The 72,089-nt window shown below is 36.5% G+C and overlaps 3 protein-coding genes across 3 annotated transcripts; 2 read left to right on the top strand and 1 right to left on the bottom strand.

Annotated features, from left to right (window-relative positions):
• Positions 1-31,847: 31,847 nt before the first annotated feature.
• On the bottom strand, positions 31,848-32,168 carry LOC149240130 (uncharacterized). Its single transcript, XM_089370064.1, has one exon. The coding sequence runs from the start codon at positions 32,166-32,168 to the stop codon at positions 31,848-31,850; it is 321 nt and encodes a 106-aa protein (XP_089226190.1).
• A 4,353-nt stretch (positions 32,169-36,521) lies between these two features.
• LOC149240129 (cysteine-rich receptor-like protein kinase 42) lies at positions 36,522-51,088 on the top strand. The gene is made up of 7 exons (XM_089370062.1): positions 36,522-37,350; positions 37,445-37,517; positions 37,615-37,754; positions 38,418-38,644; positions 38,727-38,744; positions 38,978-39,223; positions 50,990-51,088. Exons 1-7 carry the CDS (start codon positions 36,522-36,524, stop codon positions 51,086-51,088), a joined length of 1,632 nt encoding a protein of 543 aa, XP_089226188.1.
• A 5,389-nt stretch (positions 51,089-56,477) lies between these two features.
• LOC149240128 (uncharacterized) lies at positions 56,478-57,518 on the top strand. The gene has a single exon (XM_089370061.1). It carries the CDS (start codon positions 56,478-56,480, stop codon positions 57,516-57,518), a length of 1,041 nt encoding a protein of 346 aa, XP_089226187.1.
• The last annotated feature ends 14,571 nt before the right edge of the window (positions 57,519-72,089 follow it).

Here is a 72,089-nt window from a genome sequence, read left to right as displayed (position 1 = left end):
CTATGAAATTGGAGGCCCAATTCTTTTGAGTTTAAAAACGTGACATAAACTACAAGATGTTTTTTAAAGCTACGATCTGTACTTTCATCTAGCATCAATGAAAAAAAGGGCTATCTAGCATTTTGGAAATTTGTAGCTCTTCAAGATATTGAAATATAACAAAAAGGAATTCTTTTGCAGCCATGTGATTTGTATATGATGCATAATCTTTATTCTTTGGAATATTTGGTGTGTGTAAGGACATTGTAAACAAACAAAGAGATTCATATTTTGAGAGCGGTACATCCTCTTGCACCATCCAATATACTAATTTCATAGTAGTCATGATTTTTTTTTGTTCATATCATCAATGCGTGCAATGTGTTTTGTAATAGACTTCGTCTTCTTCTCATTTCCACATGTCCACATATCCACTTTACCTGTGAGAGTTTATGAATGCTTGAACTAGCATGAACAACTATAGACTTTTGTTGCAATGTAGATAAACTTGCCCCAATTCCCCATGGCCACATTGCCTTATGAATTTCACAATATATGCATTTCATAACTATTTTTCCTTCATGTTTTGCCTCTCTCAACCACTTATACTTAGTTTTCCACTGATCATGAAACTCTCTTCTTGCTTTCATTTTTTTGTTCTTTTGGGTGCTACATTCACTCTAGTGAAATTCTTCATCAAATTCTTCACTATGCCCCAAGATATCAAATTCTTCATTATGCCTCAAGACATCTAAATCTTCATTTAAATCAAAATCATGATTTTCTTTATCAGACGATGAAACTTAAGATGTAGTAGACAATCCAAAAAAAAATTGATAGAAAGTTGATTCCCTTTGTTTGAAGACATTTTTTGATATATAATACCTATATAATAAAAATAAATTAATTGGTATATATGAATTTCATTTCATCAATTAAAACCATATTAAAAAATTAATCTTGCACTAAAGGATATTAACGAGGGAAATACCTATTTATTATTTATAATATATAATAATATACCTATTAATTCTTTATAATATTTAATAATTTTTCAAATCCACTTAAAAGTTTTTCAATATTTACAATAAATTGTCTATTTTTTCCATCTATTTTAGTCATTTGTAAAGGCAGAAAAGGTGAATGTTTTAAAATATGTTTTAGCATAAATACATCTTCTTTTTGCATTTAATAATCGCGTTTTCAACAACACCGTTTCTTGGAGTTGGAAGTGGACATATTCAAATTTTTAGTTGAGTTATTATTTCTCTTTCATTCACCTTTTGAAAAACAGAAAAAACAAAAAATTTATTTGGTTTAAATTGTATTACAACCATACATAAATTTAAGTTTTTGCTCACATATTAAAAATAAAAGAATTTTATATAAAAATCGACTTACTCCTTGAGCATTCATTGCAATTTTCCCATAGAGTAAGTTGCTCTCACTAATGTTGAACATAAAATTTCCCCATAGAGTAGGTTGCTCTCACTAATGTTGAACAGAAAATTGCTCTATTACTGTTGAACGGGAAAAAGTTGCAGCACTGTGGTAGTTGTGTTGTTATGGCCAAAATCAAAACAAAAAAACCTCATTTTAAATTTAGCTAAGTCCAAAAAAATGAGAATGCAAACTATTTTAATGCAATATTAAAAGCTCTATAAAGCATATTTACCAAGTTTGGAAATTGGCTGATACAATTCTGTTAGTGTAGTAATAAACGAAGTTTTTGGTTCACCCAAATTCTATATTAAAAAAATAAAACACTGATTTCTATATTAGGAGTTTATAAAAAAATTATATTAAATATATTGGATAGTGAACTCTCTAGTCTCCACACTTAGTGTTTTTTCAGGTTTTGGTTCATACGATGCCAGTACATATAATTAAAATGTATTTTAAGTAATTAAATATCCAGATTTAATAAAAAATTGTTTGCCTAGATTTCAACTTAAAACTCCAAAAAAGTGAATCAACGCCAATGGCAAGTAGAGAATGTGAGATTGAAAATATGTACATGAGTTGTGTGAAGAAATTGAAGATAAGATTTGGAATAAATTTATTGTTTTTCTATCATGTCTATGAAAAGATTTGTAAATGTGTTTGTTAGCATAGTGCACAATGATTTGATCAGCTTTACCATACAAAATGATTTGATGAACTTTTTTGAAATGGTTTATGGTTTACTGGGATCCTCATAAATGAGAGCTTTTTTATTTCAAATGTGTATAAAGGAAAGAGAAGATATGTACTGATTTAACTTTCTTGTAACAATAATATGTCCAATGATGATCATGGATATGAAATCAAGAAAATAAAATTTGAGAAACAAAATTGAGTGCACTCAAAAATACACACAAATATAAAATATACAATACAATACAATAGTAATTAAGAAAATAAAAAAGCAAAAAAAATATGAACAGAACATGCACTAAAAACAAATAAAATAAAGCAAAGAGAAAAGATAAAATAGGGCAAGCAGGAGCATGAAGCAAAGAAAATGGCAATGCTAGAAATGAAATCAATCTATGGAAGTGCAGTAGCTTCCTTTTATGGATGGGTTGCTGCTACTTCATTTTTTGGTAATAAATCATGGTAGGAATGCAAAAGGAAAGGAATTGGTACAATTTTAAAGAAATTGAAATGAAAGTTGATTTATTGCAAGCACTCGGTTTTTCTATCTTTCTATGTTTTCGCAGTGGCGGCAGGGAAATTTTGTTTTTTGGTGTTTGTATAATTTTAGTAAAAAAATGAGTGAGTTTCCTTAGTAGCTTCTTTTTATGGATGGGTTGCTGTTACTTTATTTTTGGGTAATAAATCATGGTAGGCATGCAAAAGGTAAGGAATTGGTACATTTTTAAAGAGATTGAAATAGAAGTTGATTTATTGTCAGCACTCGTTTTTTCTATCTTTTTGTGTGTTTTCGCAGTGGCTGCAGAAAAGTTTTGTTTTGGGGTGTTTGTAGAATTTTAGTTAAAAAATGAGTGAGTTTCCTTAAAAGAGCTTTTCTGTTCTAATAAATTTAGTCTTTCTAAATATTAAGAAAAAAAAAAAAAAAAAAAATTCAATTCCATAGACTTTCGACTCAACCATTACTCATTATTGATTCCCCTTAACTACATCACAAACAAAAATTATATTTCACAATTTTATTGGGTTTTAGTAAAAATATTAAACCACACGTTCTTGAAATCATGGCGCTCACACATCAATGCGAATCTAATGCAATCTAATATAACCCATTCGAATGGTGTGTTTTGCTGCAAACAAATAACATGTATGTAAGAAAATTTAATGTTTAATTTTAATAACATAAAATTCATAAATCGTCTTTCTTACCATATTATAACTTAATAGCTTACACATTACATGTTTGGAAAGAACGATCTGAGGTTATTACCCTCACTATAATCATATCCAATAGGAGGCGGCCATTTAGCTCATAGTTTATAAATTAAAAAGCATACATGGGAGTCCTCATGGTGCGTGTTCATTTTGTTCTTACATGGGAGTCAACAAGTTTCTTTTTTAATTAAATATCTGAAATATAGGCTCATCTTGGCCCAAAGCTACCATTCATAGTAAGTATTGGGGTCTCTAGCCTACCATTATCAGCACAGCCGCTGAAACTGGTAAGTATTGGGGTCTCTAGCCTACCATTATCAGCACAGCCGCTGAAACAATGGAGGGATTTATCTTTATCAAGAAATTTATTTGGGGCAAGAGCTCAACCGATAAAACTTTCTGTAAAAAATGATTCAAAACTGAGAATTGCAAGGCCTACCAAACTTTACAGAGGAATGAGACAGACTCGGGCCTATGAGTGGTTCACTGACTCACTGAAAACAACTAGAGAGATGGAGAAATAAGACAAGGAAAAGTCGAGGAAATAAGGCAACAAGTTTTTTATATAGATAAAAAGTGCTATGGTGACACAGAGACTATTTTCCCTTATGCATTAATTAATTTTCACCTGTAACCATTTTATTCTTACATACTCAACAAAGCAAGGGAGAACCATTGTGTGATTTCGAAACAAAATAATCAGAATTCGGAAAATAAGGTATAGGTTAAGTAGACTAATGATTTCGAAGCAAAATAATCAGAATCTGGAAAACAAGGTATAGGCTATTACTTACTGGCTATTTATTCTTGAAAATTCTTCATGATTACACTGTGCGACATTGTGAGTGGTTTGTTGAGTTCCAAGTTCCGTAGCCTTCAAATTTCTGGATTCTGCAACGTTCTACCTATGCCCGTGCTCCTCACGAGAATTCAGATCAAGCAATAACTTGCAGTTGATTGGAATTCACATCAAGCAATAACTTGATGGCTGGATAGAATAGCAGACTTATGGAGCAGCAAGAAGAGCTATTCTATATCACACACTGTCAGAGCTAATAACAGGGAGGCTGATGCATTATCCAAAAAAGGCCTAACTTCCCCTCAGGGCGTATGGAGGATGTAGATTAAAATGGCAAACAAATGCTTCTAGATCCAGGATTTCTGTCTCCCTAACATATAACTCACATCTATGTTTTTGTTCTCATGTTATGTCTTTACTTATGCTAGGATCTTACATCGGTACTATACATAGCAAAAAGTATGAACGTAACTTCTCTGCTGGTTTTGTTTAAACAGCTGACGATAATATGCTTCCAACCTCCATCATAATTCTGTATACAAACAGAACTTTCTTCATAACTTCCACCATATTTATAGATGTGAAAATATATCGCACAGCTATATATGTAAAAACATTTTGTTGATTATATAATATCAATATAAAACTTTTTTCATGCTGAAAAAAAAAACAAAACAAAACAAAAAAAACTTAAACTTGCAAGTTGGAATCCAAGCAAATAACCATAACATAATTGGGCAATAGGTATCTGGCACGTCACAAATCCGATTAATTTCAATGACATTGAAATTTATGGCTTCTTCCTGTAATCCGTAAGTTATAACATTTACAACATTACAAGCCATTCTGATCCAAGAATCATTAAGAAAAATAGTAATCATGATTCATACTCACATTTAAGTTTTAACCACGTTATTTCTGCCAACTTGCCTATCTATATAAATATATACATATATTAAAACTTTTCGTTTTTTAATATGCCTGTCACGTTTTTAAAAATTATTAACAAAATAACGTGTAAATATTGAAATAGATAATATTTTACGTGTAAAAGAGCCGGGCGTCAAATTTAACCCCTAATGGCATCCAACAATCGAACTAGCTCCTTGATTACTCAGAAGGTATATTTGTTACCCTATGCTAATGATTAGGTACATGTTACACTGATCTCATATCGATTTAAGTAACCAATATAAGCATTAAAATTTGGTATATAGATGATGGGAGGTATAGTAACATGAAATGTACCGTAAGTCAGGATTAGAACTAGTTAATCCAATAATATTTTCAAAGATCGGTATTTGAATATCATTGGATTGATTTATGGGTACGGAAAATAGTAGTGAATTTTATTGTTTTACTAAAAGTCAAAATATAAAAGGTAGGTAGAGGTGAACATGATATTAACATTGACAATGATATCAAAATTTTAGTTGAGCAAACAATAACTTCAGATGAGATGAAATGTTGATTGTACTATCATCAACTTTATTCTAGTGTGAGAAATTACACTGTAATAAAAAATTTTGGCCATGGTTTAGTTTAGCAATGATTTTTGATAAAATAGTTTTTAAAATATTATTTTAAGAGAATTTTGAAAAACTATTTTTAAAAAATCATGATAAATAAAATTTTAGAAATGGGATTTTATAAATCAGGTTCAAAATTTTAATTTTTGTGACTTTAACAATAACTTTCAAAAGAATGTTCTTAAATTTAATTTGAGTTCAGTGTTTTGAAATTCACCAATCTATTTAGCTATGTCCCTTATGTATGTGCATTATTAATTTGTGTTGCTTGCATGTCTACTTGTCTAGGTGTGTTTATTATGTGTATGGGACATAAGGTGGGGCACTTATGTATGTCATATATTTGTGTAGGTTAAATGTGTTGTTTATGTTCATCATTCATGTGTGCGAGTCTTAGGGATATCATTTATGTGTGTATTTAATATTATATTTATGCATTATTTTAAATGTCTAAGGGTTAAGGGCATAATTTATGTGTGTTTAATATACCCCTTACAATTCCAACAAATCACAAAACTTGTTAAGAGTGAATTTCATGAAAAGACCTTTTTAATCTTTTGGGCATCAACCCTCATATATTAGAATGTTAGTGATGAATTCGAAGAGGGAGGGAAAAATTGTGACATGTGATTATCTTGTGGAGGCCAAAGGGACAATTACAAAGAAAAAATGATTATTTTGAAGGTGGAATGGTTTATTGATAAAACTCAAAGCCTTGCACATTTAAAGGAAATGTACATTAAGTAAGAGGAATTTTAAATGACATAACATCATCATAAACCATAAATTTTGTCTCTAAATCTCATAATCAATTAATGGGGCATCAAGAATCCACTATACAATCCCTATAATGGAATCTTTGTCATGCTAAAAATATATGGTTTTTATTTAAAGAGATATGGTTTTCATTTCAAGTTAGGTGCAATAATAATGATTAATATGACCTAGACTTTGAAATCCGTAAAGTACGTTAAAATTTAAAATATAAAAATTTTTTGTTAATGAAAATCTTATTGAATTAAGCTAAAATTATTCCATAAGCGTTCCTCAAATCACTTGCAACCAACATAAGTTTTCTCAATAAATAATAAAAGCATATTTCAAATTATCTTCTATCTCATATTATTCCTCAAATCACTTGCAACAAACATAAATTTTCTAAATAAATAATAAAAGCATATTTGAAATTATCTTCTCACTCATGTTATTGGCGAACATGAGTTGAAACCTTACTTATATGGGAGGCAATGGTGATTTTCAAGAACTTAGTAACTACATAAAAAAACAACATTTGTGGCTTTCCTTTCCTTTTTATAGACCGTGAAGCTACTTTGCTGCATAGTAGGTTGTCATAAAAAACAACATTAAAAGCAATACATGTTTAAAAAAATAAGTGTATTCAGAGCAAGAGTAAGTGGAATGCAAAACGTTTTGATGAAATTGAAATTAACTGTTGCAAAGAGATGGGTTTCTTGTTTCATAAATAAGGAGAAAATATAGGTTTCTGGTGAATTCTCATACAGATTATGATTTTAAAATTATATTATTATAATTATATATAAATTTAATTGGTTAATAATTATCATAATATTATATTATTATAATTATACATAAATTTGATTAAATAATAATATATGATAAATGTGGTTGATAAATTATAATTTATATTTAAAATTATAAAATAATAATATTAATATTAGAGTTTTATAATTTTATCAGTGTGAATATGGTAATTCTTCATTTATAATAGGATAAATATGCACTTTGCATATGGTATTGTAAATGCTTAACAAATATGGACTTTGATAAGGTAATTCTTCATCTGAAACACCTAAAATATGCATTTTGGTATATATGGTATTGTAATAGTTTAATAAATATTGATTTTGTAATATAGTATAATTTAATATATATGTATTTTAATGAGTGTTATGATGCATGGTAATTTAGTTTTTATTGGTAATTCTTCATCTGAAACACTTAAAATATGCATTTTGGTATATATGGTATTGTAATAGTTTAATAAATATTGATTCTGTAATATAGTATAATTTAATATATATGTATTTTAAAGAGTGTTATGATGCATGGTAATTTAGTTTTTATTAAATAGAAAATGAGTAATTGTATAATAAAATAAAATTTTATAAGTTACTTTAATTATTTTAAAAATAATATTTAATATTCGTAGAAATTTAATATATATAATTTTTTAAAAATTATATTATAATATTGGATTAAAGAGTGTATGAATTGTTAATTCTACATTTAATATATTTAAATATAATTAAAAAAAAATAGGTGTTTTTTTTCTTTGTTTCTTAAAAATTAGATATACACCGATTGTTAATGTTAATTTTAAAACTTGTATATGTTTTTATTATTTTGTCAGATAATATTTCCCTATAAGAAAGAGCATTTATAGTTGGGTGATGTGAATGATTTTTTGTCAATGAAAATGCAAACATTTAGGTTTAGATTTGATGGTCTACTCATTTAGAAGCCTAATGTAAAGATTCAATTTGTTTGGCTATTTTGAAGGGGAGGGCATCATATCATTAAAATTAAGTCGAGTATGTAGTCTCCTCATTTAAAGCTTCAATGGGTTTAGTTCTTGAAATTGTACAGACATGATACAAAATATCTATTTGATAAAGAATTATAATCAACTTGTTAATTCTGGAAATTTCCATAGATTTAAGAAAATCTACAATTACTTAGGAAAATGAAATTAGCTAAAGATATCCCTTGGAATTGCAATGGCGGCAGACCTTAGAAGCAACCACAAGAATTTCATTTCCAGTGAAGGAGATTTGTTTCAAGCATGTTATAGTTAACCGAACAGGGAGGAAAAAAACTTGAGTTTTGTGGCTATTGCGCTAGCTAAAGGTGAAGCGACTTGGCTAAGACTGATGGTTCAATATGATTGGTCTTGGGTTGGTTGACGGGAACTTGGCTAGTGATCGAGGCTTGTAAAACTGGGGATGGGCTATGGATCTAGTCAAGAGAATATTTTCATTTGCTTCTATATGATAATTCATGCCAGTGTCGTAACCAACCCAAGCTATGGAGTGGAACACTTCTATTCCCCAAGATATCTCCAAAATCTCCTTGCCAAATGGTTACAATTTTACAGCGCCGAAAACTACCAAATAAATCAATTCAATCTTACATTGATGTCTTCTGCAAGTTGCGAATTCAACTCCATATCTCTAATCCAAAAGAGGTACTAATTATCAAATTTAATTTTGGTTTTCTATTGCTTTTTCGATGAGAAGTTGAGTTGTTTGATAGTTTCATTGGACAAGGCGTTTGTTCGAGCCCTGGCTGTGGAACAGAAAGTGGCTTCTTGAATCCGATCTCCCCAAGCCAGAAATTGTTTGTCTCCCTCTGGTTCTTCTAATGTAGCCTCTACCTCTTTCCCCACACCTCACAATACCCCCTGGTGTACATTCTATAATACCCACTCACATGCTTTTGCAGATTGTCGAGCACTGAAAAATCTATGCCCCAACAAGACTCTTTTTACAGAGGTCGAGGAACCAAATGCCCCTACCACACTTGGAGTTGTTTCTCTTGATAATCTTACCGAAGTGGACCCCTTTCTCATCCTCATGACTGCTAATGCAACATGCACCTTTTTTGCACCTGTATTTACCCATAATTGTCAAATCAAACATGAGTTGGCCACTCTTATTCTCAACAATGGGAGTCAAAAGAATCTTGTGGCATAGGAATTGGTTCAACGCCTTTGCCTTCCCACCACTCCACACCCAAACCCTTATCAGCTTGGTTGGGTCCAAAATGAAGGCCCTCATCTTACCATCTCCCAATGATGTGTTGTAACCTTTGTTATTGGACCTTTCTATGATACTTTTGTATGTGACGTTTCTCCACTCGATTGTGCCAACTAGTTACTAGGAATTCCATACCAACGAGCCCAACATGTATTTTATCATGTTAAAGATCACCAATACCACTTGTCGCACGATGGGAACACCTATGTGCTCACATCCTTAGCTAGCACATCAACCCGACCTGATATTGCCAAAGCTCCTATTAAGAGAGTCAATATAAATCAATGTGTTTCTTTGTGCTTGGTTCGCCCTTATCAAACCAAACAACCTCACCAATTCGGTTCATCCTGCAATGGCTCCTGTACTCCAAGAATTTGCAGATGTCTTCACCCAACCCACAAGGTTGCCTCCAACACACTCTCTTGAACAAAAAATCAATCTTATTCATGGTGCTCCTTTACCTAATGCCCCATCTTATCGCCAAGCTCCTTGAGAGGCAACTGAGATAGAATTCCAAATTGAAGAATTGTTGACATACGGTCATATTGAGCTTTCATACTTGCCATGTGCATCTCCAACTTTTATTATTCCCAAAAAGGATGCTTCGGAATGGATCTTCATGACAGACTATCAGGCCATTAATAAAGCCATTGTTAAAAATCATTATCACCTACCCCGAATTTAGGATTTGTTGGACCACTGCAGATTACCTTCAAGTTCGCATGCATGCAACCAACACATGGAAAACTGATTTCAAAACAAAGTTTGGGCTATTTGAATGGTTTGTCATGCCATTTGGATTAACCAATACATTGACCACCTTTATGAGATTCATTAATGATGTTTTCAGGCCACACTTAGGTAAGTTTGTGGTTATTTACCTTGATGATATTTTGGTATTCAGTAAATCTTGGGAAGACCATCTTTAGCATCTTCACAACATACTTGAGTTATTGCGAGCACATAAACTTCAGGTCAAAGAGAAGAAATCTTATTTTGGACAAACATCAGCTCAATATTTGGGATTTATTATTGACAGCATAGGGCTTTGCCCAAATCCCTCTTGGGTATAGGCTTTGGCACAATAGCCAATGACTTGCAATGCACATGAGCTCAAGAGATTCATGGGAGGTATTAATTTCTACAAAAAAATTCTCTTATTTCCCGCAGCTAGTTTTCCCTTTGCACCAGTTGTCTAATCAAGAAAAGTTTATTTGGGATGTTGAATCCGAGCGACAATTTTCTCAACTCAAGAATGCATTATGCTTTGCCCCTGTTCTCTGTTTCCCAGATATGAATCAACCATTTGATATGGACATTGATGCCTCTCAATTCACCATTGGTGTTGTTCTTAAATAGGGAAGCCACATTGTGGCATATCGTTCCGAGGCACTTGCAGATGCTAAGCTCATGTACATCATATATGACAAGGAATTCTACAGTTTAGTGCAAGCATTGAAGCAATGACGCCATTTTATTCTTGGCAAAGAGACTATCTTCCATACAAATCATCACCCACTGATCTTCATCAACTCATAGTGCAAGATTCAAGAGCAACACCATCTACAGTGTGTTGCTTACATTCAACAATTCCATCTGGTGATTAAATTTAAGAAGGGGGTAGCTAATAAAATAGTTGATTTTTTAAGTTAGCCACCTACTCATGTCTACACATTCTAGAGCTACGTTTTGCTGCATATGACGCTTGAAAATATATGTATGCAATGGATTTGGTATTTGGTGAGATATGGGAAGCTCTACAACAACCTACAGTCATAAAACAAACCCCCTTTATTGATTATACCATTTCGCAACGGTTGGTTGTATAAACTTAACCAGCTCTATGTGCCACAATCTGGTGATCATCTCCTTCTCATCTATGAAGCACATGCCTCTTCGTGCAGAGGGAACTTTGGCATAGCCAAGGCCATTCTCAATCTTCAACGCCACTTCTACTAGCTTGCCTTACCCAAGCAAGTGGAAAGATTCATTCGAGCATGTTCTCTCTGCTCACAAAGCAAGTCGTAAAACCGTAAGCATGGTTTGTATTAGCCATTACCAGTTCCCTCTCATCCTTGGGAATCCATTTCCATGGACATTTTAAGTGGTCTCCCTGCTACCTTCCGCAAACATGATGCTATTTGGGTAGTGGTCTGTCATTTTCAAAAGATGGCTATCTTTCTCCCTTGTCATAATACTACCTCTGGTGCTCAGACCACAAATCTCTCCTTCCAACATGTTTGGCGACACTTTGGTTTGCCGAGTAGCATTATTTTTTATCACGACTCTCGTTTTCTCAGTACATTTTGGTGTAATCTTTGGTCTTTGTTGGGTTGCCAACTTCACTTCTCCACTGCCTTTCACCCGCAAACGAATGGACAAACCAAAGTTGCCAATCATACTTTGGTTCACCCTCTTCACAACTATTTTTCTAGAAACAAACAGTGGGATACATATTTGCACATCATTTAGCATAGTTACAATAAGGCCACACACTCCTCAACTGGTTTCTCGCCTTTTGAGGTTTTCTTTGGGTTTCAAACAAGTGCGTCATTTGAGATGCCACTAACTATCACCCCTTTTGGGTCTGCACATCAAAAACAAGAACAAAAATCAACTCAGGTTTCATACACTCCATATCTCAACGCCAGACTCAAGTAAATGATGCTTTGCAAGTATCCCATGATTGTGCCAAACAGAGGCATGACAAGCAACGAACATCCTTGTATTTTTAACCTAAAGATCGTGTATCGCTCTTGTTGCACAAACAATGCTTCAAGGGGTAGCACCATATACTGCGCCCTCTGCGATATGGCCCATAAATTGTTCTAAAACACATTGGAGAAAATGCATATTGCTTTGACTTGTCTTCCCAAAGTGGCATCCACGATGTGCTTAATGTTAATAATTTCAAGCTTTTTGAACCACCCCTCCTTGAAAAATATGCCATAGTTCATCATCTGGTGGATAATAATCCCCGTGGAGAAGAAACCCTGTGATCGAAGAAATTTGAAGAAATTTGTTTGCAATGAAATTTTCAACTGCAAAAGAGAATTATTAGCATTTCTGATGGTCGAGGGTTCGAATCAGAGCTCTGACGCTTAGGAGGCGAAATGACATGAAATGATATTTTAAGGTCCACGAGACTAAAAATAGTTTATGAGACCATTAGTTCCCTGTTTTTCGCTTTTTGCATTTCAATCCTTTTACGATTCAAATTGATGATGAACTGGCCCAACCTTTCAACAATCCCCTCGCTAAAAAGACAATGCAAAGAAACTGATGCTAACATGTTCGCATAACTTTCTTTGATGTCTTTGAATGCACCACATTCCAAAATCAAATGTTTTTCCGATTCCACAGCGCCAATATGCAAACTGTACACACTCGTTCTTCCCAAGCTTCTTTAGGCCTTTTCCACCGCCTGTTTCACACCGAAGTTGATGTGAGTTGGTCCTTAATTGAGCAATAAAAACCTTTTCCCTCCACGAAATGCTAGCTCCAATGAACTCTTTTTATTTTAGCTCACACGTAAGGTTAATTCCTCAATATAATATTTCTTCTTTCTACCCAACTCTACGAAACTAGATCAATATTTTTGAATAACAGGGGAAAGATTATAATTGGTTGTAGGTGGAAGATTATAATTGGTTGTAAATTAAAAAAGTTGACAAAAATGGAGAGGTCGTGGATAGACGAGGAAGGTCGGTGGGGATCCGTCCGCTAAAAGAACGCCTTCGGTGTAAATAAGGTCTGGAACTCTGGAGATGGATCCTGTTAGCAGCGCAACATTCAATCACGTGGCCAAAGCAACAAACTGTCACCGCTCACGTGCTTTCCCTCAACCGTGAAGAAGTGCAAGGTGAAATCATGGGAAGGACAGTATCATAGCGTACGGCCGCGTCATTGTAGTGGTGGGCACTCGGCACAGCTGTTTGCATCCACTGGGAACCACTAAATATGAAATCAATTTTCATAGGTTTGTATGGATCTCATGGGTTTCCTTTTGGTAAAAAATAATATAAATTCAATAAAACAAGATAAGTACATATAACTTTAATAACAATAAAAAGCAAGAACAAAATCCTCAGTATGAAACACTCAATAAAGTGCTACAGATCATCCTCAATACGAAATGCTAGTCTCTAGATAAAGGGTGAAATTATCGGTCGCTACAGATTTGATAGATGAGGACTTGAATGAACGGTTTATTCGGGAGACATTTCTTAGACTTGAAATCACTCAAATTATGAGTGGTACGAAAGATAAATGAGGACTTGAATGAACGGTTCATTCAGGAGATATTTCTTAGACTTGAAATCACTCAAATTTTGAGTGTACGAAAGATAGATGAGGACTTGAATGAACGGTTTATTCGGGAGATATTTCTTAGACTTGAAATCACTCAAATTATTAGTGGTACGAAACACTCGATAGTAGGTGGATTATCAAAGGTTAAAGATGTGAATAATTGTTATAAGTAAATAGGTTAAGGACAAAGTGATGGTTTTCATCAAAACTGACTAATGTTAAACGGTTTATATTTTTAATGTAAAAATAGATTTAAAACCTTATTGGATTTTCAAAAATTTTCCAAGAAAGTGGAGACTATATTTTCTCAAGGAAATGGTGGAAAGAGTTGTCGAAGGGAATAGGTTGCCGAATGTTAAATCGCAAAGAAATGCTAGAGGAGAGATTCCTAATGTTGTGCAGGGACCAGTAATTGATATAGTACTGGTCCCACCAAAACACCATAAATTGAGACTTTTGAAACCAATATTTAAACAAAAAAAAATAATATTAAGTATAAATAAGTATTAATTTATGTCCAAAATTTCCCCATACATTCACTAGGCCCACAACTGTCCATAAATAGTATTTTACTACTTAAGACTACAAACCATATTGACCCAACTAGAAAACAGCTAAAGCCATAAAGGCTTCCAAAATGGTCTATTCCAGAAGTACAAAGCAGCAGTCACTTCAACCCCCACTCATCAGAACTGCAGCTTTGCATCCCAAATAAATATGCCTACCTGCACATAACAAAAGGGAATGTATGTCAGCCATAACTGCTGTGTTGTTCAACAACTAAACACCCTATGTTCAATAAATGACACCCAACCCAATAACATTTAAACCCACTGTTCAATAAATGAAACCGAGAGCCAATAACTGCAATAAATGACACCCAACTCACTCTATTTCTCATTAAAACAGATCAAAGCACATGGATCAACAAATAACCAATTCCCAACCATTAGATCACATCAAATTAAATCCAGACCACACATTCAAAATGAAGCCATTGCAATCCATGTGCATCCATGTCCACCAATTAAATTCAAGTGCCAAAAACTATAAAAGAAGTCCACCCACTGTTGAAGTTTCATCTTATGCTTTCAAACTATTCAGCAAACTTGAAGACAACATCACAAAACAGTTGCCAATATATCCAGGTTAGTTATATCAATTACAACTCATTCTTCTTATAGTTATGTTTTCATTGTTTTCATTTATCAGATTTCTTACATGATCTGTCTGGCCATAACTGCTAGAAGGATACCTGGATGGTTTCACAAACAGCCATTGAAAGTCATTGTTCTTACAGTTCTGTTTTCATTGTTTTCATTTATTAGAGTTCTTACATGATCTGTCTGGCCATAACTGCTAAAAGGATACTTAGATGGTTTCACAAACAGCGATTGAAAGTTATTGTTCTTACAGTTCTGTTTTCATTGTTTTCATTTATCAAAGTTCTTACCTGATCTGTCTGGCCCTAACTACTAAAAGGATAGCTGGATGGTTTCATAAAAAGTCATTGAATAAAATGTAGGTTCTAAATACAGCGATTTAGAAAAGTTAAAACCATTCCTTAAAATAAAAAAAAAGAATGCCTTCAACATACTTAATTTTTTCAGTTCAATTTTCTAAAACTTTTTATGACTAATAAGTCCATTCCAAGGCTGATCACAACTACAAGTTGTTCCCAACATAGAATTTATGCCTGGAATGGTGGCCATGGACTGCGATGGAGAAGTTGCAGTACTAAGACATTTTTGGTGATGCCAAACAACAAAAGAAATGGAAAATGATATTTGAAACAACTATCATAGAATCCTACTTGAATCCATATAAAATTTGCTAAACTGATGATCAGGCAGGCAATTGAGAGACTACGAAGTAATGCAATTTGATTTCCTGTAACATAAGTAATGCAATTCGATTTCCTGTAACATACATGTTGATAATTTCCTGTAATAAAGGAAAAGTATTTTTGCAGAAGTAATAAAGCATAATTTACAAATATTCTAATGTCTAAATGCATGCAATAATTTTACAGGTTGTTGCATCCATGGCAAAAGAAGGTTACTCTGCTCGTACAAGGAGAAGTGGTAGGAGAGTGACAAGGGGTGGGCAGCTGCGATGCACGTCGTCTGATGAGGAGAGGACAGCTGACGTCAATGCCAACAATGCACCAGGGAACATTGTTGAGGATGACCATGTGACAGCAGCTGATGTTAACACGCCATTAGCCACAGAACCACCATCAACAACAGTCCAAGGAGCAAGCTCAACTAAAAAGATCAGTGTATAAGAGGATGGACAAAAGAACAAATGTTAGTTGCAATTGACGACATAGAGTTTAATGGATACTCAGTTCGGGCATCTGCAAAAAAACATGGTATTCCTCCCTCATCAATACATTATTGGATAAATGGACTAACTCATACAAAAAGTAGAGGGCCTCTTATAGTTATGACTGAGAAGGAGGAGGCCGAGGTGGTTGAGCGGTGTTAAGAGATGGCCCAACTGGGACATGGGCTACAGTTGATACAACTCAAATCAACAGTTGGTCAAATCTGTCAAGGGAGGCCAAACCCATTCAAAGATGGGTTTCCTGGTAAATCATGGTGGTTTGGGTTTAAAAAAAGGCATCCAGAACTTGTATTGCGTACTACTTAGGGCCTTGACAGAGACAGAGCATTAAATTTGCGCCCTGCAGATGTGCAAAAGTTCTATGACACACTTTCTAGTGCTTACAATAAACATTCTTATGGAGCAGACCATATATGAAATTGTGATGAAACAGGTTTACAGGTAGGGAGGAATTGTGGCATGCGAGTAATTGCCAAGAGAGGGAGCCGAAATGTGCCAAATATTTTTCCCAAGAGCAGGGAGTGGATAACTATTTTATGTTATGTCAATGCAATTGGTACTTCAATCCCAAGATTTTATCTATTCAAAGGTAAAAATCAACTGAAAAACTATATACAGAACTATGAACCAGGTGCATGCATGGCTGCACATCCCCATGCATGGATGACTAAAGAACTATTTCTAAGTTGGCTTTTTCACTTTGCTGCATCGGTACCAGGTGGCGTCTCGTCTAATAACAGACACCTTTTGATATTAGATGGCCATGGGAGCCACATGGTTGTACAAACAATTGAGGAAGCAAACAATTTAGGCATCGACTTGTTGACATTGGCCGCTCATACCACTCACAGACTGCAACCCCTTGATGTTAGTGTGTTTGGCCCTTTCAAGTACTATTTCAGGTCAAAGCGCTCCGCATGGATGGCAGAGAATCCAGGGGTTGAGGTGGAAAGGTTTGAGCTAGAAGAGCTTGCAAGTAAAGCTTTTAAAAGGGCTTTGACACCATCAAATATCAAGGCTAGCTTTAGGAGGACAGGAATCTGGCCACTGAACTATGATGCTCTTATGCATGATACTGGTTGTAGCCAAGCGTTTCATGTGGATGGTCAGGAAGAAGGGAATGCCCAAACAGGTGTTGAAGTGCAAGAAGTAGATGACCAAGATGATGTTGTTGCAGCTGGTAATATGATTTCCCTATCTCAAGGACACTTATATGCTGAAGATGATGAAACTGTATGTGAAACACAATATAACAATGAACAAATTCGCAGTAACATGGAGATTGTTCCACCAACTCAAGAACATGAAATTTCTGTTGCTGATATTGTTAATGATATTGTTGAACATGCAGTTGACAATGACCAATTGACATTTCCAAACCAAGTAACCCCACCTTCATGGCTAGCAGAAGCAATGATCAATATGAATGCACATAGTGTCTCAGCAACCAATGAAGAAAGCATGAACATGCCCTCGCAACCAGCGGAATTGAACAGTGAAATTGTTCATTTTTTTGTGGACAATAGATCAATGGAAGAAGATGAAGGACATAATGAGGCATCAAATGAAGATAATGATATAGTTCAATCAGTTCCAACAGATACTGAAAGGGAAGTACCAAGCAATGACATGCAGGTGGGAGGGGTGGAGAGGACACTTGGACGGTTCCTAAAGCTACCAGTAGAGAGAGTATCGATGAAAAAAAGCAAGGTGCACTGGGTAGTCTTCGTCTAGGCCGAAGCTCACAGTTACTCACCTCAGAGGACTATATAAACCTGTTAGTTGAGTCCGAGAAAAAGAAATTTGAAATGCAAGAATTAAAACAGAAAAAGAAGGATCTAGTCAAGGAGAAGAAGGCAGCAAGGATTGTTGCAGCACAACGTCGAGCAGATGAAAGGATTGAAAGAGATAAAGCAAGGCAAGTTAAGGACCAACAAAAGCAAATGGCAAGACAAGAAAAGGAAAAACAAAAGGCATAACAAATTCTTGAAAAGGAACAAGGGATGATCAACGATACAAGAATAGCTGATGAAACCAGGATTATTTCAAACTCATTGGACTCCATTGCAGATAATACACCATTATTCCAAGATCTCATAAACATTCAAGTGCCCTACTATCAAACTGAGGGTTTACCCACTTGCCTTGTTCCTACCAGAGTTGGTGTCAATTCTTTGTATGCTCATTACACACCTCCACTTAATGCAGGGGCCAGTAGTGCAAATGTGAGGTATGGGTACTCAGTACCTCCATGGTTGGAAGCTGTAAATTGGAATCAATCATATGGCAGCAATCAACCATTTCCTAATCAGCCCTTGACTGGTAGGCCAACCTACCTGGCTAAAGAAGGTAACTCGGGGAGTTTTGGCACTCAAGATTCTCAAGGCCATAAAGAATAGGGGTGTCATATGTTTTTTGTTCTAACCACATTATGATGTGGATTTTGGATGGATTGTATCTTTTTCTTGGCACAGAAACATTTTGGCTTACAACACTAGATTGTATCTTTTTCTTATCACAGAAACATTTTGGCTTTGAACACTAAATTGTATCTTTTTCTTGTCACAGAAACATTTTAGCTTACAACCTAGTAGTGATTTCTTGTGGCAACCTAACTGTGTGTTGAAAAGAAATTTTCAATGGAATATGTCTTTCTGTAAAATATTAATTATGATAAAACTATTTCTATAAGTTATTCTGTGTGCCCTCCCCACCACGTCACAAAGCCACATGTCAACCCGCAAAGCTCCGATATGACACCTGTCCACCGTGGAGGTCCACGTGTTGGGCATCGTGTCATCACATAAAATGTTGTGTCCGCGCCATTTCCTCCATTTGTTTGGGGTCATTGCTGCGATGTTTGGGAATTCAACAATAACATTCCATTCCAACTTTGGACAAGAGATAATGGCCAAAGGCTTAGGAAAATGGCTAAATACAAAAATCAAATGACCAGTAGTCTCAAATGAGGAGGCAATCTACCTCATAATAAGTTTTATTAAATGTCAAAAAGCCACTGATAATTTTATTCATTGAGGAGACACTTGAGAAATTGAGAGCACTCATTATCAAGTTGTATATGAAAAAGGCTAAATACAGAAATCAAATGACCAGACAGTCTTATCTCATAATAAGTTTTTGAGAGCACTCATTATTAAGTAGAGTAGGAAAAAACCTTCAAATTTAAATTCAGATATTCAAAATCCTAGTTCCATGTCCAAACATAGATCACTAAAATAACAACACCCCATCTCTATATTTTTTTCCATATGAAAACCTTCGAATTCAAATTCAAGTTCCAGGTCCAAACATAGATCACTAATATAGCAACACACCCCATGTCTAGATCTTCACCACCACATGACCAGAGAGTCACATCCAATATAATTGCTGTAAATATGAGAATAACCTAAATCCTTAAGCAAATGAAGTTTAATCATCCTCCTATGCATTTCTGACCAATAACCATACCTAAACCCAAATCTCTTCTCAACCCCACAAAAAACAGGACACAAAAATTTCAATTGAGGTGGCTACAAACTGCAACAGTTGAGTAAAACTGGCATCATTTAATCATCTTCTCAACCCCCAAAAAAAATAGGACACAAAAATTTCAATTGAGGTGGCTACAAACTGCAACAGTTAAGTAAAACTGGCATCATTTAATGATCTTCTCATCCCCAAAAATAAACAGGACACAAAAATTTCAATTGCGGTGGCTACAAACTGCAACAGTTAAGTAAAACTCGTATCATTTAATCATGTATATATAGAACTGTACATCAAGATAGCCAGGGCATGAAGCCCAGCTATGGCAGCCCATCATCGTGAACAAAATTTTCCTGTAAACTAATAGAGAAGGGGACAAACAAACAAACAGAAATGTTATATACAGAGACAATTCTGAAGGCTTGTTAACATCAGAGAACCTGAACACATTTTATCTGTTGACAGACAGAGCCTGTGCTCTGTCCTTGATGCCAAGAGGAGAGGGAATTGCTGGCCTAGAATTATCTTTATCTTTAAAATATAGTTGACATCTATTTATAAAAAGGAAAAAAATAATGAAATTTGTATTATAGGATTCTGAGGGCATTAGGATTATTATTTCAGTCATTTTTTAGATTCGATAGGGTAGATTCAAAGTTGCGAGCAGGCATAGAGACTCTATGCAAGAGACAAAACCAACAATTAAATAATTGTAAATTGACCAAAAATTGCCTGGGAAGAAGAAAATTTCTCATTAACAAGAGGAATATGCCAGCAAAGCTACAGAATGATTTGTTGTTGTTCGATGAACGAGAAAACCAATCTTCTAATTCAGAATACTATTACAGACCAATAAATGAAATAAACATTGCAGAAGTGGCAACACTGGATATGAACAATAGACAAGAGATAATGGCCAAAGGTATAGGAAAAAGGCTAAATACAGAAATCAAATGACCAGACAGTCTTATCTCATAATAAGTTTTTGAGAGCACTCATTATCAAGTAGAGTAGGAAAAAAGCTAAATATGGCAATAAGAACCTAAACCAGAGTCCAATAAGGGTTTCGAGGGTTTCGAGGGTTTGTTTGGGGTCATTGCTGTGATGTTCCATTTTCCCTTTGTCTTTCTGCTCGGGGCCGGTTGTTGGGCGAAGCCCTCCGCCGAGGATGGCACGCCGAGGATGGCACGGGATGGCCGAGGATGGAAAACCACCTAATACCTCACATGTGAGCATCCTCAACACTTATGTGAACACAGACCAACACACAAAGGACTAAAAATGACTCAATTGGCATAACTATTCTGTAGATATTCGTAAATTCCACCAAGAAACAGAAACAAAGGAGAACAAGGTCAAGGCCCTTCACAAAGAATATTAACCGTGCTTCTTAGGAATCTTTCATTTTCCATTGAAACTCTGCAAATGGCCGAGGATGGCACGGGACGGCTGAGGATGGAAAACCACCTAATACCTCACATGTGAGCATCCTCAACACTTATGTGAACACAGACCAACACACAGAGGACTAAAAATGACTCAATTGGCATAACTATTCTGTAGATATTCGTAAACTGCACCAAGAAATAGAAACAGAGGAGAACAAGGTCAAGGCCATTCACAAAGCATACTAACCGTGCTTCTTAGGAATCTTTCATTTGCCATTGAAACTCTGCAAACGGCCGAGGATGGCACGCCGAGGATGGCACGGGACGGCCAAGCACGATAACAGCGAAAATTCACAAATACCATCATGAAAAGCCACAAACAACATCAAAATATCCACAAAAACCCTAAACCCTCAAAACCTGCCATAGAAAGTTTACAAAAAATCCAAATAGAGTTGTTTGTGTTGAAAAACACAGAGAAATTGCTGGTAGGATTAAAATCCTACCGGATACAGGCCATGGATGGTCGTCGACCTTCCCCGGAGCTCGCCAGACCTTCTCCACACCTGCAACGACCTTTTCCACACCTGCAACGAGAAGAAAAAGCCATTAGACAACAGAAAACCACCAAAAAAACTAGCACAGAACAACAAATTAAGCAATTACCTGTTAAAAAAGACCTTCCACCTCGAGCTCAGTAAAACTGCAACCGACTCCTCCCCAAACAACAAAAACTGCGAATAAGACCACCATCAGAGAAACCCTAAACAACCAGTGGTCCAGAACGACCAACAAATCCAGGCGGAAAACCACAAGAAAGGCAGAAGCGATGTTCCAACCACAAACCCTAAACCTTGAACAAACATTTGCATCATCATACCAGACGAAGCGCGCAGGTCCACAAACCCTAAACCTCGAACAAACGTTTGCATCAGAACCTCAATACCAGACGAAGTGCGCAGGTTCTGGGGCCGTCCCGTGCCATCTTCGGCGGGGGGCTTCGCCCAACAACCGGCCCCAAGCAGAAAGACAAAGGGAAAATGCAACATCACAGCAATGACCCCAAACAAACAGAGGAAATGGCGCGGACACAGAGTTTTATGTGATGACATGATGCCCAACATGTAGACCTCCACAGTGGACAGGTGTCGTACCGGAGCTTTGCAGGTTGACATGTGGTTTTGCGACGTGGCGGGGACGGCGCACAGGTAATGGCGGTCCTCCCCTATGCCACTGCCCTTGGAGATGAGAAAAGAGAAGAGCGTTCGCCGCCAACATTACCGTGCAGTCGGCACGATGGCAGTGAAGATGAAACCATTAATCATGAGCCAGTTAGTTGTCCTATGTGTGGCTATGCGTATGGGCAAGCAATATTTCCTATGCTATTGGGTATTTAATGTAGCTTAAGTACATGTAACAGTACTGACGAGACCTCCCTTCTTTGTATGCAGCATGACCATCTTATGGGGTATGCAGCATGATCATCACCATCTTATGGGAATCACCATGAGGCTTAGTGCATGGTAATATACATCGTATGGTCATGGGATGCCGGGTGACGAATTTCCGGCAGCTTCCGACGACCGTAGGAACGAGCCCCGACTAAGTAAGTACCAATGGACCATTAAATTAAATATTCGATGCGATGCTCATTTTGAATTTTGCAAACCCGCCCAAACCATAGAAATTTGAATTTCAAATTCTCCACCCTGATGCCGTACACAGAACCTCTGCTCTGCGCGCCAGGGAGTTGATTCGCAAGGAGCTCTATTATCTTTTTCCTGCTCAGGTTAAAGATGGCTCTCGCTTTAAAGAGCATCCATTTTCCATCCCGAAGATGACTCCAGATCAGAATATGCTCCACAGCTCGGCAGAACAAATGTTGCTTCAGCTCTCAAGGATAAGGAAGGCGGCGCAGTGAGATTGAAAGTTGTTATAACAAAACAGCAACTGGCAGCCCTGTTAGCCAAAGATCCCACTGACAAGAATTCTGAGTTGGAGAATCTGAGCGAGAGCCTACTTCTGCTGCTAGAATTTGCTGTTGGAGACCTCCACTGAGAGGATTGCCGCAGGATGTGATGCTAAGGAAATTGATTAGTTACAATGGAGAAGGAAATTGATGGCATGATACTATGATCCCTGTATTGGTAACTATGCAATCAGTTATTAGATGCAGAAGCCGGTATGTTTTGAATTATTTTTATTTATAAAATAATAATTATATAAATTTTACACACATATTTTGGTGCACAACTTTTGTAACCCACATGTTCACATCCTTAAAATCCATCATTTTACCCACATGTAGACGACTCCGTTGTTTTTTAGAGTAACCTACCTTTCAAATGAGTCATGTAATAGATGAAAAGAAGGGACTGGAATCCCATGAAAATAAATCAAAAGCCATTTCTACGGAAGGAACCCTTCTCAGCAAGTTATGCTATGTAAATTTATCTCAACGTCACAAGAAAGACCAGTGAATTACCAATTCGTACCAAAAACCTCAATTGTTTTTTGCTGAATGTATTGATATACATCATTTTAGAAATCTGCGTGATATAAATCATTTAGTTATAGATCCGATATAAATTCTAAGTATATTCTGATTCTCTTAAAATTTAATAAATAAAAATTAAAATGAAAGTAAACTAATGATAAACCTAATTCAAATTTCAGTTTATAAAAACTAAATCACAGATGAAAGGAACAACATGGTCGTCACCAACCAAAAGAAAATCAAATCTGCTGATGTGATCTTTATTTTTATCCGGAAGAGATACCAACCAAAAGTCTGAGCTTAAACGCATATTCATAAGCAGAACCCACATCACTAATTTCCATAGACATCAATCTTTCATCGACAACCATCTACTTGCTTAATTTGTAAAAATATTTGGTAAAATAGGGATATTTCACTGATATCCTCATAGTGACGACATGGTGATTATGGCAAGGCTGACTTTGGGCAGCACCTTCACAATATTTTTCTGTCTTATTTTAGGCGAAATTATCCAAAAATATATATGAAAATGATTTTATAGAAATTAATTAGAGGAGCATTAGGCCAGAACCTACCCCTATATAGGTGTTTTTTTAGACCTCCAATTTATCAGAGATTGGATCAATTATCAGGTTTGATGCTCGGGAAATCTGTTGATTCGAAGGTCCAACGTGGCACAGGGTGCCTTGGCTATCTTGCCTCTTCGGGAATACACTCTGTCAGCCGTTCAAAACACAGTTATCCATATTGACTATTTATGTCCAAGGGTTTATAAAAAGTGAAATGTGATTTTATATATGTAATTAATCCGAAAGACATTTATTTAAGTTTGAAATAATTTATTTATGTCTTTTATTGATTTTTTTATATAATTATTAATATTTTATAAATTTTATATTAAAAATTTCATAAATTATATATTTTTTTCAAAACAATAATTAATTTTTATATTTATTTTTTTTTAACAAATTTTGTTTTGGGCATTGAAATATTTTGCTATGTTCTACATTAAAATATTATTTTTTACATATATAAAGTTTATATTGAAATCAATTAATTAACATGGATATTCAAATACTTTATTTAAGTCTTGTATTAAAATATTTTAAAAATATATAAAGATTATACATTTTTCTCATCATAAAAAATAAAAGGGTTTAAAATTGACAAGATTAATTAAATTCTAGAAAAAAAATAACTAAAAAAATACACGAAAAATGAAAAATGTAAGTGCACACATACAAAGAACTATTTTCTATATTTCACTCTCAAGTATAATATATTTATATAGTGGAAGAGAGATCCAACCAGAATATCTCAACAACATCCAATAAATCCAAACCAAATATGTTAATGTTATGTTACTTTATTTTATGATTGGTTCTTCATCATATGAATTTATGAAATAAAATAATGCAATACCTCAAATTAAAAAAATAAAAAAAAATAATCCTAATAAGAGTAATAGGAGGGATGTATAATTTATTTAATTCTTAATATAAAATTAATATGTGGCATTTAAAAAATATTGATAATAAAAATATTTTAGTATTGAATATATATAGATATATATGTGTGTGTGTGTGTGTGTGTGAGATCAACCATGGTCAACCAAGATTAACATGGCTAGAATGATCAATGATCAAACATGGTAAACCATAATCAACTATGATGGTTAATTAACATCGCTATGATTAGAATGGTTGAACATGGTCATCCAAGATCAATTATTTTCAACCATAGTTAACCATGGTCACCCATCCTTAACTAAGATCAACATGATTAGAATGGTTGAACATGGTCAACCATGGTATACCATGGTCTACAATAATCAACCATGATCAACCATACATCAGTCTACCATTGTGAGCCATGATCAACCACAGTCAAGCATAATCAACCATGATCAACTATAATGGTCAATCGAGGTCAACCACGATCAACCAAGATGAACATGGTTACAATGGTCAAACATGGTCAACCAAGGTCAATCATGATCAACCATGGTCAATGCTAATCGGCCAAGATCAACCATGATCGACCAAGGTCAATCATGAACAACCATGATCATCTGTGATAAACCATGATCAACCATAATGGTCAATGAAGATCTCTATGGTTAGAATGGTCGAACATAGTAAATTAAGGTCTCTATGGTTGAATATGGTCAATCAAGATCTTTATGGAGGGTTAAATAATATTAACATGTATTTAAAAATATATTAATATCAGAGAAATATTTTATTGTGTAAAATGTAGTTTAGAAGTAAAAACTATGGCTTTTTGTGTTAAGTAAAAGATTTCAATGTCAACTATGCATATATTATATATACTTTGAAAAATAATATGTATATATTACATAAAACAATTGAAAAAAAAAATCTTATAGTTAAAACATTTTGGTCAATTTGTCTAAAATCTAGATTTGTTGGGATTGTAGGTTTAAGTTGTGTAGATTACACAATCCAGTGGACGAAGGGAATTTTCAAGACATTTAATCCATTTAATGAAAGGATTTGATCCTCTCAATGTTTGCTAGATCTATAGTAAAGATGGATATATAATAGTCCTATTTCATATGGATATTGAAAAAAATTGTTTATGGTTGAATGTGATACTGAAGGATTTTTACATCTCCTTCATACTGGGTTGTAATATCAACTAACTGAGCAAGAACAATGAAATAATTAAAACTAACCAAATATGCATATTTATTATTATTTTTTACTATATCCTACTTTGTATTTTCATTGAGAAAATATTTTATTTTTATTTTAAAAAGGACACATGTCGAGGTTGAGCACAAATGAAATCACCCATCGCCCTCATATTGGGTTGTAGAATGAGCCTATCCACACAATGATATGTCTACTATGATATATCATTGTGTGTAATAGTGTCTAATTTCATGTCCAACTTCACTGAAACCAACATATATTCATGTTAACTACCAATCAAACATGTGTCGAGAGAGATCAAATCTTTTGTGTTACAAACCACAAGTGAAATTTTTCATCATTTAAATTGCATTTTTGAATATATAAAGATGTCTTGAAAATCCTTTGGAAACTTGGATTGTGTAATCTACATTGCTTAAACTTGCAATTCCAACAAATATTTGATGGAATTTAGACAAAATTACAAAAATGTTTTAATGATAAGTTTTTTTTTTTTGGTTTGTTTTATATAATATATTCACATTTTTCCTTTTAGCTATATATAATATATACATGGTTGACATTGGAATCTTTTACTTGAAATGGACAGTGAGATATTTTATTTATTAACTATACTTTAAATAGTAAAATGTTTTTATATTATTAAATATATTTTTTAAATACGTGTTAATATTATTTAACTCTCCATATTTAAATTTTTTATTTATGACCTACATTGAAATTTTGTATTATTTTTTTTTTACAAGAATAGTTATAGTGTTTCATTATCTGCTTGGCAAATGGTCACATATTCGGTTACAAAATGGAGAACAATTTCCAACATGCCTTTCTACCAAGAGGGGATTGGATTTTGCTCTTATCCACTTCCTCTTTTTACAATTTCCAAAATGTTCTTTTGATGCTGATTGTCCTAAATGAAAGATACAGACAAACTGATTTAAAAGAAAACAGTAAAACATGTCTTTTCACGGAATAGGAGCCCACAGAGATTCCTTGTTTCTGAGAATAGTTCCAGCTTCTAAGTGGACTGCAATGTTTGCTTGGGTGTCTGCTTCTTTATTATTTGTTCTCAGAACATGAAAATATGTCAAGTGTAGGGATTTTGAAATGCTTTTGATTCTGGTAAGTAGCCTTGCTAGGTGCAGATCAGTTGGGTTGGAGTTGGTCACCATAGCTCTTATGATTACTTGGGAGTCTCCAAGAATATTAGCTTCCCGTATTCCCAGCTCCTTGAGGAAGATTACCCCTTGCAAGAGGGCCAGCGCCTCGGCTTGCATGCTAGATGTGTGGCCTAGACCCCAGGCAAAATTATGAGAGGAAGTGTTGTCCGGCATAATAATATGTCCTCCTGCCCCGGCCTTCCCTGGATTCCCTTTAGCTGCTCCATCAAAAAATAGAGATGGAATTAAATGTTTGGACAGCCATTTCTGAAAGTCAATCTCGTTTTTCCCGATTTTCCAATCTTCAAGAGCTGGGGGTGAGCTTCTTGCTTTATGGAAGCTGAGCTTAAGGGCAGTACCCAGCTCTATGTCTTGCTTACTAAGATTTGAATCATCATCTATGCCTTCCAACCACTCGTTTAATTGGCATTTCACTGAATTGGCTATTATTCTATGATCCTGGGGTTTGTTGCGGAATATCCTCCTGTTCCTTTCTAACCAAACCTGCCAACTAGTAAATTTTGGCAAAGCACTCCATGTTGATCTGATCTTTTTGTTTTTTGGTTGAATACCTGGGTATCTGGCCATCCAGCGTGCGAACAACTCTTGAACTGAGGTGGGAAAATTGAGATCGAAGTTCCAAGTATCTAGCAGCTCCTGCGAGACAGCGATTGTGTAATTACATTCAATCATAATATGGAGGGTTGTTTCAGAATTTGCCTTGCAGAGAATACATCTGGACGGTCCATTAAATCCTCTCTTTTGAAGTCTGTCCTCAGTAAGGATTTTTTGATGGCATAGGATCCAGCAAAAATGGTCAATTTTTGGAATAGATGGGAAGTTCCATATCCCTGCCCAGGGAGCAGGATTGGGAGGAACGTGGGGGCGCTCTAAAAACTTGTAGTATCCCTGCTTGACAGTGTAACCTGAATGACTTTTCCCCCAGCCTCTCGCGTCCCTCCTGTTTGGGTGGATAGGGGCCAGCCCATGTAGATGGGCTCTGAACGCTGTCCATTCATTTTGCAGTTCGCTGGGCACCGATAATTGATTCCAACCCGTCCAAGAGTCCTCTGTCCACAGCGAGATGTCCCACAGAGTGTGGACGTGAGCTGTATCCAACCAGTTTCTTAGCGCTGCAAAATTTCCGGCTTCTTCCAGAGGAGATCGATCCATAATTCTGTCATTCCATAACTGTATTCTCTTTCCGTTTCCAGGTATCCAATGAGTGTGGTTTTTTATCATCGGCGCGATTCTATTGATGAAACTGCTGAAGTGCGTTCTGAGCGAATTTTTTGGGTGATCTAAGCACCTGAGCCTTGAACCTCTAAAGTACTTCCTCCATAATGCAGTCTGAGCCCAGTTTGGTTTAGGAGCGATTATTTTCCATACTAATTTGGCTCCCATAGCGAGATTTTGAGCCTTCAGGTCTTTGAGGTTCAGCCCTCCTTCAAGATATGGTTTTGTGACTGTTTCCCAACTAATTAGAGAGAATCTCTTGTCATTTTGCTTGCCTCCTTTCCAGAAAAAATGCCTGATTAATTCTTCCATCTTCTTTATAATTCCCGCAGGTGCCAGGAGGACAGCAAATTTGAAGATCGGAAGACTGCTGAGAACTGCCTTGATGAGTACTGCTTTACCGGCGATGTTGAGCCAAGAGGATCCCCAGGCTTGCATCTTTGCTTTGAATTTGTCTATGAGAGGAGCCCAGTCTTTTCTTGTCGCCCTCTTATTGAAGATTGGCAGCCCAAGATATTTGAAAGACGACCAAATAGTGGAGGTTGCAAATCCCAGACATCTAGCTATGGAATTTGCAGTGGAAGCAGGGATATTCCAACAAAATATCTGACATTTCCCCTTGTTTAGCTCACTGCCTGAGGTCTTACAGAAGTCATCCAAAACTGCTTTGAAGTTGATAGTTGATTGAGGAGTTGCAGCTCCCATAAGAAGGGTATCGTCTGCAAAAATGGCATGGTTGATGCGCTTCACCCCTTCTACAATGCACAGCCCGGTGATAGCATGATCTTGCTGCTTTTTATTCAAATAGAAACTAAGAACAGAAGCTTGAATGACGAAAAGAAGGGGTGAAAGAGGGCACCCCTGCCTCAGTCCTCTAGAGGCTTTGAAAAATTCAGCGGCCCTTCCATTCACCAGTGGAGCAATCCAAGGCTCTGAATTACAGGCTTTTATCCACTTTATAAAGCCTTGCCCGAACCCCAATTTAAACATTACATCAAACAAAAACCTATGATTAACATGATCAAAGGCATTGGCTAGATCTAGTTTGATGACCATACCTTTTTCCTTTCGATGTTGACTGGAATGGATTGCCTCCCGGACCAGCACAAAATTATCCACTAGCTGCCTGCCTTTGATGAATCCCCCTTGGTTGTCCGAGATGATTTTGGGGAGGAATCTTTTCAGCCTGTTTGCTATCACTTTGGTGATCACTTTGTACCCAATGTTGCATAGTGAAATTGGACGAAATATGTTGAAGGTGTTTGCCCCTTTTTCCTTAGGGATGAGGGCGAGAAATGTCGAATTTGTGCAACCTCTAATCTTCTGACAGCCTTGTGATTTCTAAATCATTTTGAAGAATTCCTTCTCAATTATTTGCCAACAAGTTTGTAAGAATCTTGGAGTGAAACCGTCCGGGCCCGGGGCTTTATCCGGATCCATGGCGAGTAGAGCCTCCTTGGTTTCTTTGAGCGTGATTTTGTTTTATAGAATCTGATTTATTTTGGAGGTGATGAGCTTAGGGACAGCATCTAGAAGGCTGTTATTTTGGTTTGCTCTAATATCTTCCCTGTACAACTTCTCAAAATGCTCTGAGGCTACCTTTTTTATGTTTGTAAAGTCCCTTAGGACACTGCTGTCTTCTTTTATTTCAATGATGGAGTTCCGCCCTTTTCTAGCTTGAGCTTGTTTGTTGAAAAAGGAGGAATTCCTGTCTCCAGCTTTGAGCCAAAGACTTCTAGATTTGAGCCTCCAGTACTCTTCTTCAGCCAGGCATGCTTTGTGGAAGTTTTGCTGGAGTTTGGCCTCCTTGTCCAGATCTTCTTTTGAAATTTCAGCTGTTTCAAATTGAAGATGTTGCCTTTCCAGTTCTAATTGAATTTTTTTCCTTTCCTCAGCTGGATTGGGCAAGGTCTTGGCCCAATTTTTTAGCATGGCTTTCACTCTTCTGAGTTTTTCCTCCCACACAAAGAAGGCATAACCCTTGACTGGGTTTTTCCAGCAGTCTCTGACCTTATCCATGAAGTCCGCCTCCCTGATCCAGAGAGAGCTGAATCTGAATGGGATAGGCCCTAGATCTTTAGTGGTCAGCAATTCCAAACTGATAGGCTTATGGTCTGATGTATTGCTGTGTAGGATGAGCGATCTAGCTTCTAATCCAATGAGTAGAAAGGAACTTTGCACCAAGAAACGGTCCAGTCTTGCAGCTATGTGTCCTGGTCCAGCCCTTTTGTTTGACCACGTATACTTGCCGGTGGTTGGCTTGATATCAATCAGATCCCAATCCTGCATGAGATCCTCTACTGTTTCTCTTGCCGGGTCTCTGACAATACTGCCTCCTCTCTTTTCTGATGAGAGGAGGGTGAGGTTGAAATCTCCTGCAATGATGATGTTCCCCAAATCTCCTAGATCTGCCAGGTTTTTGATGGAGTCCCAGCATAGCTTCTTTTCACCTGCATTATTAGGAGCATATACATTGACTAGACTAATAATTTCTTTAGATTCTAGGTGCTGCAACTTTAACAATATCCAATGAGTATTCAGGGACTTAGAGATGAGGGAGAACTTATTTGGATTCCAGAGTGACCCAAGTCCTCCTGAAGCTCCCCGGGCCGAGGTTGCATGCGCTCCGTCTTTTTTCCAAAACTTTCTACTTGCTTGGAGGAAGGCTGATTCCTCCATTTTAGTCTCCTGGATGAGTAGGATGTCCGGGTTTTCCTGCCTTATCAGGCTTCTCATCGCCTCTTCCTTGGCTTTGGATCCCATTCCCCTGCAATTCCAGGAGACTATCTTCATTATTTACTTTTGCTGTGGAGAGCTCCTTTGGAGCCCTGGGTTTGCGTCTTCTTCATCTTCGGAGTTTTTGCTAGGAGTTTCTCTAGCGTAGGCTGGCTGCCCTGGAGCTTGTCTTTGTATGTTTCTTGCTCCCTTTTTTCTTTTGTTGACATTCGGCCTCTTGTAGATCTTCTGGGGGTGGACTGCGATTCCCCTATTTCCCCTTCTTCCTCCGATTCCTCGGATTCTTGTGTTTCCTCCTCGTCCTCTGACATCTTACCTTTGGATCTCTCTGGTTCACTTTTAGATTTAGGCGGAGAGACTTCTTTCGGGGTTTCTGTCTCCTGGGTAATTATGGCTTCTGGTCCAAGGATCTTAAATCTGTTCCCTTAGATTTCCATGGGCGGCTACTGAGCAAGGCCCGTTTGGGGGGCTCTGGTGTTAGCATTTGCGGGCTTCCTGAAGGAGGTTCTGGATCTCTTCGCCTCGTTCCATCCTTCCTCCTTCCCTTTTTATTCAACCCCTTTGGACAGGCAATCTCTAGTGAAATGACCGTAGACTTGACACTTCCGGCATTTGAACGACAGCTGCTCATAGTCCAGTTTCTGTATATGAGTCCACGGGCCCACCCTTATTTTGATAGCTTCTGGAAGACCGACCTCCAGATCCACCTCCACGCAAATTCTGGCGCAGTCATACTGATCTCTATTGTTGGCCCTGTCTATAAATTTCCCAAGGGTGTTTCCGATGTGTTTCAGGGAATCCCAGTTCCATAAATGGACCGGAAGATTGGGGAGTCTTACCCATACTGGGACTACTGAAGCTACATCCATTTCTGGGTCGAAATCAGGCGTCCATTTGTTCAGGTACAGCCCTTGAGGTCACATGAAGTAGGGTCCATTTCTGAAAATAAGGTCCTTGTCCTCTTTTTCTGAGAATTCAAAGAGGAAGTATCATCTTCCGAGGAAGTAAGATGTTACCTTGCCCTTGATCAGTGGAGCCCAGTTTCTGGAGACCCAGTTTTCTGTTGATTTCAGTGAGGGCCAGAGACCTGTAAACTGACCCACCAGGGCACGTTCTGATAAAGAAAGAGCTACTTGGATCGGACCTTCAGGGGGAAGAGCGATCTCATGGATGTCTTCGAGCCTTTTAACAAACTTAGTGGCTTCCATAACTTTCTTCTTGGGTAGAGAGGCCAACAAGGATCTGAAGGCCTCAGCAATAGAGGATGGAGGAGGGGAGGAAGATCCCAGGGGGGATCCGGATCCTCCATGGAGATCCAGCTCTAACCCTAGGGGCCGCAGTTGGAAGCTAGGGAAATCGGCGGGCGATCTCTGGACGACCGCAGCCAGAAGAAGGGCCTCTCGGCGGACCCACTCGCAGTTGCCGAAGGATGAAGGAGCAGATGAGGCCGCAGGGATCAGATCCGTAGGGTGCGGACCTCGCAGAGCAGGGCTGATCGCGCAGCAGCTTAGGCGATAGAATCGTATTCCAAGATATTGTGAAATTTTGTATTATTATTAATATTTTAAATGCAAAATATTAATTTTATAATAAAAGATTGAATGAGTTACACTTTTTTTTTTTAATGTAGGTAAGACCCACGAGGATTTGAAGTAGTGAACTATCCTACATTGAAATTTTGTATTATTATTAATATTTTAAATGCAACATATTAATTTTATAATAAAAGATTGAATGAGTTACACCTTTTTTTTTTATGTAGGTAAGACCCACAGGGGATTTGAACTAGTGAACTATCACAAGGAGTCCTTTAACAGTGCACTCATTCACGGTAAATCCAAAGTCCATGGTCCTCCTTTTCATAATTCTTACCCAGAAATAATTAAACTTTTTTACTTCTAATTACTTTTTCTCTTCGTGGATTGAAATAATCTCTTATAGTTAATATTACATAGACACATAAATACATATTCTCTCTCATACATGCCCCATGGTCCTCCTTTTCATAATTCTTACCCAGAAATAATTAAACTTTTTTACTTTTAATTACTTTTTCTCTTCGTGGATTGAAATAATTTCTTATAGTTAATATTACATAGACATATAAACACATATTCTCTCTCATAAATTTCTTTATATATATGATATTGACAATAACATAAATTAATTGTGATTGATATTCAAATAATTTATGTGTTAAAAATGTATAAGAATTATACATTTTTAACCCTCAAAAGAGAAAATATAAGATATTTTATTTTATTTTTAATTAACTTAGCTCTCTCTAAATTTGTTATAAAATTATGTTACTTCATGTGGATATCTAAATATTTTATTTATGGGTGAGTGTGAGAGTGAAGGATTGAGAGTGAGAGTGAGATAACTAAAACTAGCCAAACATGTATATTCATTATTATATTTTATTATAACTAACGTCACATTTTTATTATTATTTTTTAAGAAACAAATATGGAGGTTTATGTTAAAAAAAAGATTTGGTATCCAACCCAAAACTATTAAATTTCTTCAGTGTTTCCAATATCCCTTCTATATTTGAAATTGAGCACAATGGCTCAATCCAAACTCTCAAGGGGGAACACCATATTACAAAAAAATTATTCCTTTTCCAAATAAAGACTTTCCAAAATACTCCCAAAATCCAAATAAATTTATCTTCCATTTATCATTTCTTGGTGGTTTTATTTTGAGTAACTAAACACCATATTACAAAATAATTATTCCTTTTCCAATAAAGACTTTCCAAAATACTCCCAAAATCCAAATAAATTTATCTTCCATTTACCATTTCTTGGTGGTTTTATTTTGAGTAACTTCTTGTTTTCCTGGGAAAGATATTTTTGGCCTTTTCCCAACATGGATATAGCTTGTATTTTTAGCTAAATGTGAGGGGTCACCCATTTGTGAGTGGTATTTGTTATCTTTGTCTCTTTTAGTATATTTTTCCTCATCTTTGTGATCACCCAAGAAGATGTTTTTCCCACCTTATTTTCTAAGAATTCAAAGGAGGGGCCATCATTCACAAGGGTTTGTTGAATATGGGCTTCCTTTGTCACTAGGCCTGAATGATACTCATTGAGAGTCACTTCTTCATAACTGATATTTGTTTCCTTTGGTGAATACTTTTCAACAAGAACTTCCTGGTTATTTTTTCCTTCTTCCATTGGGTCTCTTCTTCTTTGAATATCATAATATTTAGTCTGAGCTCCTTTTCACCTTTTGGGCCTCTAACTACTTTTCCAAACTATATTTTTCTGCAATTACTTAGGGAAAATTTTTATTACATGCCCTATCTCATAACACAATTGAAATCGAAATGAAACATTTTCATAGTCTGGTGGTGTTAGATTTATCTTGGTAGGAAAACCCTGCCACGTTGGACCTTCGAATCAACAGATTTCCCGAGCATCAAACCTGATAATTGATCCAATCTCTGATAAATTGGAGGTCTAAAAAAACACCTATATAGGGGTAGGTTCTGGCCTAATGCTCCTCTAATTAATTTCTATAAAATCATTTTCATATATATTTTTGGATAATTTCGCCTAAAATAAGACAGAAAAATATTGTGAAGGGGTTATCACCATGTCGTCACTATGAGGATATCAGTGAAAGATCCCTATTTTACCAGATATTTTTACAAATTAAGCAAGTAGATGGTTGTCGATGAAAGATTGATGTCTATGGAAATTAGTGAATATGCGTTTAAGCTTAGACTTTTGGTTGGTATCTCTTCCGGATAAAAATAAAGATCACATCAGCAGATTTGATTTTCTTTTGGTTGGTGATGACCATGTTGTTCCTTTCATCTGTGATTTAGTTTTTATAAACTGAAATTTGAATTAGGTTTATTATTAGTTTACTTTCATTTTCAGTTTTATTTATTAAATTTTAAGAGAATCAGAATATATTTCGAATTTATATCGGATCTATAACTAAATGATTTATATCACGCAGATTTCTAAAATGATGTATATCAATACATTCAGCAAAAACACTTGAGGTTTTTAGTACGAATTGGTAATTCACTGGTCTTTCTTGTGACGTTGAGATAAATTTACATAGCATAACTCGCTGAGTAGGGTTCCTTCCGTAGAAATGGCTTTTGATTTATTTTCATGGGATTCCAATCCCTTCTTTTCATCTATTACATGACTCATTTGAAAGGTAGGTTACTCTAAAAAAACCAACGGAGTCGGCTACATGTGGGTAAAATGATGGATTTTAAGGATGTGAACATGTGGGTTACAAAAGTTGTGCACCAAAATATGTGTGTAAAATTTATATAATTATTATTTTATAAATAAAAATAATTCAAAACATACCTGGTTCTGCATCTAATAACTGATTGCATAGTTACCAATACAGGGATCATAGTATCATGCCGTCAATTTCCTTCTCCATTGTAACTAATCAATTTCCTTAGCATCACATCCTGCGGCAATCCTCTCAGTGGAGGTCTCCAACAGCAAATTCTAGCAGCAGAAGTAGGCTCTCGCTCAGATTCTCCAACTCAGAATTCTTGTCGGTGGGATCTTTGGCTAACAGGGATCTTTGGCTAACAGGGCTGCCAGTTGCTGTTTTGTTATAACAACTTTCAATCTCACTGCGCCGCCTTCCTTATCCTTGAGAGCTGAAGCAACATTTGTTCTGCCGAGCTGTGGAGCATATTCTGATCTGGAGTCATCTTTGGGATGGAAAATGGACGCTCTTTAAAGCGAGAGCCATCTTTAACCTGAGCAGGAAAAAGATAATAGAGCTCCCTGCGAATCAACTCCCTGGCGCGCAGAGCAGAGGTTCTGTGTACGGCATCAGGGTGGAGAATTTGAAATTCAAATTTCTATGGTTTGGGCGGGTTTGCAAAATTCAAAATGAGCATCGCATCGAATATTTAATTTAATGGTCCATTGGTACTTACTTAGTCGGGGCTCGTTCCTACGGTCGTCGGAAGCTGCCGGAAATTCGTCACCCGGCATCCCATGACCATACGATGTATATTACCATGCACTAAGCCTCATGGCGAGCCCCATGATGGTGATCCCCATAAGATGGTGATGATCACGCTGCATACCCCATAAGATGGTCACGCTGCATACAAAGAAGGGAGGTCTCGTCAGTTATCTTTCTTATCATCGTGGGAATCGCAGCGAATATAGGAATGGTAGTGCCTTCCAGCGTAACCTAGATGTGGTTTCGGACAGACAATGCTTGTTCAGGGATGCAACAGCACTTCTGGAGACATTCAACTAAACGGCTGCCGCTTGCGTTACGACTATCATAGCTTTTACTACAAATCTAGGGTGAGTCCGCTTAATTTTACTGCTGCAGTTGGGTCTTATTGTGGGAATAATGAATATATAAACGGGAGCGCCTTTCAGCGAAATCTAAACAAGGTTTTGGAATCATTGGGGGGGAACGCTAATACTAGCGGATTCAAGACTTCCATTGTTATTGAGGGGCAAAACAGAAACAGTACGGCTTATGGGGTAGTCCAGTGCAGGGGAGATTTAGGTTCCTCCACTTGCAAACAGTGCGCATCGACCGCCAAAGCAAATCTTGTTGACAAATGCCCCAGTACTTCTGCAGCCATTCAGCTAGATGGCTGTTTCTTACGCTATGCCAATTATAATATTTTCAATATTAATAGCACACAGAATACCGCAGCAGAGGTTCGTTGCAACAATGGTAGAAGCAATCAGCCACAAGAGTTCGAAAAAACTGTGAAGGTCCTGCTCTCAAACATCACTGCTGAAGCGGTGAAGAATCCCAAACTTTTCGCTGCAGATCTAGTCGGGGCGCCTTCGAATTTAACAGGGCATATCTACAGCTTAGCGCAATGTTGGGGAGATTTGTCCCAAACAAGCTGCAGATCGTGCCTAACATTGGCCTTGGAATATATATTCTTATGTCAAAGTGGAGCTCTCGGGGCACAAATCGGTGCTGACAAATGCCATTTGCGTTATGAGATTTTTCAATTCTTTAACACTTCCGACTCCACGTTGACACTCCAAGGAGGAAGTCCTCGATTGTCAGGTATCTTCTCTCATATAGTTTATGATGACCGTGATTATATAATGGTTCTGTAACGATTTCAGTTTCCTGAACCAAAACGTAAACAATTTACTAGATGTTGTCGTGGAAATTCGCAGAAAGCAAAAATGGGAGCAACCTCTTGCCGAGAAAGGGGCATCCGGCATCCAGTATTTTCTTTCACATACTTTGGAATGATTAGGGTTATATTTGTTTTGTAAGGATTTCATTTTAGTGAATTAAAACACTGTTTACTGATGTCATGAGAGCGTTTGCGGGAGGCAAGGTTCTTGGGATAACACTGGGCGTAATAGCTGCTGTCATTGGATTTACTGTATTCATAGGCCTTTGGCTGTGGTATTTCTCCTCTAGCCGGAAAAGTCGGGACCGGATTTCTGGAACCCAAGGTCCTGAAATTGTTCTTTAATATGTCAGTGTTATGATCCAAGATGATTGCGTGTCTTGTGAATTGTTTGTCTATCTCTTTACTGCATAAATATATACATACCCTCACGTTATTATTTTTGCACACAAGTAATCATATCTGAAACTAAAATCAATCCGGAGCTCATTTTCAAGTACGATATTTTGAGAGAAGCTACTTCCAACTTTAAAATGGAGAATAAACTTGGCGAAGGAGGATTTGGATGTGTTTTTAAAGTGAGCATTTAACATTAATTAAACAATTTATTCCATAATATCCAATGAGAAATCATACATTATAGAATTATTTTAGTTTGACTCATGATCAAGTACATTAATTAAGAGGGGATTCTGCCGAACGGCCGAGAGGTTGCAGTTAAGCGACTGAATCTAGGTTCAAAGCAGGGGGAAGCTGAGTTTCTGAATGAAACAAATATCATCAGTCGTGTTCAGCACAGGAATCTAGTGAAATTGGTTGGTTGCTCCGTTGAAAGCTCAGAAAGACTACTTGTTTACGAATACCTCCCAGTCGGCAGTCTTGACAAACTCTTATTTGGTCTCTTCTCGTCCTTCAATGACTTAAAGCTGCTGGAGTTTACTTCTATAGCTTGTTAATGATTTTACTATAATTGAAGCATTGTTTGCAGATACAAGAAAACGACATTTACTTGACTGGAAAGAGAGGTATAAGATAACTGTTGGAACGGCGCGTGGGTTGGCATATCTTCAACAGGAATCTGAGATTGAAGAATCTGAGATTCGGATCATTCACAGAGATATTAAAGCAAGCAATATTTTACTGGATCATAAACACACACCCAAAATAGCAGATTTTGGTTTAGCCAGACTCTTCTTTGCAGAGGATCAGAGCCACGTTAGCACTAGAGTTGCAGAGACTATATAAGAGTTCTCTCTATATCATTTATGGAGATTTGCTTACATATGTTATTGTGCAGAGGCTACATGGCCCCGGAGTACGCTTTACGTGGACAGCTGAGTGAGAAAGCAGATGCATTTAGCTTTGGAGTGCATCTATTTAGATTATAAGCGGAAGAAAGGATCAGAGTTCCGCTGAAGATGACTTTCCCATCGAAAGGGTATGCTTCATGTGGATCTCATTTTAGTGTGGAAATTTTCTAAAACCTCTGCAGTATTATAATCCCCTGATAACTAAATTTTTTGTTTGTTGATGTTGACCAATCACCAGACATGGATATTGTATAAAGCCGACAGGGCTTTAGAAGTTCTGGATCCTACATTGGAGGGCAGTTATTCGCGGGAGGAAGGGATTAGAGTGGTTAAAATTGGTCTTTTGCGTACGCAAGCACTTGCAGCGTTGCGGCCGTCCATGTCCCGGGTGGTGTGGATGCTGACAAGTGACGGAGAACATCTTCTGTCACCCACAAAGCCTGCTTTCGTAGATGTGGAGAGTGTTGGCGCACCTGACTGTTGGGTATTTTTTTTAAATGGATGGAGAAATACCAAAACCAAAATAAAATTCACCACAGAGACAATGCTCTGTTTACTTTGTCCACGATCTTTTGCAGACAACCTCTTAAAAATCAAAATGACTCAGAAGACACCATTACACAGTCACAACACATTTCTATTAATTTAAAACTGAAAACACTGATACAAATTCCATCCTCTGTGCAAAGAAGGATTCACAAAATAAACTCTGTTATAGATTTTCCACTGCTGTGGATATTACATAAACAGTTTCAAAACATACCTCTGTTTTTCAAAGTGCCTGACAAACTTTACAGCCATGTTCTATATTATCTCTTGCACTGTTGTGCATTTACAAAAATAAAAATCGCACTCACTCGTGCGTTGTCACCCCACTCACAACAAAAAAAAACTTCATATCGTGCACAGCACCCCCATAAAAAAATTGCCACACGTAGACCTTCATAACAATGTCTCAAAAAAAACATAAAAAAAATATCGTATATGGTAAGGGACATATGCCCATAACCAACAATTAAAGACATGCCCATAACATATTAAAACCTCACCAAAGAAAATACGACCAACATTAAATTCCATAAATTCCTCCTACGGTGGTCAACGCAAAAGACTTTCACTCCACGCAAAGATCTAACTTGTCGCGGGCGGTTATGCATCTTCGGGAAGTCAACGGCGGAGATTATGCGTCCAGATCGCTGAGCTGATCCGACGTGGTTCGCACACCATCCACCAGCAAAACAAACGGACTTTAGCGTCCGGGGAAAGCAGTTTTCGGTTGCTCGTACATGGGATGCGTGGCGGCCAGTGAGTGTGTTCGGAGGGCTCCAAGGAAAAACAGCCTTTGCCAAAAGGCGGTGCGAACAAGATAGGTGGTTTTGTTTGGTTGTTTTCGGCTGCGTTGAAATTACACATTTAACACTCCCCTTTAATTTCAACAGCTGCACGTTCGGTCATTCCCAAACATTTCCTCAAAAATTCGAAACTCTTCTGAACCAGTGGCTTTGTCAAGATGTCTGCAACTTGTTCCTGGGTCCTGCAATGTTCGAGGACAATTTCTCCATTGTTCACTAATTCTCTGATGTAGTGAAACCTTGTATCAATGTGTTTCGTTCTCTTATGAAACACTGAATTCTTTGACAAAGCAATAGCTGAGCTATTGTCACAAAAGACCACTGTTGCTTTTGCCTGCTCCTGGCCTAAGCTTCTCAACATCCTTCTCATCCATACTGCCTGACATGCTGCTGCTGTCGCTGCCACATATTCTGCCTCTGCTGTAGATAATGCTACAATGGATTGCTTCTTAGAAGCCCATGAGATGGCTCCTGAACCCATGTTAAAAACATAACCGGAAGTGCTCTTCCGATCATCTACACTTCTAGCCCAATCGCTATCTGTGTACCCAATCAAATCTGAATGTTCTGAGGCATGATATAAAATTCCAAACAATTTAGTGCCTTTGACATACCTCAAAATTCTCTTTGCTGCCTGCCAATGTGCCTCCTTTGGCCTCTCCATAAATCTGGAAATCAAACTAACAGCATACATAATATCAGGCCTAGTTGCTGTTAAATACATAAGGCTGCCCACAATGCTTTTGTACAGGCTAGGATCAAAATCCTTGCTGCTGTCCTCTCTGCTGAGTTTTAATCCCATCACTGTGGGAGTGATGGCTGCCTTGCATTCTTGCATCTTAAATCTACCCAAAACTTGATTTACATATCTTGCTTGAGATATAAAAATTCCTTTTTCATTTTGATCTACTTCTATGCCTAAGAAGTATCTCAAGAAACCCATGTCAGTCATTTCAAATTCATTCTTCATGACTGATTTAAAATTCTCAATAAGATAAATATCATTTCCAGTGAAAATAACATCATCTACATACAAGACAACAATTAAAATTTTACCATCCTTTTCCTTGATGTAGACTGTGGGTTCTCCTTCACATTTGTCAAATTCATTCTCCAATAGATATGAATCTATCCTGCTGTACCATGCTCTTGGCGCTTGCTTCAGCCCATAAAGAGCTTTCTTCAATTTGCACACTTTGTGCTCTTCTCCTTTCTTCTCATATCCGAGAGGCTGTTCCACATAGACCTCTTCCTTTAACACTCCATTTAGGAATGCTGATTTCACATCCATTTGGTAGACTTTCCATTTGTTTTGTGCTGCTATGGACAGCACTGCTCTCACGGTTTCCATTCTTGCAACCGGGGCGAAAGTCTCCTCATAATCTCTCCCATACTGCTGCTTGTAGCCTTTGACAACCAGCCTTGCTTTATGCCTTTCAATCTTGCCTTCAGCATTGCTCTTGGTCTTGTAGACCCATTTCACACCAATGACTTCTTTGCCTTTCGGTAACTCAACCAAATCCCATGTTTTGTTTCTCTCTATGGCATTCATCTCCTCATCCATAGCTTCTATCCATTTTCTATCTTTAATAGCTTCTTCAAAATGAATAGGATCATCAACATGACAAAACAAGGCAAATAAGGAATTCATTCCTTCTTCATAAATGTCACTTAGATTTCTAAATTTCTTACCTCTTTCACTTGGTGTGCAAGTGCTTGAAGATGCACTTGAGTTTTCTCCTTGTGGTGTGCTTGGAGAAGCACTCTCATTGATCCTCAATGGTGTACCTTGCTGTTTTTGTGTTGGTGCTGCTGTTTGGGGATTCATTTCAGCCACTTCCTCTTCATCCTCATCATGAGACAAACAGCTTTTAATGTTCACTGTTTTCTCTATGCTTCCATCCCAAGCTTCCTCTTCAATGAATTGAACATCCCTGCTGACAAAGAACTTCTTGGTAGATGGAATGTACAGCCTGTAGGCTTTGGATTCCTCACTGTATCCAATGAAGATGCATTTCTCCCCTTTGCTGTCCAACTTCCTCCTTAGTTTATCTGGAATGTGTGCATAGGCCACACACCCAAAAACTCTCATGTGGGTGACTCCTTGCTTTCTCCCACTCCATGCCTCTTCTGGCACTTTGTTCATGACTGCCTTTGTAGGACACCTGTTCAAAATATAAACTGCACAATGTACAGCTTCAGCCCAATACTCATTTGGCAAATGCTTTGCCTTCAACATGCTCCTTGCCATCTCCATGATGGTTCTGTTCTTCCTTTCAGCAACTCCATTTTGCTGTGGGGTGTACCTGGCTGTAAACTGTTTATGAATTCCATTTTCTCTACAAAACTTTAGGAATTCATTGGAGATATACTCACCTCCTCTATCAGTTCTCAATACTTTTATGTGCAGCCCGCTTTGGTTCTCCACAAGTGCTTTGAAGTTTTGGAATTTCTCAAAGACTTCACTTTTGTTCTTGAGAAAATATATCCAAGTCTTTCTTGTAAAATCATCAATGAATGTCAAGAAATAGAGGCTGCCAGCTAATGATGGAGCTTGCATTGGTCCACACAAATCTGAGTGGATAATCTCTAAGGGTGCCTTTGCCCTTATACTTTTCCCTGATGGAAAACTCTCTCTATGTTGTTTGCCCAATATACAACCTTCACAAAGGCTGTCCGGCTTCTCTATCAATGGTAATCCCTTTACCATTCCTTTTCTGCTCAATAAGTTTAGACCTCCAAAATTTAGATGCCCGAATCTCAAGTGCCATAACCAGTTCTCATCCTTTGGCACGCTTTGGAAGGCCTCTTGGGTGACTGCTGCCATTTCCCTTTTGTTTTTCAAGTCTGCCCGGATCCGGAGAGGGAACATCCTGTTCCTTGTCATCTTCACTTCAGCAATGCATCTTTTGCTGGGTGGTATGTCCATGATGGTGCACACATCATTTACAAAGTAAACATTGTAACCCTTTTGGATAAGCTGTCCAACACTCAATAGGTTACATCTCATTCCGGGGACATAGTAGACATCTGCTATGGTTTTCCTTTCTCCTTGTTTTGTAAATATTTTTACCTCCCCTTTTCCCATAACAGACACTTTACTATCAGTTCCTAGTGTGACCTCTGATTTCAAATTCTGATTTAAGGCTGAAAAGAGGCTACATTCCCTGTCATATGGTTGCTGCAACCTGAGTCTAAAAACCATATGTCCTCACTATGTGTTTCAGCCATGTTACAAGCTAACAGGACATTTTCTTGACTGTTGTTTTCTCTTGTAACATTTGCATTTTGTCTGTTGTTCATATCATGCTGTTTCTTTCTACAATCACTAGCATAATGTCCATACTTTTTGCAATAATAGCATTGAACATTAGATTTATCATACCTTTGTCCTTGAGCCTGATACTGTTCTCTTTGTTGGTTGCTGCCTTGACCTTGGTTCTGATTTGTATTGCTGCCTCTTCCTTGTGCATTTGCTGGGCTGTTCCTTCCACCTCTGTTCTGGCTTCTGCCTCTTCCTCTTCGGTTTCCTCTTCCTTGACCTCTTCCTCTTCCAAAGGACATCTGGGTCTTGAAGGCTTGCTCAAGGGATGAGTTTTCATTCCTACTCAACCTCTGCTCATGAGTTATCAGTGATGCATGTAGCTCATCAACTGAATACTTTGAGAGATCCTTTGTCTCTTCAATGGTGGTGACTATGGCATCAAACCTTGAGGGTAAAACCCTCAATATTTTCTCCACTATTCTCCTATCTTCAATGGTTTCTCCATGAGTTCTCATTTGTGTGATTACACCAATCACATGAGTGAAGAATGATTCAATGTTGTCTGACTCCTTCATCTTCAAGTTTTCAAAATCCTTTCTCAGCATTTGCAATTTTGCTGTCTTCACTCTCTCCATGCCTTGATAGGCTGTCTTGAGAGTTTGCCATGCTTCATGTGATGTTGTAGCTGCTGCTATCCTTGGGAATATACTCTGGTCCACTGCTTGATACAACAAGACAATGGCCTTTGCATCCTTCTTCCTATTGAGCTTCAGCTGATCCTTCTCTCCCTGAGTTAATGCATTGAACTCAGTTTCATCTGCTGGTTCCTCAAACCCATATTCTACTAGTTCCCATATATCTTGAGCGATGAACAAAGCTCTCATGGTTATAGACCAGTAGTCATAGTTCTTCCCATTAAAGTGTGGGAGCTGGGTGTTGAACATACCCATGCTTGTGCTTGCCATTCCTTGCATCTTGAACTATGGTTTTAAATCCTTGACTGTGATTTTTTTTAAAAACTGACTGTCTTCTGCAATAACAAGAGAAATGCTTTTGGGGAATACCTGAATCCTTCGCTGTCTGAGTCTTCTAACTGCCTGAGAGGTTTTGCTGCAGCAACAACCTTCTCCCTTCAGCTTCTTTGTCTCCTACAAAGAGCCTAAGCCTGCTCTGATACCACTGTTGGGTATTTTTTTTAAATGGATGGAGAAATACCAAAACCAAAATAAAATTCACCACAGAGACAATGCTCTGTTTACTTTGTCCAGGATCTTTTGCAGACAACCTCTTAAAAATCAAAATGACTCAGAAGACACCATTACACAGTCACAACACATTTCTATTAATTTAAAACTGAAAACACTGATACAAATTCCATCCTCTGTGCAAAGAGGGATTCACAAAATAAACTCTGTTGCAGATTTTCCACTGCTGTGGATATTACATAAACAGTTTCAAAACATACCTCTGTTTTTCAAATGCCTGACAAACTTTACAGCCATGTTCTATATTATCTCTTGCACTGTTGTGCATTTACAAAAATAAAAATCGCACTCACTCGTGCGTTGTCACCCCACTCACAACAAAAAAAAACTTCATATCGTGCACAGCACCCCCATAAAAAAATTGCCACACGTAGACCTTCATAACAATGTCTCAAAAAAAACATAAAAAAAATATCGTATATGGTAAGGGACATATGCCCATAACCAACAATTAAAGACATGCCCATAACATATTAAAACCTCACCAAAGAAAATACGACCAACATTAAATTCCATAAATTCCTCCTACGGTGGTCAACGCAAAAGACTTTCACTCCACGCAAAGATCTGACTTGTCGCGCGGGCGTTATGCATCTTCGGGAAGTCAACGGCGGAGATTATGCGTCCAGATCGCTGAGCTGATCCGACGTGGTTCGCACACCATCCACCAGCAAAACAAACGGACTTTAGCGTCCGGGGAAAGCAGTTTTCGGTTGCTCGTACATGGGACGCGTGGCGGCTAGTGAGTGTGTTCGGAGGGCTCCAAGGAAAAACAGCCTTTGCCAAAAGGCGGTGCGAACAAGATAGGTGGTTTTGTTTGGTTGTTTTCGGCTGCGTTGAAATTACACATTTAACACTGACTTGACACGTCCCCACGTCCATTCTGCAGTTGCTACTCCTTCATCTAGTGTTCTGGAGCCCAGGTGACTGAGCCAATGCGCCGGGGTTTCTCCATCTCCTTGTATTATCGTCTCCGTCTGTTACTCTGAAACAATCTTCACTGAGACAACTGGGGATCATGGATTGAAATTTTAGCAACTTCATTGTCTCCACTTTCAAATCAAATCAGATTATGAATGCGATCAATGCAGAGGTGAGTAACGAAGCGTGTGAACGATCACGTGGGATATGGGGCATCAAATGTCCCTTGTTTTTCTAAACAATTTTGGTTACAAATCTAATTGCAAGGGGAATTAGGTTAAACTTCTGACTTTGATTATTGTTATTTACTTTGTAAAAGTAGCCAGATCATTTAGTTTCCAAAAAATATCAGAATATATAAATATAAGACTAAGAGAGGTCCGAATATCCAGATCAAAAACAAACATTACAACTCATCAGTCCTATTTTCAAGGTGTAAATTGGACGTTTCTCTTAACACGTGTGATTCATACTTGTAATCAGGAGATGTAAATAGGTACTATCCAAGGTGTAAATTGGACGAGTCTCTTCATAAAAATAGGGGATTTAAATATATTTTATCCAACTTGTTAACTTGAATTTTTATACACTAAAAACCTAGGTTTAGTATATATATTTTAAAAACAAAATATTTCTTATTATTAAACCATATAGTATATTAGCATAAATAAAAATGATTACTTAATGAAAAGGATATGTGCATAATATTATTGTCAATTGCAAAAAAAAAATAAAAATAAAATGAAATATATTTTTAAATAATTTTTACTGGCTTAATATAAATTAAATTATAACTATAATAGTTCATATTTAATAATAAATAATATTTTTAAATTATATATATATATATATATATATAAAAATTTATATACATGTAGGTTAAAATTTATGGACATGCAAGAATGAATAAGGGCTATATTTTTTGGGCGATTTATAAAATGCTTGATGTTACTTAAATGAACATTTTTCACTCTAAATTTTTTCTCAACAATATTTGTGCTAGTTTAAAAAACAGTACAAAATATCATTTTTACATAGTATACCTTTTATATATAAGTAATTTTAGACAATAACTTTAAATGAAGGTGAGAAAACATTTCTATTTTCAATTAGTTAGTAAGTTTAATTGTTCTACATTATCTTATTTTTCTCAAAAATGATTCAATTTGTGTAAAGAAGGAAAAAAAATTTGGACAAAAAAAAATCTTATTTAAGAGAATTGAGGTATATATTCATTTTTCATTCTTGATAAAAATTTAGCAAAAAAATATATGTAGAATTTTAAATAAGAACACGGCTCCCAATACCAAACTTTCAAAATGTTGCAATAAAATAAAATTTACATAAACTACATTCATATAATTAATTGATATCTTTTTTTCAAATAAGATGTAATTATTCAAACCAAAAAAAGGTTATTTGGAAAAAAAACATTTTAACATACATAAAATGTTGTTAATACTATAAATTGAGAGTAAAGCAAAGTGAATATCAGAAATCAACACTATCCACCTGATATATTCTTCCCTATTTATCTATTCAAGTATAAGAGTTGATCTTTGTTTTTAGAAGAAAAATAAAATTACACAAAAATAAACAAAAACTTCAAGAACATTTTTCCACATGCACAAAATGTTGTTGATATTCTACATTGAAGGTAAAACTAAGTGACATGATAAAGTTAGAAATAAACTCTATCTACAAAATATATTATCCCCTGTAATTATCTTCAATTATGTGTTTTTAAAAGGAAAAAGCATTTTTTCAACATGTACAAAATGTTATTATTCTACATGAAAGGTAAACCAAAGTGAACATCACATAAGACGATAAAATTTTGAAATCAATTTTATCTACCAAAAATTTCCCCTCTATTTATCTTATCACATATGTAATTGGTTTGATCAACTAAGCATATGGTACTTCACTGGTTAAATTTCATAATTTAAAAAATATTTATTTAATTGTAATTAAATAATTATTTATTTAATTAATTATCACTTTATTTATTTAAAAAAATATTTAATTAGATTTCTAATTATATTATCAAATTAAATTTATTTAAATAAAAAAATTACTTTAAACTAAAATTATTAAATTAAATAATTATATATATAGATATATAAAATCCATTCAAATTTAAATAAATGAATATACTTATTTAAAAAATTATGTTAATGCTAATATATTAAATATAATTTCATTCTTCTTTTTTTATTTTAAAAAACCAGGCTACTTAATTCCCAAATTCAATTAATAAATATACTAATTTTATTAAAAATAAATATTTTTTATATAATTGAAATTATATATAAGAATGGAGTCATAATATTTTATAATATTAAGAAAATAAAGTTAATATTTGTTTTTTTCCTTAATGTTTAGATATCTATACTCAATTTTAAGAATTTAGTTTTTTGATAATTTGGATGCAAAACATCTTATTAGAAATTGATAACACACATCAAATCTGAAACACCAACCAATAGTCGACAATATCTTTTCATTGTTAAACATTAAGGTTATATATTTAGTATTCATCCATTTTAGCATCATCTATAGTCATTTTATGAGCATCTAATGATTTCAGTTTTGGTAGAAAAAAATAATGATTATGTTTTTGCAAAATTATGGTTTAATGTAGACACTTTTTAAAGTTGGCCAACTAAAAATCATTTACATCAAAACTCGAGATAGTTTTCAATTATACAGAGTTATACATAGAGCCTTGTATTTCAACTATGTAGGATTATACATAAAGCCTTGGATTTAAGAAAGACTGATGTTCAATTGTTGTCTATGGTAGGGATATGAGTTTACAGTCTAAGGAAAAGAAGTTGAAGAGTGATAAATTACAATAAAATCAATACATGGCAAGGGTAATATTTGTGTATTATGATTCCTTGTTCTTACTACCCTAAGATAATAACTGGTGCATAATGGTTCCCTTTTTTTATAGGTTTAAATAATTTTTTTTCTTTCTTTATTAGATAATGAATGTTTGGAGAGTAGCTCCCATAATTGGATATGTATTTTTGATGTAAACAAGTCATGTTGGGCTAGAGGATTTGATGTCACGCCACTATGTTCAAGTTTGCATGCAATTTCATCACATTTGATGGATTTATTGATGGTGTTGTTTCAACTATGTTGTTTCTTCCTACATTAACATAAACTTCATTATTTGATCTTTGAGAAGATTCTAAAGGCCCTAGGATAGACATGATGCCCAATCACCAAGTACCAAATATTTTTCTATCTTTGAATTACTTATATTGATGTAGCTTTCATTGCTTTAGCTCCCAAAAGATTTCAAACCATAAGATACACATGATATCCACTTACTAGGTACGAAATGTTTTTTTATCTTTAAATTACTTATATAGACTCCCATTTAATAGGAGATTGAACTCCTATATTGAAGACTATGCAATTGAGATGCTAAAACTTTGGAATTGAAAAACTTCTATATTTTAAACAGAAATCCTAAAAATCTTAGTGATAATAATAAGTTATCTTAAAAAAATTTAATGTGCTAAGATCCAGCAATATATGACATTTTACAACTTACAAATTAACAAATATTATTAATGTTTTTAATTACCATATAAACAATATTATTAATTACGGTATAACTTTTCACAATAAAAATTTAACAAATCATACTTGCAATAAATATTCCATCCTATCTATCTAAATGCGTTAAAAACAATCTAGGAAAAAGTAAAAGAAAAAAACAAATAAATGCGAATAAACAATCTATGAAAAAGTAAAAGAAGAAAACAAATAAATAACAATGAAATATTCAAAAATATCTTATTTAATTTAATTCTAAATTTAAAATTTCATAATAATTCAATAATAAATACAAACTCATCCATTGTGGAAATTCTTACAAATATGATGCATTTCCATTCACATTAAATCACTTACCTGGAAAAATAAATATACAACATGCTTAAAGCCATGTTAAAACAGCGTGAGACATTATCTTACCATGCTCTTTTTAATTAATATTTTGTTGAGCCAAATGTAAATTTCCAGAGGAATTAGCTTTTCTTTGGTAGGTGATGCCGAGACACCGAGGAGAATATTACATGTTACCCATGTGATGGACAGGTTCTCACCCAGGGTTGGGAACTACACTCAATTCCATAGGTAAAATGGCTAACTCTGGTCCCTCTGTTCTGGGCGTTTGGTACCTTCGAGAAAGATGGTAAAGTGTATATATTCAACCAATACCTATTAGGAATGAAGGACCACTCCGAAAAACAATCAGGAGTTAGGTGAATATAAAACGAGTTCTAATTTACACTGATCTAATCACCTTATGCTCTGCGTTTCCAGGCAGAGCGCATAAATTTCAACGGAAGATTCAAGGAAACCATCTGAAATCTTAAACCCTAGGCAAAAAGGTAAGTTACAAGTTCTTGCACGCTAAAAGATGCAGATCATGGAGAACAGAAAATACCATTATCGAATGGATGCATTCAATTACTTGCGCTGAATGAACTGCCATCTGTTCTTTTGGATTGCCGGATGTAGAGAAATGACAAAACCCAAAAATCGAAGAGCGGACCGTTGGCCAGGAAATACCGAACCTACAACCAGGAAATCACGAACTAAAACCCACAGCAGTGACCGGGTGTACGTCGTTCCTGCATACCACGAGAGAGAAAAGTGGAGCCCACTTCACGTGGTCGTTGTTTTCTTTTGGGAAACAATCACAATAAGTGTCGTGCATGCCATTGGGGAGAAAATTGGAGCCCACTTCACCGCCCTCCGGACAATCGTAAAAGTGTTTTTACGTCTTAAAAAAAATTCTTCGTGTCAATCCATAAAGATACCAACTTGCCAAGCCCTGTACAAGATCGATGAGTGAAGATAAGGGAAGCCGCTAGCCCCGACATTCAACGGTAAAACCTGAGAGTGGGATACTGCACAAAATATGGTAGAGGATAGAGTCGGCTGAAGCAAATTATGTTCATAATTTCCCAAATCCAATTCGTTACTTGATTTGTAGAATCAAACTTTTGAACATAACGAAAAGAATACATTTTCATAGAAAAAATAACCATTTGAATTTGGAAATTAAAAATTTATTTTATAATTCCGAAGTGATTTTCTGTACTCTATCTTTATCTGGGATAAGGTTTAAATATTAATAATCTAAATAATTTTTATGTAAAAATATAATTTTATCTTTTGGGATTCAAATTTAGGTAATGTCTCAATATTAACCTTTTTTTTTTTTTTTTTTTTTGGTTATGGTTATGAAAAACATTTTTGTAAGACATAATTTTTTTTTCTGTTAAATTTTGAATTTTGCAGTAATTTCAATATATATATATATGGTTGAGTTAGCATAAAAAAAATTATAATTTTATTTTATTTTATCTTTATTATAGACAAAAAGTATGTTAATATGATATTTGTGTGATAAGTAGGTAATGACTCGCGAAATATCTCTGTTGGCAGAAGAATGCTCAAGAAGCGGCGGGAAGGATGCAGCAGGGGAGGGTTTCGAACTCTGGTCAGAGACTTGAACCCCGAACAGGGTTTGGGTAGGTAGACGAGGCCTGTTCCCCGCACAGCTGCCGACGCGGAAGCTTCCCTTTCAGCTTTTTGCAACTGGCAGATGGAGGTTAATCCGCGTTTTGGCTTTTTCCTTTGGTCGGTAAAGTAAAATATTAAATACTGTCAACTGTCTGTTGTCTGCTGTTTCCGTTTACTTTGGTCTGTCGGTGGTCTCTATTCCTTGGAAGTTTCAACCATGGTTAAACCCTCCGAGTTTTTAGCACTGGACCCAGATGTTGAAGATATACTTTCCATGTGGGGCAAGGAAATCAATTCTCAGAATGTGAACTACTATTTTGGGTCCGTAGATATCCCCAGTCTGGAGTCTGCATCTCAGGCGGAGATCCCTCAGGTTTTATTCCAAGGCAAGGAGCCGGACAGAGTGACTCAGAATGAAGGTCCAGAGGTCGGCCCTATTCAACAAGGGAAAGAGTCTGATTGGAGAGGGGTGAATGCGGCTAGTCAGCCTTCGGATCCAAAGGGTCAACCTCTGAAATCTCGGTTTACAAACCCTAAGGGGCTCGAAGAAATAACCCAGCTAGGGTTTCCAGCGGGTCTTGAGCAACCTAGATTTCCAGGTGCTTCAACCTCGATTACGAGGATTTCCCTCCCACGAGATTCCCAAGGCCAACCCGAGACTCAGCCAAGCGTCCTCGGCATTTCCTTAGCAGGTGGGCCGGAAGGAAATGATGGCTTGGGGGCGGATAACTTGTTCTCTGGGAACGACGATTTGGGTCTTTCAGGACAGAACCCGCCTCTGTGGGAATCAGATACCCTTTTGGGCTCAGCACAGATAACACCAGATAATAACGAGGAACGTGAAGGAAGAAGACTGGTGGTGGAAAGCTCAAGGCAAAGAGGAGCGACAAGGAAACAGAAAAGACCCATTGGAACACAGGTAATAGCGGACAACCTGGTTCTGGGGATGGAGGTATCTATGATAGAAGCTCTAGCGGTGGCAGATTGCACTTTGGTAGGCAGAGTCAGAGGTAAGCCATATACATCTGTTTTTCTTCAAGAATAGGGCGAAAGAAGTTTCACACCAGAGAGATCTGTAAATTTCGAAGCCCAGGTATTAGCAAAAGGATGGTTCAAATTCAAATTTGATGACAGAGAATCGGTGGATTGGGTTCTGCAGCGTATATGGCATATTGACAACATTCCTGTACTATTTAAAAAATGGTCTCCTTTGTTTGATGCTATTAAGGAGCGCACTGATATATTTCCTGTCTGGGTGCGTGCTCCGGGTTTACCCTCCTTACTATGGACTGAGGATGTATTCAGAACTATCGGTAACAGGTTGGGGGCATACATGACAGCGGATATGTCTTTCTTAACAACAAATAATAGGGCAACAGCGCGCATTCTAGTAATGCTCAAACCGAGCGGGGGTTTGGCACAAAAGATTAACCTACAATTTGATGAATATGTCTATGAACAGATTTTAGACTATGAATACCTGCCTTTTAGATGCCATGAGCACGAACATTTAGCAAAAGATTGCCCCCATAAGAGAAGAAGGAGACATTTTCGTAGGACATCCGCTCACAGAGTAAATGCTCAATACGATGCTCAGACAAGGATGGAGCAGGACATACCGGAGCCACAAGACCATACGAATATGGAGGCAGAGGAGATAGAGAAAGGACCATCGGATGCAAGCGCACAACCTATAGAATTGGAGGCGGAAAATGGCATAGATCAGGAAGCTGTGGAAGGGGCCGTCGAGGTAATAGCTAAAGACCCGGAAGCTGTGAAGGGTTCTGTCGAGGAAACACATCTAACTCTATCCGACGATCCGGAGAAGGGTAAGTGCTCAGGGACTCTCTCCTCTTTAATTTCTCCTGAGCATTCAAATGTAAATCATAATATTGCTTCTTCGTCTTATCAAGAGCAAGAAAAATATATTGTTGATAATATGGGCGTCACTATGTTAAAGCCGGATGTGGAAACTTTAACTGAAACTTTACCTCTTCTGGATATAAACTGTGAAGACAATTGGCCTCCTCTCCCTCTCCCTGTGACCCGGACCCCTTGCCCATACAATCTGAGATCTCTGGGTGGGAACCAAGTGACTCAGGGGTCTTTAGGTGGGCTGGGCATGCTTCCTACACAGAACAAATCCATAAACAAACGAGGGCGGAAATCTGACCTGTTCAAGGCGAAACTTAAAGCAAAGATGGATGTTGCAGATGGCAAACAATATTCCATCCAGGGGGTTCTTAGAGCAGCACATCCCCCTGAGGGAGTTATCAAATGATCCTAACATCCTGGAATTGCAGAGGTTTGGCCAACAAACCCAAAAAACTGGCCTTGAAAGAATGGATTTTCAACTCAAAAGCAGATGTTATCTTTCTGCAAGAAACCCTGGGGAAGGCTTATGAGATTGAACCTATGCTTAATGCTCTTCTTCCAGGGTGGACTTTCAGTGCTATGGATGCCTTTGGACATTCGGGGGGAACAGCAATTGGGTACAAAGAAGGGAGGGTTAAAGTTCTCAACAACTGGGGGATGAAGAATGTTATGGGAATGGAGATAATATCCCCTGATTTCCATTTCCCTATCACCATAGTAAATATCTATGGGCCTTGTCAAGGTAGGGAACTTTTCTGGGATGACTTGATGACAAAATCTGTTTTGAAAGCTCCTGTGATGATTCTGGGTGGTGATTTAAACTTCACTTTGGGTCGTGCTGAAGCTTGGGGACCATCGGCGAGAGAAGATCCTCTTACAGATTTTTTCCATAATCTCATCTCAGAGAATAACTTTGTTGACCCTCTCCCGTTTAAGCTAAAGCCAACTTGGAGGAACCGAAGAGTAGGTGCAGACAGAATTGCCAAAAGATTAGATCGTTTCCTGCTGTCTGACTCGCTATCCGCCAAAGTTCCCCTAATCAGACAGTGGGTTGAGGAAACTGGGAATTCGGACCACTTCCCAATCTTTTTAGACCTATCTACTCCTCCTCACAAGCCCCCCGCCCCTTACAAATTTAATCCTGCTTGGCTTCAAGATCCTTCTTTCAGTGATCTGTTTAAAAAAACTTGGATTCACCCAGAACACAATGCAGGAGAGGAGAAAAGCTATTTGTTCATGGAAAATTTAAAAAGATTGAAATCAGCTACTATCTCTTGGGCAAGGGTTAGGAAATTGAAACAAAATGAGGAGCTGATCTGTATAAGGGAAGATCTGAAGCAGATGGAGAGTTTGGATTCAGATGGATACTCATCTCAAGAATCTAAGGATAGAATTCTTCTTTTGGAGAAGCAGCAAACCAGAATACTTCTGGAAAGGGAAGAAGAATGGAGAATAAAGAGCAGGGCAGTTTGGCTAAAGTCTGGGGATGAAAACACCAAATTTTTTCATAATTTTGCAAAAGGAAGAAAATCAATAAACACTATTTGGTGCCTTAAAAATGAAGAAGGAAGAGATGTCAGGTCCTTTTCAGAACTTTCTGGATTAGGGAAAAGACATTTTCAAAACTTATATTCTGATCAGAGAGAGGCTACTATTGCAGAAGTCTTCAAAACTGTGCAATGTTTTCCCAGATTCATTGAGGAAGAAGAATCTGAAGATCTTTCATCACCGGTCACTAAGGCGGAGACTGAAGCAGCCATGAAGCTTTTAGGCAAAGACAAAAGTCCAGGCCCTGATGGCTGGACTATTGAATTGTTTCTCCATTTTTTTGATCTAATTGGAGACGAGATAACTGAAGTTGTAGAAGAGTCAAGATTGAAAGGAGACATTTATAGACCATTTAATTCAACATTTATTGCCCTCATTCCTAAGAAGAATGAGCCAGAAAGCTTTGAAGATTTCAGACCAATTTCATTGTGCAACTGCATTTATAAGATTATTTCAAAGGTTATCGCCCTCAGATTAGCTCCAATCTTGTCAAGGAACATATCTATGGAACAATTTGGGTTCCTGGATGGCAGACAAATCCATGAAGCTATTGGGGTTGCTCAGGAGGCAATCCACAGTGTCAAAATAAAGAAAAAGAAAGGAGCTGTTCTCAAAATTGACCTCTCCAAAGCATTTGATAGGATAAGCTGGCTCTATCTACGAATGCTTCTTACTCATGTGGGTTTCAACTATCCATTTGTCAGATGGATCATGGGATGTATAACAAATGTCAGCTTTGCAGTTTTGGTCAATGGAGCCGCCTCTTCCTTTTTCTCTAGCCAGAGAGGTCTCAGACAAGGGTGTCCATTATCTCCTCTTCTGTTTCTCCTTGTGGCTGAAGGACTTAGCAGGCTGATTCATAAAGCCAGAAGTGAGGACAAGGTAAAAGGTATAGAGGTAGCTATAAATCTCTACATCACTCATCTTCTTTTCGTTGATGATATATTGATCTTTACAAATGGTAATTACAGCGAATTAAAGGAGATAAAATGCATTTTTGATCTTTTTCTAAAAGCAACTGGAATGCAGATAAATTCTGTGAAATCACAAGTTTGTTTGGCAGATGTGGACAGAAGGGAAAGGAGCCTTCTGGCCGATCTTTTTCCTTTTCCTAGCCAATCTTTGGATGTTCCTTTCAAATATCTGGGCTTTTGGCTAAAACCAGTTGCTTACAGAAAAGCAGATTGGAACTGGCTTATAGCAAAAATTGAAGCTAGAATCTCACATTGGAGCTATAGATGGCTGTCCAGAGCTGGTAGGTTAACACTCATCAAATCGGTCTTGCTAGCCATCCCTGTTTACTGGGCTGCTCTAACTTGGATTCCTAAAGGTGTAATGGAGAAAATCAGAAGAATTTGTTGCAGATTTCTGTGGGCAGGCTCTAAGGATTTCTCCGGTTTACCGTGGGTGGCATGGGACAAAGTGGCCAGATCAAAAGAGTGGGGAGGTTGGGGGATTAAAAGACTTCCTGAGTTCAGCACTTCGTTAGCAGCAAAGTCTGGTTGGAGGCTTATAACTATAGAAAATCTATGGACAAGGGTGGTTAAAAGGAAGTATATCGATCCAACGCCCTTGGAAGATTGGATCCGGAGCCAGAACAAGAAGGCAAAAAACTCTTCTGTAATTTGGAAGGCCACGGTGGATGCTTTCTCAGTGATTGAGCAAGGGTTAGCATGGAAAGTGGGAGATGGCAGACAAATCAGGATCGGCAGAGACCCATGGGTCGGGTGCAATGAAGCTTATGCCTTATCGCTAGGGCTCCTTCGACATCTTGAGTCCAAAGATATCACCTCATTAAATCAGGTGGCAAGAGTTGGGCAGACAACTATTTGGGGACAGGCCTGGAAGGATGATGAATAGTTAGGGCTAAATGTTAGATGGAAGAATGAATGGACATGTTTCATCAAAGAACTAAAACGATCCAATGTTAGGATAAGGGAGGAACCTGACAGGTTAATGTGGGCTCACAGCAAAACGGGGGGATACTCTCCAAAAGAGGGATACTCTTTTCTATTGGGAAAGATAGGATGGGGAGTACCGGAATGGTGGTCCAAAGCATTATGGAAACTCAAAAGCCCAGCAAAATCTAAGCTATTTCTATGGTGTATTCTAAAAAGGAAGGCTCCAACATGGGAAATCCTACAATCTAGGTTTTTAGCTGGTCCAGGGCGTTGTCCTCTGTGCAAGTCTGATGAGGAAACTTTAAATCATCTTTTCACCACCTGTCCTTTCTCGAGGAAGATTTGGGAGGAGGTCACTGGTTTTCTCAAGGTTATTGCACAATGGGGAAATGAGCCGTTGGGCGATACCTGGAGGAAGTGGTGGCAAACTTATACGGAAGGGAATATGAGGAACTTGCCTATTATCTTCTGCTGGGGTGTGTGGCTAGCGAGAAATAAGAGTCTGTTCCAAGATCAAATTACACCGCCCTCTGTCATTGCCTCAAATATCACAGCCATCTATTCTGCTCTGCCTCCCCCTGAAGAAAAAAAAACCAGAACAAAACAAAATAACTTCATAATTCAGGAGGATATCCCTTGTGGTTTCTTTGACGGAGCCTCTCAAAACAATCGGGCCGGCGCAGGCATGAGCATGCATATCAATTCAGAACACATTCTAAAAGCCTCGGTTGGGCTGGGTTCAGGAACAAACAATTTTGCAGAACTCTCTTCTTTACGTCTCTTATTATGCTGGCTTCAACACAAAAACATCAACTCTATACAGTTATTTGGGGACTCTCTTAATGTTATAAATTGGATCAATGGTTCAGCTGCTTGCCAAAATCAAATTTTAATGACAATTGTTGAAGAGATTTTATATCTGAAGACTCTCTTTAATAGGTTTTCATTATGCCATATCTACAGGGAAAGGAATGAAGAAGCAGATCAGTTATCTAAGGCAGGTCTACAACAGGATCTGGACAGCTGGGCGATAGAAGAGATATACCAGGGGCAGTCTTTCAGATCAGACCAGCCTCCTTATGATCAGCAGCATTAATTTCAGTTTTTGATCCGCCCCATTTTTGACGGCTCTTATTTAGTTTTTCTCTATACACTGTTTTAATATATTGTATATATTTCTCCTTAGAAGTTTTCTTCTTTTCGGCTGACCGATCACAGCTTTCAGTCATCTCTTATCTTTTTTTTGAACATATACATTGCCGGTGGACACTTTTTTTGACTGTTATGGAGTTTTTTTCCATTATGGAGACTCCGGATAACATTAGTTTTATCGTTTTTATGGATTTTCATCCTCCTCTCGGGAGGAAGACTCTCTCAGGCTTCAAACAGCAAATAGCTCCCTGCGGGTTGAGCTGTGAATGTATCAATGAGCCCAGCGTGGCTTAAGAACCATTGGATCTAAACTTTTATTATCTAAATAAAAAGTTGCTTTTTTCCCCGGAAAAAAGGTAATGACTCTTTTGGCGAGATATTTCAATTATTTACTAAATATTATTATTTGATTGTATTATTTTGGTGTTTTTTACTAAAAATATCACGAAATACTTCCAAACATATCTTATGAACTAAAAAACATAATAAAATATGTCAATTATACATTAAAATCAAATTGACTTTTAATTTGACAATGTAAAGACTTCTTAACTCATCCTTTTATGAAGAAAACAATGGCACCTTGAATCTTTTGGAAGTGCATGGTCACTATTGCAACTTGGTTGTGGCAAACTTTATAACTTCAATAACATTATCGCTCATGGAATTTTTTTTGGGGTCAATTTGACACCCATGCAAATCAAGTCAACTTCATTTAAGTCTACCATACCTATAGGTATTGCACATAGTGAAATGTTTTTTCATTCTAAATAAATTCAGGTTCCCAAAAAATCCATAAATGAAGATCTCCACCATACCTATAGGTATTGCACATTTGAAGTCTTTTTTCATTCTAAATAAGTTTTGGTTCCCAAAAAATCTATAAATGAAGACCTCCATCCTCCATTAGAATAATATCAAGCATGTTAAAGTTATACTACAAAATTTATTTCAATGATTGAAATTCCCACATGCTTCAATCCTCTTCTTGAACCACGTTGGTGGTAGAAAGCCCCAACCAAGGCCAAATGTAACCCCTTCTATAGAATAAACAATCTTTTTTTTTTTGTAAGCAAAGGCAGGATTCTTCTTTTCTATTACTGGAAATTAAAGATCATAGACATAAAACATGTTGGCCGGTCTCAACCCGCCTCGAAGGGAAACCGGGTATCTTGACCACCTGAGGTTCTTAATTCCCATCCAAAAATAGAATAACTTCAGTTTTTCTACCCATGCTATATAGCCTATTATCCAAAAATATAAACCCAGCAATCTTGTTTCCCACAACACACATCCAACTACCTTTCCTACAATAAAACAGTGTATGACTTTATACATATAAAACTAGTATATCTAGAGAAAACTACAAACAAAAAACCTCTTTCCGGCTGCTCCATCTGCTGCTAGTTGTGGACCTCCAGATTGGTCTCATTCTCCATCTTGACACCCAATCCACTGGCTTGAAGACATTTCAGGATCTCATCCATCTTCTTGTCTTGCATCATTAAGGTGACTTGAAGATTCTGCATCTCTTTCTTCATTGCAGGTATACCCTGAGCCGTTTCTACCATTTCCATGGCTACTTGTTCAAGTGCTTTAGCTAGGAGTCTTTTCATGCCCCAATAGACATGCAGAGACTGTTTATATAAGGTCATCCTGCCTCTCGTATGTCCTGGGTTAGGCAGAAATGTCTCCCAATCCTCCAGTTCTGACCCTGATTGTTCCTGCCATGCTTCCTCTTCCAAATGATCAATGATCCTGCGAATGTTAGGATGCGTACGCTGGTGATAAGCCTCTTCAGCTTCCTGAAGTTTCTTTTGCATATCTCTCTTGCCTCGTTTCTTGCCTCTGGCTTCATTGCCCAATTCTTCCTCATACTCAGCTTTTGCTGTCCTACCCCCTCTGCCTCTTCGCCCGCTACCACTCCCTCTGCCCCGCTGGCTGGCACCTTCCGTCTTCTGCACACACCCTCCCCGTCTCTGTCCCCGTCGGCCTCCCACATATCTTTCCGCCTCTTCCTCAGACTCCTGCTCTTCGTCCCGGGCTTCGTCCTTCTTCCTCTGCGCTTTTCCCCGCTTATCCCCACCTGTTTGTCTGCGCCAGGGTTCATCATCCACCAGGTAATCACTTATGTCAAACTCCGTGTCCGAGTCATCTGATATATTCAACATAATCTTCTGGAAGGCCTCCTCAACCTGGCCCTTACCCTTCGTATCCCGTCTATTCTCCATACTCTGCAACCGGTGGCCTCTATCCCTGTCCTGACCCTCCGCCATATCCTCTATGCCTGTTATCACCAAAATCCTCTGCCTACTCTTCTCCTCTCGACAATTCGCAAATGACCCCGAACGCCAGTTCATTCGCATGCATGCAAGATTTAAAACATGATCAAACCGCCACCTTGGGTTCCTATAGCTGTATTGCCATTTAAGATGGTCATTAATCCGCAATCCAAATGTGTTACCATAAGTGGATTCACTCACCATCATTCTGACGAAGCGTCCTCTCCTCCTCAAAACCCAATCCCATCCTCTTCTTGAAATGAGCAATGGGACAGTATGGTTATGACTCCAAGCAAGTTGGGTATAAATTCCGTTCACACGAACCTGTCTACTCTCCCCATCATCATGACCTGTGGAACAGATGTCCCTTCTTACCATAATTAGAAGGGAATTATGGATTCCGCGCTGGCACCGTCGCATCATATAAGTCCTGGTTTAAGATATCTGTTAGCTCTGCCCATCGGGGATCGTTCTCAGCGATCCTCTAACTACCATCTATCCGCCTATCCCCTCCGCCGCTTCCCCAATTGGCCATAAAGTCAGCCGCCCTATTTCTAATAGAATGTGTGTGTGTGAGAAAATTAGATGTAGCTTGGGTAATTGGGAGAAATGTTGTTATTCTTCCCACTCAAGTTGGATTTCCACATGTGGCATGTTGAGCCCATAGTGAGTATATCCTTGTAATGGCTTTGAGCCTTGTTGATTGATAGTCCCTTAAATTATTAAAATATCTATATTATTCATATACAGGATATACATATATTTCTTCATTGAATATATATATATATATATATATATATATATATATATATATATATATATAGAGTAGAAGTACGTTTGGTTTGATATTGTATGATAAGTAAGGTATTAATTGTTTCATGTTACAAAAAGGGTTTAGGGTTTGTGCATGATATTTTATCATTCAAAATATAACAAAATAGACTGGGATAAGTTCTTATGATAATCTAGAGTGGGTTTTTCTTGGCATGTCAAGGTTTTTTCCACTATAAGCTATGGTTTCATTGATTGGGATATGTTTCTTTATATCCATATTATTTTTAATTAATGTAATAGAATATGATTTATAGAAACACAAAAGTGTAGGAATTGCAAATTATGTTTAATTTACAATAGATTAAAATTAATGGCTATATTTATAGCTAACATTTAAGGGTATTCAACATGAAATTTTCAAATTCTCTCTTAACTAAAAAAATCATAACACTAAAAACTTATCATAAAAACTTGACTGAGTTTTGAAAAAAAAAAAACTTGAAAATATGATAAGGCTTCAAAATATTAACACAAATAAATATACTTTTACAAAAATATACAATCATATTCCCTCACCTATAATTACTATACTTATTTCTTTACACCTAATAATTTACTATATTCTTATTTGTAATCATTAAGAGAAAATAGAAATATCATAATAACATAAATACATATTCCATAAATACATTATTAGACTATTTTGTTTGCACTTGGTAATTCACCATATTTTACAAACATGAATGACCTTTTATTCACCATATTTTACAAACATGAATGACCTTTTATCGCTAAGAGAGAACGGAACATACCATTTATTAATAACAACTTTATACACGTAAATTTATAAGATGCCAAGTTGAATTTTGTAGATAATGTTCCTTATTTCTATGGGTAGAAGGTAAGCTAATTTATCCCAAGAGTACCTGCTCCATTTTTGGAAACCCCGCAGTGGAGGCGTTGACACAATGCCCATTAGAGCCATGATAGATGTCAACACTCCACATCATGGCATCCAACAATCTAACAAGCTCCTTGATTACCCAGAATGTATATTTGTTACCCTATGCTAATAATTGCATGTTATACTGATTTCATATCGATTTAACTAACCAATATAAGCATTAAAATTTGGTATATAGACGATGGGAGGTATAGTAACATGAAAAGTACCGTAAGTCATGGTTAGAACGAGTTAAGCGAATAATATTTTCAAAGATTGGTCTTTGAATATTATTGGATTGATGGTATGGGTATGGAAAAAAATAGTGGATTTTATTATTTTAATAAAATTCAAAATATAAAAGGTAGGTGGAGGTGAACATGATATTAACATTGAAAAAGGTAGGTGGAGGTGAACATGATATTACATTGAAAAAGGTAGGTGGAGGTGAACATGATATTAACATTGACAATGGTGTCAAAGTTTTAGTAGTTGAGCGAACAATAACTTAAGATGAGATGAAATGTTTATTGTACAATCATGCATCTTAGTGTAGGAAGTAAGTAATTACATTACAATAAAAAAATTTGGCAATGGTTTAGGTTAGCAATGATTTTTGATAAAATAGTTTCCAAAACATTTTTAAAAGTTTTTGAGAGAATTTTCAAAAATTATTTCTAAAAATCATGATAAATAAAATTTGGGAAATGGGATTTTATAAACTAGTTTCAAAACTTTAATTATTGTGGTTTTGGAAATAATTTTCAAAAGAATGTTTTTAAATTTAATTTGAGGGTGGTGTTTATTTAGCTATGTCTTTTATGTATGTGCATTATTTATTTGTGTTACTTGCATGTCTATTTGTCTAGATGTGTTTCTTATGTGTATGGAACATAAGGTGGGGCACTTATGTATGTCATATATTTGTGTAGGTTAAATGTGTTGTTTATGTTCATCATTCATGTGTGAGAGTCTTAGGGATGCCATTTATGTGTGTATTTAATATTATATTTATGCATTATTATAAATGTCAAGGGTTAAGGGCATAATTTATGTGTGTTTAATATACCACTTACAATTCTAACAAATCACAAAAATGTGTAAAGAGTGAATTTCGTGAAAATGCCTTTTTAAGGTTGTTGTCACAGTTTGGGCAACAATCCTCATATATTAGAATGTTGGTGAGGAATTCAAAGAGGGAGGGAAAAATTGTGACATGCAATTATCTTGTTGAGGCCAAAGGGACAAATACAAGGAAAAAATGATTATTTTCAAGGTAGAAGGGTTTATTGATAAAACTCAAAGCCTTGCACATTTAAAGGAAACACACATTAAGTAAGAGGAATTTTAGAGGGCATAACATCATCATAAACCATAAATTTTGTCTCTAAATCTCATAATCGATTAATGGGGCATCAAGAATCCACTATACAAGCCGTATAAATGAAATCTTTGTCATGATAAAGAGATATGGTTTTCGTTTCAAGTTAGGTGCAAAAATGATGGTTGGCATGACCTAGACCATGTTTTATGGTAAACATCTAAAGTATTAGTCCATAAATTTTTTGTCTAGGCTTGTGGGCCGCTCACAAGGCACCAATTCATCATGTTTCCCCTACATCGCTAACATTTGTCCTATAGAAGCAAGATACAATGGTTATTTCAATTTTTGTAACCCTAAGGATGATCCTCATTACTTAGGTCATAGTGTTAAGTTGAAACTTAGGGTCTAATGCCACTCCAATTTCGTAGGGACTCACAAGTGATAAACCATGCTTTAGACCACCACGCATGGCCTAAATAGGGAATCACTATCCTTAAAGTGAGATATGGCTTAGTTTGTTTAGCACTCCAAGTATGGGTCTTAATTCTCATACAATGGTTTTATACCAAAATCTATTTAGCTATGTCCCTTATGTATGTGCATTATGAGCATTATTTATTTGTGTTGCTTGCATGTCTACTTGTCTAGGTGTGTTTATTATGTGTGTGGGACATAAGGTGGGGCACTTATTTATGCCATATATTTGTGTAGGTTAAATGTGTTGTTTTTGTTCATCATTCATGTGTGTGAGTCTTAGGGATGACATTTATGTGTGTATTTAGTACTATATTTATGCATTATTTTAAATGTCAAGGGTTAAGGGCATAAATTATGTGTATTTAATATACCACTTACAATTCCAACAAATCACAAAAAAGTGTTAAGAGTGAATTTCATGACAAGACCCTTTTAAGGTTGTTGTCATAGTTTCGGCATCAATCCTCATATATTAGAATGTTAGTAAGGAATTCAAAGAGGGAGGGAAAAATTGTGACATGAGATTATCTTGTCAAGGCCAAATGGACAAATACAAGGAAAAAATGATTATTTTGAAGGTGGAAGGGTTTATTGATAAAACTCAAATCTTTGCACATTTAAAGGAAATGTGCATTAAGTAAGAGGAATTTTAGAGGGCATAACATCATCATAAACTATAAATTTGATCTCTAACTTTCATAGCCTATTAGTGGGCCATCAATAATCCACTATACAGGCCCTATAAATGGAATCTTTGTCATGCTAAAGAGATATGGTTTTCGTTTCAAGTTAGGTGCAACAAGGATGGTTGACATGGCCTAGACCATGTTTTATGATGAATGTTGAAAGTATTAGTCCACAAAAAAATTTCTAGGCTTGTGGGCCATTCACAAGGCCCCAATTCATCATGTTCCCCTACGTAGCTAACATTTGGCCTATAGAAGCAAGATACAAATGGCTATTTCAATTTTTGTAACATTAAGGATGATCCTCACTACTTAAGTCATAGTGTCAAGTTGAAACATAAGGTCTAATGCCACTCTAATTTCCTAGGGACTCACAAGTGATACAAGATGCTTTAGACCACCACACATGGCCTAAATAAGGAATCATTATCCTTTAAGTGAGATATGGCTTAGTTTTTTTAGCACTCTAAGTATGGGTCTTAATTATCATACAATGGTTTTATACCAAAATCTAGGTTGTTGTGATAAAACATTTGTCTATAGGGGTCACAAACCATGTGTGATGTCCTATATCATCACATGAGCCCAATAAAAATAATCTTTGGCGTCTGAGTAAGATATAGTGCCCAATTAGAGTTTTGGTGAAACACAATTGCTTATCATAGACTAAGTTGTGCATTAAGGTTAATATAAATAATCTTAAGATATAGATTTTGCTTTTATGGATTATGGACAATGCACATGACCCTTAGCCATCACATAGGTCCTATATAGTTAATATTTAGCCTATAGGTGAGATATGATATCTATTTAAAGGATTGTGATTTGTCATGGGCCAAGCTATGGCCCAAGGTCTAAAATTAGGATATAAAACCACATTAATTATTTATGGGTTCATGGTACATGCTTGGTAACTTGCACTACCATAGAAGATATACATAGAAATATTTGTACTACAAGTGAGGTATCATCACCATTTTGAGGAGGGGTGCATTACGAGTGGTTTTCAAGGCCCATGACACAATATAAGGCCAATTTTTGGGTCTTATGATACAACATTTTCCTTTGGGCTTGTGGGCCATGTGTAGAGCCCAAAACCAACATACTTTCCCTTGATAAAGAATATTTAGAATATACTAGAATATGATATCCATTTTATGTTTATAGCATCTAGGATGGAGCATCCATGCATTCCCTATAAATGAAATATTTGATATGAGTGGTATGGTGTGGTCATTTCAAGGTTTGAAACATTAGGTACACTTCTTGAGATCTAAAACATGTTTTGACATTTAAATTTAATATTATATGACATAGAATTTCCTCATAGAGCTCATGGGCCATATGTGAGGCCTTGTACAATCACATAGGACATCCCATTTTTTGAGAAGTTGTAGATGGTGGCCATTCTAATATTTAGCACATTATAGATTCCTTTTAGTGAATGAGAGATGATTTAGTGTGTCAAAATATATGTTCATTGGCCACAACATTCATTTATGGTCCTCATGGGCCATTTGTATGGCCTTGAGCCACCACATAGAAACTTTAAAAGGAATATTTACCATTTGATAGGTATATGGAGCCTCTAGAAGAAAATTAATAGTACTATCCTAAAAGTGACACACAAGAGAATGTAAGAATTGTTGATTAAAATCAGAAGATAACAACAATCACAAAAGCAAGTAACAACACACATTCAAAAAAGGTGTGCTTGAAAATGCATCAAAAGGCTAAGAATGTATAAGAAAGTGGCTTTGACACTTAGACTCTCACATGAAGACAAGATCACTTAAGCGACAATGGAAAACTTGAAATGGTAGATCATAACATCATAAGGAGGCTCCAAAATTCAAGTGTAGTAAAAATTTTAGAGGGTGTTTATCACAGCGACAACAACACATCATTGATGATTTGCACTACCAGTACATGATTTGGTATTAAAATATAAAGCCAACACCATGGTTTTCAATCATCATTGCAAGGAGTCTAAATGCCTTATGTGGTCCTTGAGCTACAACACAAGGCTTGCATACAGAATATTTGGCACGTGAATAAGATTTAGTGGAAAAATTCATAGTTTATAATGGTTCTCATTATCCATGCCATGATTGATCAAAATGTAATATTATGTCATGACATCATCCTTTTGGGCTCATGGGACATTCACGGCACCCCAACAAATATAAGCAAATATTTAGCCTATTCATGGGATGTGGGGCCAATTTTTAGATTTGCAACAACATGCACAATTATTGGGTCAAGGAATATGGTTAGAGTACAAATACAAGATATAAGGCTATACAACCTTTCTATAAGTCTCATGGGTCATGTATTTATGTGTGTTTAATATACCACTTACAATTCTAACAAATCACAAAAAAGTGTAAAGAGTGAATTTCGTGAAAATGCCTTTTTAAGGTTGTTGTCACAGTTTGGGCATCAATCCTCATATATTAGAATGTTGGTGAGGAATTCAAAGAGGGAGGGAAAAATTGTGACATGCAATTATCTTGTTGAGGCCAAAGGGACAAATACAAGGAAAATATGATTATTTTCAAGGTAGAAGGATTTATTGATAAAACTCAAAGCCTTGCACATTTAAAGGAAACACACATTAAGTAAGAGGAATTTTAGAGGGCATAACATCATCATAAACCATAAATTTTGTCTCTAAATCTCATAATCGATTAATGGGGCTTCAAGAATCCACTATACAAGCCGTATAAATGAAATCTTTGTCATGATAAAGAGATATGGTTTTTGTTTCAAGTTAGGTGCAAAAATGATGGTTGGCATGACCTAGACCATGTTTTATGGTAAACATCTAAAGTATTAGTCCATAAATTTTTTGTCTAGGCTTGTGGGCCGCTCACAAGGCACCAATTCATCATGTTTCCCCTACATCGCTAAGATTTGTCCTATAGAAGCAAGATACAATGGTTATTTCAATTTTTGTAACCCTAAGGATGATCCTCATTACTTAGGTCATAGTGTTAAGTTGAAACTTAGGGTCTAATGCCACTCCAATTTCGTAGGGACTCACAAGTGATAAACCATGCTTTAGACCACCACGCATGGCCTAAATAGGGAATCACTATCCTTAAAGTGAGATATGGCTTAGTTTGTTTAGCACTCCAAGTATGGGTCTTAATTCTCATACAATGGTTTTATACCAAAATCTATTTAGCTATGTCCCTTATGTATGTGCATTATGAGCATTATTTATTTGTGTTGCTTGCATGTCTACTTGTCTAGGTGTGTTTATTATGTGTGTGGGACATAAGGTGGGGCACTTATTTATGCCATATATTTGTGTAGGTTAAATGTGTTGTTTTTGTTCATCATTCATGTGTGTGAGTCTTAGGGATGACATTTATGTGTGTATTTAGTACTATATTTATGCATTATTTTAAATGTCAAGGGTTAAGGGCATAAATTATGTGTATTTAATATACCACTTACAATTCCAACAAATCACAAAAAAGTGTTAAGAGTGAATTTCATGACAAGACCCTTTTAAGGTTGTTGTCATAGTTTCGGCATCAATCCTCATATATTAGAATGTTAGTAAGGAATTCAAAGAGGGAGGGAAAAATTGTGACATGAGATTATCTTGTCAAGGCCAAATGGACAAATACAAGGAAAAAATGATTATTTTGAAGGTGGAAGGGTTTATTGATAAAACTCAAATCTTTGCACATTTAAAGGAAATGTGCATTAAGTAAGAGGAATTTTAGAGGGCATAACATCATCATAAACTATAAATTTGATCTCTAACTTTCATAGCCTATTAGTGGGCCATCAATAATCCACTATACAGGCCCTATAAATGGAATCTTTGTCATGCTAAAGAGATATGGTTTTCGTTTCAAGTTAGGTGCAACAAGGATGGTTGACATGGCCTAGACCATGTTTTATGATGAATGTTGAAAGTATTAGTCCACAAAAAAATTTCTAGGCTTGTGGGCCATTCACAAGGCCCCAATTCATCATGTTCCCCCTACGTAGCTAACATTTGGCCTATAGAAGCAAGATACAAATGGCTATTTCAATTTTTGTAACATTAAGGATGATCCTCACTACTTAAGTCATAGTGTCAAGTTGAAACATAAGGTCTAATGCCACTCTAATTTCCTAGGGACTCACAAGTGATACAAGATGCTTTAGACCACCACACATGGCCTAAATAAGGAATCATTATCCTTTAAGTGAGATATGGCTTAGTTTTTTTAGCACTCTAAGTATGGGTCTTAATTATCATACAATGGTTTTATACCAAAATCTAGGTTGTTGTGATAAAACATTTGTCTATAGGGGTCACAAACCATGTGTGATGTCCTATATCATCACATGAGCCCAATAAAAATAATCTTTGGCGTCTGAGTAAGATATAGTGCCCAATTAGAGTTTTGGTGAAACACAATTGCTTATCATAGACTAAGTTGTGCATTAAGGTTAATATAAATAATCTTAAGATATAGATTTTGCTTTTATGGATTATGGACAATGCACATGACCCTTAGCCATCACATAGGTCCTATATAGTTAATATTTAGCCTATAGGTGAGATATGATATCTATTTAAAGGATTGTGATTTGTCATGGGCCAAGCTATGGCCCAAGGTCTAAAATTAGGATATAAAACCACATTAATTATTTATGGGTTCATGGTACATGCTTGGTAACTTGCACTACCATAGAAGATATACATAGAAATATTTGTACTACAAGTGAGGTATCATCACCATTTTGAGGAGGGGTGCATTACGAGTGGTTTTCAAGGCCCATGACACAATATAAGGCCAATTTTTGGGTCTTATGATACAACATTTTCCTTTGGGCTTGTGGGCCATGTGTAGAGCCCAAAACCAACATACTTTCCCTTGATAAAGAATATTTAGAATATACTAGAATATGATATCCATTTTATGTTTATAGCATCTAGGATGGAGCATCCATGCATTCCCTATAAATGAAATATTTGATATGAGTGGTATGGTGTGGTCATTTCAAGGTTTGAAACATTAGGTACACTTCTTGAGATCTAAAACATGTTTTGACATTTAAATTTAATATTATATGACATAGAATTTCCTCATAGAGCTCATGGGCCATATGTGAGGCCTTGTACAATCACATAGGACATCCCATTTTTTGAGAAGTTGTAGATGGTGGCCATTCTAATATTTAGCACATTATAGATTCCTTTTAGTGAATGAGAGATGATTTAGTGTGTCAAAATATATGTTCATTGGCCACAACATTCATTTATGGTCCTCATGGGCCATTTGTATGGCCTTGAGCCACCACATAGAAACTTTAAAAGGAATATTTACCATTTGATAGGTATATGGAGCCTCTAGAAGAAAATTAATAGTACTATCCTAAAAGTGACACACAAGAGAATGTAAGAATTGTTGATTAAAATCAGAAGATAACAACAATCACAAAAGCAAGTAACAACACACATTCAAAAAAGGTGTGCTTGAAAATGCATCAAAAGGCTAAGAATGTATAAGAAAGTGGCTTTGACACTTAGACTCTCACATGAAGACAAGATCACTTAAGCGACAATGGAAAACTTGAAATGGTAGATCATAACATCATAAGGAGGCTCCAAAATTCAAGTGTAGTAAAAATTTTAGAGGGTGTTTATCACAGCGACAACAACACATCATTGATGATTTGCACTACCAGTACATGATTTGGTATTAAAATATAAAGCCAACACCATGGTTTTCAATCATCATTGCAAGGAGTCTAAATGCCTTATGTGGTCCTTGAGCTACAACACAAGGCTTGCATACAGAATATTTGGCACGTGAATAAGATTTAGTGGAAAAATTCATAGTTTATAATGGTTCTCATTATCCATGCCATGATTGATCAAAATGTAATATTATGTCATGACATCATCCTTTTGGGCTCATGGGACATTCACGGCACCCCAACAAATATAAGCAAATATTTAGCCTATTCATGGGATGTGGGGCCAATTTTTAGATTTGCAACAACATGCACAATTATTGGGTCAAGGAATATGGTTAGAGTACAAATACAAGATATAAGGCTATACAACCTTTCTATAAGTCTCATGGGTCATGTATTTATGTGTGTTTAATATACCACTTACAATTCTAACAAATCACAAAAAAGTGTAAAGAGTGAATTTCGTGAAAATGCCTTTTTAAGGTTGTTGTCACAGTTTGGGCATCAATCCTCATATATTAGAATGTTGGTGAGGAATTCAAAGAGGGAGGGAAAAATTGTGACATGCAATTATCTTGTTGAGGCCAAAGGGACAAATACAAGGAAAATATGATTATTTTCAAGGTAGAAGGATTTATTGATAAAACTCAAAGCCTTGCACATTTAAAGGAAACACACATTAAGTAAGAGGAATTTTAGAGGGCATAACATCATCATAAACCATAAATTTTGTCTCTAAATCTCATAATCGATTAATGGGGCTTCAAGAATCCACTATACAAGCCGTATAAATGAAATCTTTGTCATGATAAAGAGATATGGTTTTTGTTTCAAGTTAGGTGCAAAAATGATGGTTGGCATGACCTAGACCATGTTTTATGGTAAACATCTAAAGTATTAGTCCATAAATTTTTTGTCTAGGCTTGTGGGCCGCTCACAAGGCACCAATTCATCATGTTTCCCCTACATCGCTAAGATTTGTCCTATAGAAGCAAGATACAATGGTTATTTCAATTTTTGTAACCCTAAGGATGATCCTCATTACTTAGGTCATAGTGTTAAGTTGAAACTTAGGGTCTAATGCCACTCCAATTTCGTAGGGACTCACAAGTGATAAACCATGCTTTAGACCACCACGCATGGCCTAAATAGGGAATCACTATCCTTAAAGTGAGATATGGCTTAGTTTGTTTAGCACTCCAAGTATGGGTCTTAATTCTCATACAATGGTTTTATACCAAAATCTATTTAGCTATGTCCCTTATGTATGTGCATTATGAGCATTATTTATTTGTGTTGCTTGCATGTCTACTTGTCTAGGTGTGTTTATTATGTGTGTGGGACATAAGGTGGGGCACTTATTTATGCCATATATTTGTGTAGGTTAAATGTGTTGTTTTTGTTCATCATTCATGTGTGTGAGTCTTAGGGATGACATTTATGTGTGTATTTAGTACTATATTTATGCATTATTTTAAATGTCAAGGGTTAAGGGCATAAATTATGTGTATTTAATATACCACTTACAATTCCAACAAATCACAAAAAAGTGTTAAGAGTGAATTTCATGACAAGACCCTTTTAAGGTTGTTGTCATAGTTTCGGCATCAATCCTCATATATTAGAATGTTAGTAAGGAATTCAAAGAGGGAGGGAAAAATTGTGACATGAGATTATCTTGTCAAGGCCAAATGGACAAATACAAGGAAAAAATGATTATTTTGAAGGTGGAAGGGTTTATTGATAAAACTCAAATCTTTGCACATTTAAAGGAAATGTGCATTAAGTAAGAGGAATTTTAGAGGGCATAACATCATCATAAACTATAAATTTGATCTCTAACTTTCATAGCCTATTAGTGGGCCATCAATAATCCACTATACAGGCCCTATAAATGGAATCTTTGTCATGCTAAAGAGATATGGTTTTCGTTTCAAGTTAGGTGCAACAAGGATGGTTGACATGGCCTAGACCATGTTTTATGATGAATGTTGAAAGTATTAGTCCACAAAAAAATTTCTAGGCTTGTGGGCCATTCACAAGGCCCCAATTCATCATGTTCCCCCTACGTAGCTAACATTTGGCCTATAGAAGCAAGATACAAATGGCTATTTCAATTTTTGTAACATTAAGGATGATCCTCACTACTTAAGTCATAGTGTCAAGTTGAAACATAAGGTCTAATGCCACTCTAATTTCCTAGGGACTCACAAGTGATACAAGATGCTTTAGACCACCACACATGGCCTAAATAAGGAATCATTATCCTTTAAGTGAGATATGGCTTAGTTTTTTTAGCACTCTAAGTATGGGTCTT

The sequence above is a fragment of the Pinus tabuliformis genome, chromosome 8 (genome assembly GCF_031772625.1).
Source record: "Pinus tabuliformis cultivar Carrire ecotype Pingquan chromosome 8, CPIR1, whole genome shotgun sequence".
NCBI lineage: Eukaryota > Viridiplantae > Streptophyta > Pinopsida > Pinales > Pinaceae > Pinus > Pinus tabuliformis.
The sequence above is the reverse complement of the archived record's forward strand: the minus strand, read 5'-3'. Positions and strand labels throughout refer to the sequence as shown.

Coding starts and splice junctions, on each gene's coding strand:
- LOC149240130 (XM_089370064.1), bottom strand. CDS start 32,168: ATGGATGTAGCTTCAGTAGTCCCAGTATGGGTAAGACTCCCCAATCTT.
- LOC149240129 (XM_089370062.1), top strand. CDS start 36,522: ATGCTTGTTCAGGGATGCAACAGCACTTCTGGAGACATTCAACTAAAC. Junction 37,351..37,444: donor AGGAAGTCCTCGATTGTCAG/GTATCTTCTCTC, acceptor ACAATTTACTAG/ATGTTGTCGTGGAAATTCGC. Junction 39,224..50,989: donor TTGGCGCACCTGACTGTTGG/GTATTTTTTTTA, acceptor TGTGATAAGTAG/GTAATGACTCGCGAAATATC.
- LOC149240128 (XM_089370061.1), top strand. CDS start 56,478: ATGTGGGCTCACAGCAAAACGGGGGGATACTCTCCAAAAGAGGGATAC.